This window comes from Phaseolus vulgaris, chromosome 7 (genome assembly GCF_051622355.1).
Source record: "Phaseolus vulgaris cultivar YP4 chromosome 7, ASM5162235v1, whole genome shotgun sequence".
Classification (NCBI taxonomy): domain Eukaryota; kingdom Viridiplantae; phylum Streptophyta; class Magnoliopsida; order Fabales; family Fabaceae; genus Phaseolus; species Phaseolus vulgaris.
In genome coordinates, this window is record NC_143504.1 from 29,412,100 (window position 1) to 29,484,188 (window position 72,089).

The following is a 72,089-nucleotide window of genomic DNA, read 5'->3' on the forward strand; positions in this document are numbered from 1 at the left end:
TTATTAGTTTTAAATGATAAGTCTTTGAAAGACTTCAGTTGTCTACCTCAACCTATTCGTTCAAATTCCACATGTTTATTCGATAATAGTTCAATTCATCAATAATAATGTTTAATGCATGGAGAGGAAATTACTTATTTAAGTTCAAACGCACCTTGTAACGTTCGCATCTATCTCATGCACTTAGAAAGTAACTTTGGGAAGTCCAGTTGCATTTCACATCATTTAATTATTTTAAAATACCTCATTAATTTTTTTATTACTTTTTAAAAAATTAATGATATTAGACTCAATTACACATAAATTATTTTTTAGTAAATCCCACACATAATTTATAGCATTAACAATTAAATGTATTGATTAAATTAACCAAGTCATTATTAAATAAACGAGTTGACAGCTATTGATTTAATAAATTAGAATAACGTCAATAAATACTTGTGGACAGAAAATAAAAAATAATATTTTTTTATAAATAAAACTAATTTACATATATAAGTAATACGCTAATTTATTCAAACAATTTCTTTCATAATAATTTTAAAATTAAATTTGTATAAATTAAATCAATTTATACAAGAAATTTATTGTTAATGAGCTCAAATTTAAGAGAAAATATTTTTATTCAAAGTATTGTTTTTATATCGTTCTTCCGTCACAATTTTATTTTTAAAATTTTGAAAATGAAAGAGTATATTATTTTTTACTATGACTCATGAATTATGAAAGACTATAATAGAAACACTTGTCAAAATTAATTTAAAATTCTAAATCAATTATTTTTTCAAAAAAGTTATCAATAAATTATATAGAAGTCTATCCTTTTGTAAGTGTTGCTTAAATATTGGAAAGTATATATGTATAATTATGCAAACTATCTAAATTTTTTATAAGAAGAAGAAAGATGGGAGCTTCTTACAAGGAATCTTGTCTCTTTTTCTAATTTCACACACTATGAAGTCAAAATGGAAAGCGCTTTAGGTGAAAGTGATTAGCTAATAATGAAGGCACGGTTGAAACCGGTAGCCAACTTGGCAGTCACCAAACAGGGCAGAGTGGATAATTAAAAAAGGCAGAGGGTAGAATGGTAGTTTCACCGGTACTGCTGGGACTGCTACAAAATGAGTTCTGTCCGTCTGAGGCTGTCACTGTCACCCTTCGGCGCCTCCAATAGTTTTCTGTCATTTTTCTCAATTCCCGTTTTGCCCTTAACGTTTCCATTATTTCCACCCTATTAGAAAAATCGATATTGGTTGGTCACCCTGGTTGGGGTTGGGGCTGGAGGTGGTATCCAAAGAGGAAGAACAACTGAGAATAATCTTTGGATGCTTTCTCTTTCTCACAGTATCTACCTCATGACCTCCCTTTCTATTTTTTTTCCTTCTGACTCCTGAGACTGAACACTCTTTTTAATGCAGAAAAGTTTTTCTTTTTTTCACTGAACCCGTTTTGATAAGGGTCTGTGATTGATTTTTTCTACAGCCTTTCTGGTCTGCAATCTCTGATCTTAGTGAAAACCCAGTTGCTGGGTTATTGGTCTCAGCTTCTCTGGTTGCTACTTTTGACTAAGCTATGAACGCTTCAACAAGGTTGGATTCAGCTGTGTTTCAGCTCACACCCACTAGAACAAGGTAATGGATAATACTTTTATGTCTTTTAGTAATCTATGTGAAAGCTCATTGAGAACATTCATAGCCTGACTTGTGTTGTTGGTTTGTTTGATTCTTCTATAAATCAGGTTTGACTTGGTTATAACTGCGAATGGAAAGAAGGAGAAGATTGCCTCAGGCTTGCTCAATCCATTTCTTTCCCACTTGAAGGCTGCTCAGAATCAGATGGAGAAGGGTGGTTATTCAATTGTGCTTGAGCCACCTGAGGGTAACAGTGATACCTCTTGGTTTACCAAGGGGACTGTTGAAAGGTTTGAGTTTTTAGTTTTTTGGTTTATCGTTGGGTTCAGAAGAGATTGAAAGTTGAATCCTTTTAAACATGTTTCTTAGAGATTATCATTGGTATTAGTGTATTGTATCCAGTGCTCAAAATGGTTCCATACTGCCATTTTGAAAGTCAATTCATTGTTCTAGTCGTTGTAATATTAAGACCAAAATTATTCCATGTTAGTCATGGATCGAGTCAGGGACCCATTATTATTCTTATTGTTTCCTTTTATTTAACGAATAAAATCTGCGTGATAATTTTATGCTAATATTTTTTTTTTATTTTTTTTTTAGATTCTACAAATTAGGACTTGTAAAAAATCGTCAGTAAAAACTGTGATTGAAGATGTATTATATATTGAAAGAGAAAACAATTAAAGAAGGAAAGCAGCCAGAAATTATTGACATTGTATATATCTTTTGTTTTACTCTTTCCAAATCAAAGGAAAGTGCTAAGGAAATGGTAGTGAAACCATATTTTGAAGTTAGACATATATATTATAACCTGTTTCTGTAAGGTTAGAGACCTAAAGTTATCCTGCTAGACTAATTTTCTATGCCTCTGTAGGTTTGTTCGTTTTGTGAGCACTCCCGAGATATTGGAACGTGTGCATACTGCAGAATCAGAAATCTTACAAATTGAAGAGGCTATTGTTATTCAAGGAAATAATTCTTTGGGAATTAGCACTGTATGTAAATATCTAGCATACTCTATTTGATTCTCTTATTGCACTTAAAAGTCTGTTTCAATAGTTGAGTATTTGTGCAGGTGGAAGAAAATCAAATGAAACATGTTGAAAGCACTGAAGGTACTTCTGAACAAATACAACTAACTTGTATTGAACAAATATAGGTGTATTTAAAGCTCTGCTATGTTTTTATGATTGATTATAGCTAATCAAACTTGCTAATTTGCATAGGCAGGAAGACTCAGCAGGACAATAATGAGGAGAAAGCAATTGTACTTTACAAGGTTAGTATATCTTTAATAATTAATACCTATTCTTTCATACATTTTATTATCTTCTTATTAGTCCGCATGATTATGTGCCAGCCTGATGCACAGCCTCCTCAAGCTAAGGGGACCACCACCTCATCGGAAGTAAACTCGAAGTAAATTCTTTCTGTCCTACACTTTTCACCATTTTCTATGACCATGTCTCAGTAGAAGAATGTATTGTTTATGTTATTTATGATTAAATCATGTTTGAAAGTCTACCAGTTAATGTTCTGCCTGGAATACATATGAAGCGAGTAGAGAAAATATGTAACAACATGGATGGCTGCCACTGGAGTTACTTCAAAAAAATCAATTAAGATCTGATAACGTTACTTTTAGTTTGAGCATCCCTGTTATGAGTAAGACAGAAACTTTTTTTATTGGTGAATCTTATATAAGCCTGACCATGAGTTTATAGTTGATATCCCTTGAGGAATATTGGTTATCTTAGAGTATTGAAAGCAGCATGCTGGAAGCAGTGCATTTTATATTTTTTGTTTATGATTATCGAATAGGTATACAAAAGGAGGGGGTTTTTTAGTGCATCTATTATAGCTTAAGCTTTTGGAACAACTGTTTCTGCATTGTTACAAGTTTTTAGCCAAACCTCTGTTGGATTGAGATGTGTATATATAAATATGATACATAAGTTTATCTGTGTATTTTCTTTGCACTATGTGAAAAATATTGTTAACTCATTCACTTCTCATGTATTAGAGTTCATCTTCTGAAAGTCCTAGAATTGCGTAAGTCAGCACTGCAGAAAGAGCAAGGCATGGCATTTGCTCGTGCTGTTGCTGCTGGTTTTGATGTGGACTATATCCCACCTTTGATGTCATTTGCTGAATGCTTTGGAGCATCTCGCATGAAGTAAGAAAACTTATTTTTTTCGTAGACCAGTGACCTTACATATTTGTTGGTGAAGTGTTGGGTTCTTCATTCATTGATCTGTAATGTAACTTTTGTTACATGTCAGGGATGCATGCACAAAATTCATTGATCTTTGGAGAAGAAAACATGAAACTGGACAATGGCTTGAAATTGAAGCTGCTGAAACAATGTCCAATCGGTCAGACTTCTCTGCATTAAATGTTTCTGGCATTATACCTCCCAATATGGTCTCTGCATCCCATACTGAATTGGACTCTGAGAGTAATGGGAAAGCAAGTTCAGGTACAATTTCCTGCATATAGTGAACTTGTGAATTGTTCATGGCTTGATGTATTTACATTTGTAAAACTCGTTACTCTTTTTAAATGCCCATACACACAGACATACACGTGCTCTTAACAGCTTACTCTTCCTTCTTATCTTTTAATGTAATAAACTTACACTTCAAAGAATACAGAGGGCTGTCCTCTGAAATTGGTCTACCTGAATGGCTAATTTTGATAAGCCTTCTATCTGGTTTTGCCTTCCCTGTCTGTTTTTTTTATCATGTTTTCTGATGTGGAAAAGTACGGGCCTTGGACCATATAACATGGCACAACTTGGCTTTTCCTACTACTAATTAATAGCCCTTAAGTCACACTCCAAAAGAACTCGTAATAGCCCCAGTTATGGATTGTGGACAAGTAATGCCTTGGACTATTAGAATCAGTCTCAAAATCAAATCTAAACCAAACTTACAAGATGTATTGCACATTAAGCATATATTGATCTGCTGCCTGTCCAGTTACTAGTCAAGCTACTTGTTCAAATTGTTAAGACATGATATCTGACTTATAATTCTCATTTTTTATAAGATAAAGGTTTGATTCCCGAATTGGGAATTTTTAAATGGTGATCCACCATCTATGTCTTGCCTTTTTCTTAATTAGAAATATACCTGAAGATTCTTGTTTACACATTTCCAGATGTGCCTCCAATGGACCGCCAACCATCTATAGGAAACCAAGATTATATTCAAGGTCAATTTCCACACATGTTCTCTCCTTGGCCTATTCATTCTCCTCCAGGTGCTCTACCAGTCTTTCAGCCATGTCCAGTGCAAGGCATACCCTACTATCAAGCATATCCAGGAAACAGTCCATTTGTGCAGCCAAATTATTCTCCCATGGAGGACCCCAGACTAATTGCTGGTCAAAATAACGGGCGCAGAAGGCATTCAATGGATAGCCGACACAGCAATACTGAATCAGAAATTATGGATGAAGTGGACCTAGAGAGGGATGGTGCACATACAGGAGGTCAACGAAAGAAGGATAGGCGATCAGGGCAGAAATCTGGCATGGTGGTGATTCGGAACATCAATTACATTACAAAGGCAGAAAATTCCTCTGACAGTGGATCACATTCAGATTCTGCCTCAGAAACCAATGAAGATAAGGAATCTGTGAAGACCTCAAAGAGAAGGGAGTCCAGAAAAGAATCTTTGAAGAAATTGGATTCTTCTGATAGGGAAAACACAGAGCATGGGAAGGATGCAGATGGAGGCCACTGGCAAGCTTTCGAAAACTGTTTACTAAGAGATGTTGATGATGATGATAGGCATGCCATTGACCCAGACCAATTTGATTTGATAAAGGTGAATGACATAAGAAAAAGACACATCGATGTCAATGATCCTTTAGTTTTTACTGAGCGGGAAATGCATGAAGGTCAAGGAAGTTCTTCTTTAGATATGCATAGCATTAGCAAAGGATTGACTCACATGCCCAAGAAATCCAATAATGATTTATTGTTATCTGCAAGAACAGGACAGTCTGGTGATGGTTGGTCTGGAGATGATGTACAATCTTTAGAAGTAAATGGGAAAAGGAGTGGTTACAAAAGGGCTGTCGGTGGTGATTTTATCACTTTCAAACAAGAAAGTGAACTCAGCAGTGCTTACCCTTCCTCGGATATGGAAACTCCACTGGGTTATTCAAGCAATAAACTAGAAAGGAAGTTGTTTCATGATAATGATGATTCTTACATATTGGAACATAGATCGATCGAAATCAATGATGTAGGAAATGTTGAGAGAAAGGCTATTGACATGGATTCTGAGATCCCAATTGTGCGGAAAAATGAAGAGAAGTCTTCTGATGAGATAAACCATATTAGTTACGAGCCGCATGAATTAAGTATGCTGCCTGAACGAGGAGCTGAAAGGGGATCAATGAGTTATGACCCTGCTTTTGACTATGAAATGCAGGCCCAGGCTGGTAGTATTTTACAAAATAAGAACAAAGAGGTAGTGACCGACACCAAACCAGGATCTAGGAAGATGGATAAGGAGCCCAAATCAAAAGTTACCCCAAACAATGCTGATAAAAGAAAGACTGGTGGACCAATAAGGAGAGGGAAGACATCTAAACTTAGTCCTTTGGACGAAGCACGAGCACGTGCTGAGAGCTTACGGAACTACAAAGCTGATCTCCAGAAAATGAAGAAAGAGAAGGTACTCACTTCTATCTTATAATTCCCAGCCTTTCCACCTTTTTGTTTCTATTCGTACAATTAACTTTAAATGGATGTAAAAAAATTAATCAAGACAGCAACATTATATACGGGCCATTAATCTGAGGGACATATCTAGAGAGACTGAGAGCATAAGAGGTGATAAGGGTAAATCTTACTTACACTAGTGAACATGAATGTTAAGATTGTTTTAATGAAACTCAACCATCTTTTTTAAATGTATGATTGAGCTTTACTCCTCTCATGCTCTCATTTCTAACTTAATATGCCTTCTGTTCATCTGTTATTCAACATTGATTAATTTATTTCTTTTATATATAATAATTAGGATCAGGAAGAGATAAAACGCCTAGAAGCCTTAAAGATGGAGAGGCAAAAGAGGATTGCTGCCAAGAGTAGCTCGACCAATACACGGTCGCCATCACAGCTATCCAAGAAGCAACTTCCAACAAAACTTTCACCAAGCTCTCATAAAGGATCTAAATTTAGTGATTCAGAGCCAGGAGCATCCTCACCCCTTCAAAGATTCCCCATCAGAGCTGCATCTGTTGGATCTAATGATTCTTTGAAAGTCTCAAAAACCAGCAGATTGATTTCTAGAAGTCACTTGGATAATAACAAATTAAGCCGATCTGTGTCTTCTTTGCCTGAATCTAAGCTAGAGAAAAATGATAGTACAACTGATACTAAGGCATCAATGGAAAGGATTAGAAGATTGTCAGAACCAAAAGTGAGTACCATTCGTCAGACTTCCTCAGCTAAACAAATTGGCACTGGAACAATATCAAAGGCTAAAGCAGCTGATGGACCCGAGAGCAAAAAGATATCTGCTATTGTGAGTTACGATAAAAGCAAGACAGCAGCCCTTCCAGAACTGAAAATCAGAACAGCCAAAGCTAGTGACATTCCTCAGAACAGAACATCAGTCAAAGACAAGGCACATAAGTTGAATGATAGCAAGTCTTCTATGACTTCCCAAGGTACCATCTCAAAGAAAAGAGAAATTGGTACTTCATCCAATGGTGATCGAGATGACAATCCTGTAGTTGAAAAGACTGTTGTGATGCTCGAGTGTGAAAGACCTTATGCCCCTCCTATTCATAATGCAGAAGAAAATTTGGAGATACCAGAGAAACAATATGATAATGATGAAGTAACTGAAAAAGCAGAGACAGCATCTAATTATGCTGCTATTCGGGCTCTTGTTTCACCATTAAGCATGGATATAGTAGATAAAGAAACCTTAGAGAACCAATCACACCTGCAATCCATATCTACTGAGGTATGTATTCATAAGTTATAGTAGCTTTGGAAATGGTTTAACTGTCTTGGTTAGTTCACACACTTGTAGAGTGCATTCAATTTTTTTTGGATGAGAATTGTTCTGCTGCTGACAGCACATCCTCTTTCAAATTAATTACAGTAAATATGGCTATTGCAATAATCTCTTACTGCCATCTATATTCCTCCAATGTTATTATGAGACTTGAAAACTGCACCTTGTATGTTATGTTTGCTATTTTTACCTCTGCCAAGGATGTGCTTACAATTCTATGTGCTTGTTGCAAATTGTGGAAATAGCCTTATAATTCCTACAGTTTTTTTTCACAATGTTGTGTGGGTGGCCGAGGGCATGAAACTCCCACCATTATTGGTTCAAGGAATGGTTGTTTGTGTAACCTTTCTCTTAAAATGAGGTTTTCACTCGCTTATATATTATAATTTAGTCATAATTTTAGGTGAGGTGAGATCTCTAACACGTAATATCTCAACTGTAAAGCAGTTGTTAATATCTCCACTCATACCCATAGGTTCAATCACAGATCAGCATCCTTCCTTTTTCAAAAGATTTGTCATCTGGTCCTCACATTCTAATTTATACATTTAAAATATTATATTATGTCTGGAAAATAAGTCTGTTCAATTCTATGATAATTAGAAATTTGATGATAATTGATTTTTAAATTTCAACAATTAGGTGTTATTTTAAACCTTAACTATATATGATCAAGAGCTTTTAATTTTATTATAGACGTCTTGATATATTTTTGTGAAAATTCTCAATGGATGGGATACCTTCTTACTTGGTTCATAAGCTAATTTTGAATTTAATATCATCCAAAATCAGGTCAAAGTGGATCATACAGAGAAAAAACCTTCAAAATCATCCAGTCTTTGTATTTCTGGGGAAACATATCAAGCCCCATATGCGAGTTTCTTCTATGGAGGATCCTAGTACTAGAAATAGTGAGTATGGTAAAGCAGCACCCACAAGTTTAGAGACTGCAGTAATTGGTGTGGATACTGTTAAAGCACACGTGTCTAACATTGGGAACTCAACACTTGAGAAGATTCCTGAAGCAACTGAGAAGCCTCAGGTAAAGGAGTCATCATCCAAAGGGTTTAGACGACTGCTCAAGTTTGGAAAAAAGAGTCATAGCTCAGCTGCTGAACGCAGCACGGAATCAGATAATGTCAGCATAGATGGTTCTGAGGTAGATGAGATTGGAAACAATGGTTCCTCTAATGAAGGTAATTTGCTCATCATATACTCCCTTTGTTCTTTATTAGCCATTTAAAGGATATACATAATAAAAAGGAAAGGTGTTATATGAGCTTTTTGTGAACAGAACTAAGCTTTGGTTTTGAAGAGTCAAGCAAGATTGTGTCATTATTCCTTGACTAATTAATTAATTATTCAATTAAAGTTTCCTCGGACACTACATAATGATCTTCTGTCCACTTCAGTTACCTGTAACATTCAAAAATGAAATTGATTTCTCTAGAACTTTAAGGTATACTTACCCCGCAGTTCACTTAAATAACCTGGATCCTAACGTTCAGGAATGACATTGGTTTCATTAGAACTTCAAAGTGTACATTAGACATGTATAACTGTAATTAAAAAATGTCAATAGCCTACACCATTCAATGATTTACTTGTAACTTTAGATAACTGAGACTGATTTGGCAAAAGTGTATTTTTCCTTACTATATAACCAATGCTTTAGAACAACTAGATCTTATTGGACTTTTGTTCATTTTCATAATTGCCTTTATGTAACAAGTGTCTGAAGAAGTTCACCTATTCAACTTTATTTGACATATATGCACCCAAACTGACCACCATATTTCCACGTCATTTTCAGTTCATACTTTAAAGAACTTGATCTCTCAAGATGAAACACCAAGCACAACTCAACAAAAGTGTAAGCCTCACTGCATCCTTAATGAATCACCAAGCATAACTCAACTTTATTGAATCTACTCTTTCATTTATGCGTGTACCCTCTTTTCTACCTAGTTCATCTTTTTTTGACTGTGGACTTTTGCAAACATATTGTTGTGCAGCTTCTCGTTCTTTTTCTTTGTTATCCCCATTTCGAAGCAAGAACAGTGAAAAAAGATAATGATGGCTTGATAGAGTGTGTGCTGTTAGAAAGATTGATGCAGTGACAAGCTAGATCCTTTACTTGTTTCTTCTCATTTTTTTTAAGTCTAGCTAGGAAAGAATACTGTGTAATGTTTTTCTATGAAATTGGGTTGTTGTATATTTGTGTTTCGCTGTGCATATGCTCAAGCAATTTGTATATTTTATTCATACCTGATTTCATTTGACATTATATATATATATCTGGATTAACGAGGATGTTTTCTCTACTGAGTTATATTTCTGAGAGAAAAATATAACTTACAAGATTGTGATTTTTTATAAATCTGATTTATAAAACATAGTTTTATAAAATAGCTTTTACTTGCATTTTTTGAGTTGATAAGAAAGACATGTCTGGACAAACAACGCAGTGCCTTCTCCAATTTAGAAAAACTGGAGTGTTCTGTTTTAAAATCTCACTAATGTTTTTATTGTAATTTTCTTATAATAAAATTAAGTTTAAAAATTAAGAGTTGAGATTTCATTCTATTTTTTGACAAAAATGGAGAATATCCTAGCCCACAATGTTCTGGGAATTATTGTCGTATGAGAGACTGAGATTTACGGATTTTTTTTTAAAATAGTAGGTTACATTATTATAAGTAGTATAAATGCATATTTTTAACCAAATTAAATTACTTTTTCTCTAAAATTAACTTACAAGCCATCTATATCCCAATTGAAAATAATCCAAAGGCAATTGCTTCCTGTACCATATTACTGCACTCAATTCTTTGATAAAGACAAAAATACCCTTAAAAAAATGGGATATATATAAAAAATACATTTTTTCCGGAACGAATTTTTTCAATTCTGGATTTTCTTATCCAGAATGAACTTTTAATTTTTTTTTCTGGAACTTTATTTTCGAAACGCTATAATCTGGATTTATTTTTTTGGAAAATATTATTTTTAATTGTGGATTTTTTTATTGGAATGGAATTTTAATTTTTTGTTTATATTTTTTTTTCTGAAATACAATAATCTCTTTCCGGTCTACTTTTACATATGTATTATTTTCAATTCCAGATTTCATTTACAGAAAAAAAAAAAAAAAAAGCATTTTCAGAATTTTTAAATTATGTTGGGTGCATGTTTAAAAATAAATGTTGGGTGCAGAGCTAATCCAAATCCACAATGTTAAAGCTCAGTTTATACCGTGGTTAACACTTAGTCCAGCTTAAACTTGAAACTTGAAAGATGTATTAGTGGCTTTTTTTTTAATATTATTGCAATAACGGTTATTTCATAAAAAAAAAGTGAGATTGGAATGGATCATACTAAAATAAGGGTTAGTTTAGGCTAATTAGCTTCCTTTTGTACTTTAATGATTAATCGTTGTGCATTTTGGCATTCTAATTTGTTTTTTCCAGAAGATATATTACAAGAATATATAGGAAGGAACTTCAATAATATTTATACTAAGAATATCTTAATCTTAAAATTAAACAGATAACTGGCTAAATTCCCTATCTAGCACTATTTACACTTTTATTTTCCTAACTAGCACCTGTTTGTTTTTATTTCTCTATCTAGCACCATTTTAAAAATAAATTAAAAAATAATAAATTAATTTTTTTTTATAATTTTAATTTTGAATGCATTAAAAAATAAATATTTTTAATGTTTAAAATAAGAAATATAATTAATGAATAAAGAAATGTGTTTTTACAAAATAAAAATAAAAAAGTAATAAATTTAAAATGTTTAGTTTAAAAAATTATTTTTTTAAGAATGAATAAAATAAAAAATTAAACTCTACAACAACATAAAAGTTGAATATATAAACATGAATTGGTATTTATTTTTATTATTATTGATGATGTAATTATGTTAATTTCAAGTAAAAAATACAGGACATAATTATAAAAAAACAAAGTTAAATAAGGACCGATATGGACATAAAAGAACAACATGATCGAAAAAAAATGTTCATATTGTTAAACACCAAGACACACATAAAGAATATGTCCCAACATTATTGGATTGTGCACTTCTCGTCATTAATTATGTTTCATTTTGCACAAACTATTTAATGTACCATTGAAGAAAATATTAAATGAATTATCATCTTTCATTTTTTTTTATTTTTATGATCAACATATACTTATTTAGTATGGCCTCTCTCTTATCTTTATCTTATTTGGATTTATTTTTATATCTTTTATCTTTATCTTAATTTGTTTTGCCTTTATTTTATATCTTTTATGTTTTTAGTTACTATTTTTTTCTACCATTCTTTTTTTTTTATTGTTGCTGTTTTTATTTTCTTGACTTTTTTTTTCATTTTTTGCTTCTCATTTTTAAGCATTAAGTGTAACATTTGCATTAGTTTTTTTTAGGATTTTGCATTTAGGATAGACACTTCAATATTACTTGTGTATCTACTATTAATTAATACTAATTGACTTTGGTTTTTTTGTAATTATGTCATATATTTTTTACTTGAAATTAACATGATTGCATCATCAATAATAATAAAAGTAAATAGTAATTTATGTTTATAGATTCAACTTTTATGTTGTTGTAGGGTTTAATTTTTTATTTTCTTCATTCTGAAAAAAAAATAATTTTAAACTAAACATTTTAATTTTTTTTATTTTATTTTATAAAAACTCATTTCTTTATTCATTAATTATATTTCTAACTATTTTAAACATTAAAAATATTAATTTTTTAATACATTCAAAATTAAAATTATCAAAAAAATAAATAAATTATTATTTATTTATTTATTTTTGAAATGGTGCTAGATAGGGAAATAAAAAATAAAAGGGTGCTAGTTAGGGAAATAAAAGTCTAAATGGTGCTAGATAGGGAATTTACCCCAGATAACTTCGCAAAGGAAAAAAATAAGATCCTAAAAAATATCATATATTTTTCTCTTGTATCTAAATCTAAATATTTTAAAATTTGAAACATAACCAACACAATTTCCTAAAGACTAACTTGTTCAAATTCCCATAGGAACTTATTTTCAACAAAATTCGATTTAGAAAAGGGTAATTATAATATCACCAAACCAATTATTAATTACTATGGAGGGCTCAAAACATTTTTTATGTATGTATCTGTAAATAAAAGACTCCTATAATTTTACACTAGAGAAAATGGTCGCCGAAGACCCCATTGTTCAAGGTGAATTCATTCATAGAAGACTTGTTACTTGCTGGCTGCATTTAAATCTTTGCAAGGTTCTAAATGAAGTGTGTGTGTGTGTGTGTTTTCACATATAGCGGTCTCAAAGATGAAGATATCATGTTACAGGGCGTTCCTTCTCAGTATTCATGGTGATGGTGTCATGAATTCTTCTGCTTCTTCAGCAAATGTATTCACACAATCACTGAATGCTTACCATAGATATCTTTGGTCCTATTCTAGTTACAGACATTCAAAAGGTTGTCGTTTAGAAATATACAAGCAACAACTATTTATACTATTTAGAAAAGGATTCTTTTTCTGTTAATCTTAATTTAATTGTATATAATCCCTTCTATAAACCTAAGCAATGGGGTGGGGGAGGAAACGTTTTGATCTTGTATCCATTCAAAATATTCCATGAGATTATTTTCTGTTCTAAAAGTGAAGTAAAATGAGATGTGTAGTGATGAAGCTGGACCATGAAAATGTCCGATGGCTAGGACCAATAGTGGTCGAACCGTCAATGCTGTATGTATGGACTTTGGTATACAATATTTTTGCTGCATTCTTTAAGGAAACATCTTTATCTGCCATTAGGACAGCATGGTAAGGTGTCAATCAAAACGAATGATTAAGCATGAGATGTTGCTTTTGGTCATCCTAATTAAAGCTTCCTTTGCCAAGCATTCAGCTGCTTCCTGTGGATCCTCTATATGACTGATCAGATTCACAGCCTCTTGGTTTTTCATCACCTACACATATAAGCAGATTCACTTCCTATTACTTTCTTTTTCTTATTCACAAGAAATCATACTGATTACTCTAATGAGACAATCTCATCTCACATTCAATTGAAGGAACATGTAAAGATTATGAAATTGAGGTTTCATGTGAAGCTCAGTCTCTACTGTAATATGTAATGATGGTATGTATTGAAGCTTACCTCCCATATGCCATTGCTTGCTAATATCAAAAATTCAGTACCAGAATCAAGCACTTCACTTCTAACGACAACATCGGAGCCTCTAGAAAGTTTTGCACCTGCTGCATTTCCTGATTGACATGCTAGCACAAGTCCTTTGTTAGAACACATTTATACTATAGAATACATTATGAGATGTGTGAATCAAAAAGATGTGCCATCAACTGATAATAAAAAATAAACTACTATAACATATATCAGTTAAATGTCATTCTAACATAACATCTTTTGAGTAGGAATTTTGGGTTCTCAGTTGGATTCATAAGCACGCATGCATTTGTGTGACAGAAGTAAAATAAATTTTTAAAAACACTGGAAGAGCAAATGAGTATGTATATACCTCCTTTTAGCATTGGTTTACACCTTTGCTAAAGTGAGAAGGCATTTTCATAATGACATAAAGATCTTTTGTCTTATATATAATATACCTGCAAAGAGTCGGCGAGACCAGTGTATTTTTTCTAATCGTCGGTGTGTGCCAGTTATCTGATGAGCTATGCCATCTCTGCACACAACAGTTCTGTAATCCCCCATGTTTGCTACTACAAGTTTTACTCCATTGATCAGCATAACAGATGCTGAACCCATTCTGCATGTCTCCTCTAATTTGTGTTCCTCTCTTATCTTTGCTCTTACACCAAGGTAAGCCCTCTTCAGAGCTTCCTTACTTTTACTTCTTATATGAGTCTGACATGTAAACAGAAAACATTACAATACAGAAGAGACCAGAAGTAAGAGAGAATTTATGAATAAAGCCACTCAATCTTGACCTATCTTTGACAATAGGAGTCAAGATTATGTGACGGAATAAAGGAAAACTTTTCATAATCCATTCTTGAACCTAGTTTATTGCTATTTATAGCATGTTTTTCTTCTTTCCCATGCTACTTTTCCTTTACAAAACTCTAGTGAAATGGATTGTGTGAGAATGTTTCAACACAAAAAAACCAATATTTAGATAAACTTCTATAGCAGAAGCCTTTTATGGGCACTATTCTGTTAAAGTACTTTCACTCAGAAAAATGCACAAGCATGGTGCAACAAAGTAAAGAGCACATATGTATGAGAAATCAAGTGATAGATAACCTCTTGAAGCTTCTTGCCAAAGAAATGAGACTGCATGTACTTGCTAACTCGGTCTCCAATTAGTGCATCAAAGATTCCAAAATACCACAATTCAGTTTGATTTATTTCCTCTCTCTGTGCCACAACTGAATCAAAGTCTGAGTTATCAGAATCATCTCTGGTCATATTATGTTCCACCACATGATAACCATATGTCATTGGCATCATCCATGAAGGCTTCTTTGCCACCTTGTGCTTTCTTTTTCTGCCTCCATGTCCTAGAAGAAACCGTTTCAGCCGAAACGCCTGCTCAAGTCAACAGATAAATTAGCTCTTGCTGTAGATGACCAATTCTTGCAATGATTCAGCATTCAGCAAAATCAAGGAAAAACAAAAAATATAAAAAGGGTAAATACCCACAAGTTGGTTTTGCATTAAAATGCTTCTCGTGGATTCTATAGAAACATAACAGGAACGGGAGAGAGAACATTGGCTTACCTTGAATTTGAGATTAAGATAGAATCCCATGTTTTTCTCTATTGCTTCATCAGACTTTTACAAAAATCCGAGCTGATGCAAATGGTGATCAGAAAAGTTAGCAAATCAAATTTTGGGGATAGGAAATAAGATGTATCATAATGTTAATATATGGAGAACTAAAAAATGAGAAAGACAATTTCTTCCCTCCCTAGCACTGATCACAAAGTGCTTCTAATGGGTTGATAAGTCGTACACAACAGTAAAGTCCACTCAATTGGAATTCAATCATGCATTATGCCTAGGAATTAAAATTTAAAAATAGGGGAATTTTCTCCTTTGACTACTTTCTTGGTTCAAACCTTGAGCCATAATCTAGAAGAAAATTGCCAAGAAAAAAAGTAAAGAAAAAAAAAGAGTTGAACTCAAAGATACCCCAACCGTTTAGAGAAACATACGGTCATAGAATGAGAAAATTAATTAGCTTTAATTGTAAGTTAGGAGGAAAATTTGAAAAAGACGTAAGTCAAGGTCTTGAAACTTTCTTTCTTAATTAAGAAATATGCTAATTAATTGGGCAACATGCCGAATATTTCATTCAGTGACCACTCATAATTTTCTGGGATTTGTTCTTCGGTTTTCCGCGTTGGAACTCGGTAACCGTAGGCACCATTTTTATTTTTATCGGCAACCGTAGGTAGCATTAACTCTCAAGAGGTCACTCGGTTGACTTTTTCACATTTCGTGAGTATCCGTTTCTATGAATATTTTATCCTGCATAACTAACATTCATAATAAAACTTTTTAATTAAATAAAATGTATTGTGATTTATACTTAAATAAATATTTTGATAAACAGCTTACGTTTTGAACTTATAATAAATTATTTAAACTGTTGTATAAGACTTTTCTCTGACTATTGATAAAATAATTTAAAATTAAAGATTTAAAGAAAATTTCATCAAAGAATATCATTAAGAAGATAAGTATATGCATAACGATAAAAGATAGTTCAAGATAATTCAGAGATAACGCTTACGTTTTTAACTAATTAATTAACAAAGTTTTTTCTCATTAAAGTATTTAATCTTAAGAGAATTTATTAATTTATTACCTATTTGATCTGTATTAATTTATTATTTGCATTGTATTCACCAAATATTTTTCACTCCTTTTTCTTTCTTAAAATAAAATTCGGTTAGTTGCTTATTTTTTTTCACCGTCTATTTGTTATTATTTATCTCCTTTATTCTCTCTGATTCTTTACCTCCAGACTCTTAATTTAATAAAAAATTTCCAATGTTATTTGTTTCCCTCTGAAAACTTAAAATAAAACATATTTTTTTGGAAGTAGATGCTGGAAAACTTTCTCAAGATAACAATTCATCAACTTTTTGGTCATTATTTAATAAAGGCATTCTTAAACTGTTACAAACAAAAAAAGGTTGACCATGATTAAAAAAATGTTCAGAATCTGCAACAAAGTGAAGTTCCCATTTTCTGATTATGTGAATGAAAAGAATAAATAGAATGGCAGAAAATTATTGGGGAATGACACATGGCACATGAATATGTGTTTAAGTTGCTTTATGTTGATGAAAGATCTTGGATGTGAGTTGGTTTCCTTATTTTATATTAGTTTGGTATGATTATAATTGTTTACTTATTTCAGTTGTTTCCATGTATCATTATTGAATATGGGAAACCTGGTGCAAGGGCAACTTCTTAATTATTTAATTTTATTATATATAACATGGAAGTTTTATTTTAAAACAACTTTTAGTTTTGTCTAAAACCATTTTTATAAACTTATAAAATTTGAGTAAAGTTTTAAATTAACATAAAAGGATCATGTTAAATCTTTTATGCACGAAAAATCATTATAAATAATTAAATGATGGCAATTTATATAAGATGCATATCATATACAAGGCTTTATTTATTTTAAAATGTTATATAATCAAAATATTTTAAAAATTAAGAAAACAAAATCTTTATAAAAAAAGTAGTTTAGATTCATTTACTAAAAACAAAACTTACTCGACTTTGAGCATTCTTATTTGGTTCTTCGCCAACTAAACCAGTTCTTGTCTTTTTTTGCTTTTGCGGATTTTTTTGTTATTTGAAACGGTAAAATGTAATACGTAGTTTACTTTTGCTATGTTATAAGTATAAATATTTATAACTTACATTAATTTTTGCTAAAAAATCTCTTTTCAAAAACATTTGTTTAATGTTACTAGTTGACCATTATTTAATCTACATACTTTGGAGATTACAAATGTAACACACTAAACCCTAAATTTAAATTAATTAGAGGTTAGAAGTTGGGTTTATATTTAGGGGAAGTGAAATTCTAATATAATATCACAATTATGAAGAAGAGGGGAGAGAGTGTGAACAAATGGATTTATCCATTTTTTTCTTTTTGGGTCTAACGCAACCCAACACCACCAAGTTACAAGGAAAAGTGAAGGGAAAAACAACAATTGTGTTGATTGATAGTGGGGCTAGTCACAAGTTTATCTCTGGCGAGTTGGTTCGCTATTTCGGATTGCAAGTTGAGTCCACACCAACGTATAACTTGAGGTTAGGGGATGACCATAAAAAAGAGCGAGTGGGTGCTATCAAAAGGTGGAGGTAAAATTGGGAAATTATATGATTAAGGAGACCTTTTTCCTATTTGAGCTAGGATGGGTGGATGTGGTATTAGGAGTAGCGTGGTTGGCAACTTTGGGTCATGTGAAGTCAATTGGAAGACATTGATAATGAATTTTTGCATTTATGGTCAAAAGGTGCAAATTAGAGGAGACCATGAGTTAACTAGAACTTTGGTGACTCCTAAAGTTTTAAAAAGAGGAGGAGATTGAAGCGGTGTCCCTTATAAGGAGAATAGAGAGCGTTGACCAAACAAGTACAGAACAACCTAGGAGTGACAAGGAGAACGTTGGGCTAACTTTGGAACAGACAACAAGAGTTGAATGATGTTTTGAAGGAATGTGAGGAGGTTTTTGAAGAAACCAAACAATTACCACCCAACAGGGAGATTGATTATAAGATTCTGATTAAAGTGGGGGTAGACCCAATTAATGTGAGACCGTATAGATACCCACATCTGCTGAAGACGGAGATAGAGAAACAAGTTGAAGAAATGATGAAGGAAGGGATAATCAAACCTAGCAACAACCCTTATTCAAGTACAATGATTCTAGTAAAAAAGGACTATAGGGCCTTGAATAAGGCAACCATTTCGAATAAATTTCCAATTCCGATAATAGAGGAATTGCTGGACGAATTGTATGTGGCACACTACTTTTCCAAGGTGGATTTGCGGGCAGGCTATCACCATATTCGTATGCATGAATTTGAGGTTGCTTCTTCCTGCACCTCCATACCTTCTTGTGCCACCCCCATAATTTTTTCTTATTCCAAAAATATCCTTTCCAATATTCCGGATTACATAATCCGAAAGTCTTTTTTTAGATTCAGAATTAGCTTCCGGATTATGTAATCAGGAAGTCTTTTGTGATTAGCTTCCGGATTACATAATCCAGAAGTCTTTTCTATACATAAAATTAGCTTCTGGATTATGTAATCCGGAAGCCTTTTTTGCAGATGTGTTATTAGCTTCCGGATTACATAATCTGGAAGTCTTTTCTAAATATGAAATTGACTTCCGGATTATGTAATTCAGAATTTATCCGGATTACATAATCCATAGGCTTATTATTTCAAATTCAAGGGGTGAAAAAAAAAGGATAAAATGGTATTTTCATATTTAGTATGGGGTGGCACAAGAAGGTATGGAGGTGTAGGAAGAAAGAGTCTGAATTTGATATACATAAGATTGTTTTTCGTACACACCATGTTCATTATAAATCACTAGCCTTTTGGACTAACTAATGCACCAACAATTTTTTAGTACACCATGAATGACATTCTACATTCTTACTTGAGGAAGTTTGTTTTGGTTGATGATAATATGATATACAACGGAACGTGGAAGGAACATATGACACACCTGAAACAGGATTTAAAAACTCTCCACAGCACCAGTTTTATGCAAATCACAAGAAATGCAAGTTTGGTAAACATGAAGTGTGGTATTTAGGGCATGTAATTTTGGGAGAGGGGTTCAAATGGATCAGTTATCTTGCAATGGCCAATACCCAAATCCTTGAAAACATATCACGGATTATTATAGAAGATTCATATACAACTATGGAAGAATGGTGAGACCCTTAACGCAGTTGTTGAAAATGGGAAATTTTGCGTGGACGGAAGAGAGTGAACGAGTATAATTTTCAAAAGTCATACCAATACTACTTAATTATATACATAAATGAAGAAACTCGTACAAAAACTATTGCTTTTTTCTGAACCCTAAACTTGATTCTTTTAAAGAGACGAATTATTTAGATACACCATTCAACAATTCAAACCCAAACAATCATAAATAACGGAGTTCATTTCCACTTATAAAACATCATATTTGCAAATAGTTTTTTAAATAATCATTTAATCCAATTATTCATTTAACAATTCCAACCAAAATATAACACTAATAACTAAATTCATTCACTTGTGATACTTTGTTTTTAATAATTTAAACCATTTATAAATCTTTTAAAACAACTATTCGTCTATCAAAATCCTAGGGAGCCGTTATATATGTGAATACGTTAGGTACCAAAATAATTTGATATTAACATTATTTTTTGTAAGTATAATATATGTGACATAATTCCAATTCTAATATGATAAAATTTAATTAAAAGAGTGAACGAGTATGATTTTCAAAAGTCATACCAATACTACTTAATTATATACATAAATGAAGAAACTTGTTCAATTATGTTTATTTTCACTTCAGTTCAAATGGAAGAGTACTTTTTCCAACCAACTCGGTTGAATGAAAATGAAGTGAGAAAAATATAAAAGGGCACAGGAATGAGGTGAGATAAAAGCATTGCGTACAAATACACGAACTGAAACAAACCAAAAAATGGCCAACAGCATCATAAAAGTAACACCTCAACACGATCTGGCTCTTAGTTTGCAAACAGAGATAGAAAAACATCAAAGAGTAGTTTCAGTGAACAAATGATTTTTCTCAAAACAAACAAAATTCGACGCTTAATTAACAACCCATATTTTGAATACTTGATCAATAACTTTATACATGGTGTCTCCGTAGGTACATTATGCCATTCATGCCATCAAACAAGAGTTATCTTAACTATGTACAAGTTAGAGAACCTAAACAAGTACTCAATTTAGAAGTGGACCTGAGGCTATACCGAAAGTAATAACAATATGGGTTTTAGGGGCGTTCTGATAAACTATATGAGAATAAGAGCATATCCAGCAAATTGCATGTCCTGTTCAAGACATTCCAATAAGATGGCTCAAGAAATTCAGCTGGGCTAATCTAAATCCATAGCAGTTACTGTAGAATCAATCGAATTGTATGCAGAAGAGGGCAGAACCTATCTAATCATAAAACCTAATTAATAAATATGTAACTACGGAGAGTGAAAACAATTGTCAATCATAAATATTATAAAATCAACTAGATTTGAGTTATATCATAAATATCTGAAGATGAAACTTTTCACCAAGTGCTCAATGATACATAAAATCTCATACCCAAAGTAAAGAAAACTCATAACAAAACTTGAAGGTTATATCGTAAAATATCGTAAAATAATGCCTACGCGCTCTTTTTCAGCTTAGATAGTTCTTGCCTTACCACAGCTGCCCTCTGCACAAATTTAAAAAATCCAAAACCAAAAATAAGACTCATATTTTACTACCTTATAAGCAACAACAAAAATCAAGTGCAAGATATAAAATATACCTTAATCTTGGCCAACATTAGCTTAAACCTATCGAAGTCAGTGAGGGCTGCCCTTCGCTTTCTGACAATGAGTTTCCTGCCCCATGAGCTTTTCTCCCATTTGTTCTTAACATCTACTCATTATCAAGAAACACAACAAATATTTTCAATTGAAAACTAATAATAATAATAATAATAATAAGCAAAAAAAATAATTAAAAAATTGAACATATAAGACGGACCAGCAGCCTCCATGGCTTTAACAAGATCTTTCTTCTTGGGAACCCTCTTAATGTCTATCTTAATATCGGTTAGGGAAAGCCTTTTGAAGTTGACTTGGGACCTCACCATATCTGGGGCGTCGACGAGTGCCTATGATAAAAAAGAAAACACTAATTCTAAGAAAGCAAGTAAATTGATATGCATAAAAATGAAAAAGGTAAAAACTAGGGTGGTGAGTTACTCTGTTCTGGTCAATGACGTCGACGATGACGACGAGCTTGCCATATTCCTTGCCGTAGTTGACGAGAGCAACCCTTCCGATCTCGACGTACCTCTTGAAAGGCTAAAAACGAAACGAAGAAAACGCAGTTTGGTTAGGTTAGAACATTGAAAAGTAGAAAGGAAAAAAGTAAGTGCAGTGGAGAACAGAGGAATCACCATTTTCGGCTTCGACTGCAGCGAGGGGGAGACGGAGGATGCGTGGTGGTGGAACACAATCTAGGGTTTTAAGTTTACAACTTCGGGTATTTTATAAAAGAACCTCGGATCCACGTTAACATGGGCCTCCGACTCTATTCTTTTCCACCCAAACACAGGCCTCAATGCGTACACCAGATCCAAACCTAATATTATCACCCTATCTCCCACACAGGTGCTGAATTGGGAGATTAGAAATATAAGATAAACAATGAGTTCAATACAATAAATATTTAAATGTTTTCTAAAATAATAAAAAATTACAGTTTTCATATAATAATTTAAATTAATTATGTTAGTTTTATTTAAACTTAATTAATAATTAATAAATTGACACTTGTTTGATTAAGTTTGACATTTGTGTGAGAAATGAAAGAGTGAAAATTGTAGGATAATTAGTGAAGAATTCACGGTTAAATGAACTTGAGAGTCAATGTGCTTTCTTTTATTGTTTTTTACCACCTACCTTATTTCTTGCTAAACAAATTTAACCCTCCTTTTACTTTATTATTTGATTGCAAATATGTTTTGGATACTTCCTTAATTTGATTTACTATTAGATTCGTAGGGAAATGACTTGATATCATCTGACCTTATCTATGCTATCATCTCTTTTGTGTTAGACAGTCTAGCATTGGTTAAATGGTCTACACTGAAATCATTTTAATTTGACTATTAAACGACAACTATCAAGTACAACTTCACAAAGCACTTTATCCTCATACTTGCCCACGGAGAACTCGACTTTCACTTGCTTATTGACTATCAAATCCCCATCTTCATTAAGCCAGTGAACTTTATAAGGTTTGGGATGAGGAATAACAGTTAAATTTAGCTATATCATATATAACTCCATCTATTGTTTGTACTCTTTTACACTCATGTTTCTTTGACGGAGTCGTTGGAGTTTATCCATAAACTCCCTATTATAGTACAAATGTATGTAGTGATGCCTTAATGCACTCCTAAGATCATTCCAATATTGAATTGAAGGGTCATTGTGGAGACGTTTTTCTCTCTCTAGGGAAGTCCGCCAATACATGGCATAGCCTTGGAAAGTTAAATTTGTTAAGGGTACTTTACTTTCCTCACTCACTTGGTGACAATAAAATAGTTGTTCTACCTTAATCTCCTGATCAAGGTAGACCTCAATATCTTATTTACCATGAAAAGAAGGTACGTCAACCCTAGCCTTTCTTGGCTTGGCTTCCTTCCTATGGGGTTTGATAATATTCATAAAATCTCAAAAATACCCTCCTCAGATTAAGTATCCCTTAACCTAGAACTCTTACTAGAACTACTCTTATATTTAAGTTTTTCTTGAATTTCCTCTTTTTTTTATCTTAAAAGTCTTAAATCTTCCTCGAGTATGGCAAGTTGGGCTTCTCTTTCTCTTTCAAAATAGCCTTTGTTACCTCCATAGTTGAAGAGACTTAAGTTTTTGAGAAATATGTTTCAAACTTTTGGGAAATGAACTTGAATCACTTCCATTGTGGTGAGATGTATATTTTTACATTATGTTTAAAGATTTTTCACAAGAAGGAATTTTTTTTTTCACATAAGTTAAATTTTTAGGAAAAATAGGTGCATCACAATGGACACTTTTAAATACCAAGGTCTTTCTTATCCAGAACTTGTCCTCAATGCATTTCTCCAAACTCCTTCTAATGAAAACTATTCATCACAATGAAAGAAATTTTCTCAAATAAAAAAACTAAAAGAAAACTTTAAAGACTACAAATATGTCTCCTAATGGTGAGGCTTGTTGGAACTTGTGAGTAAGAATACCAAAGGCTCTTCCAAGACATCAAAAGTAGATACTTGTCGAATTACAAAAATTGAAAAAAAAAATTCTTACACTCTTGTCTCTCAAGTGTTTCCTCTTCAAAGCCTCCTCTTATTGGCTCTTTTTAGGGGATTACTCCTTGAGTTGCTTCCACCTTCTCCTAGGATGCTACCTAGCCAACACTACAAGAAAATAACAATTTAGTCACCGAATTCAGTGACAAAAAATGAGTGGTCGCAATATGCGACTGAAATAGTCACCAAATACCCTCAATGTCAAATTTGTGATCGAAATAGCAACCAAATGAACAGTCAATGATGTTAGATAGTTTAGCCACCGAATTAGCGACTCAACAGGAGAGTGACAAAATCATCGGTCGCTAAAGTGGTGACTATTTTGAATAAATTGAGAAAAATATATTTGCGACTGAATTAGTGACCAAATACATTTATGTTTTAGTCACCGATTTTTGTTCGGTCGCAAAATGGAGTTGTTTACTTTTCTCCCATTAAATCAGTCACCGAATATGTTTATTTTTTAGTCACTGATTTTCTTTTGGTCGGTAAATGTATTTGCTTATTTCTGCCACCGAATCAGCCACCAAATATGTTTATTTTATAGTCACCGATTTTTCTTTGGTCGCTAAATGTAATTGTTTATTTTCTGTCACCGAATTAACTACTGAAATAACATTTATATTTTTATTTAATTATTCATATATTAAAATAAAATAGAAAAATTCAAAATTTGAAAAATAAATAAACTAAAAAAAAGATAATATTAATATTAATTTTAATAATAATATTTCATATTAATTAATAAAAATATTTAAAAATATATAATTATTATAAATAATAATTATATTTATTAATATTATTATTATAAATAATAACTATAAATAATAATAATATTAATAATAATAAATAGAATTGCTAATATTTGTCATCGAAATTAACGACGAAATTAATATTTATATAATTTTTCATTTAACTATTCATATATAAAAATATACAATAATAGTTATATTTTAAACATATAATTATATTTTAAATATATAATTATAATTGAATAATATAATTAATATTAAAAAAATAATGATATTTCCTCTTTTCAGTTTGTGCAGCTTATCTGATTTTACTATTTTTCAAGTTTTCATTTCCCGCATGTTTTAGATTACTGTTTGGTAATAAACCCTAACCTATTTTGATAAGTTCTCATAAATATACAGTCATTGGAGGAGGAGAAGGAGTAGGCGGTGGCACTAGAGGAGGAGTAAGTGGTGTGATGGTTTAGGAGGTGGTGGTGGCATTGGAGGGGAGCGAGTGATGGACTTGCTCATGGTGCTGGTGGAGGCATTGGAGGAGGAGCAAGTGGCAGTGTAGGAGTAGGAGGCGGTGCGAGCGGAGGAGGTGGATTTGCGGTGGTTGTGGAGTTAGAGGATGAGGGTTTGGAAGTGGAGGTGGAGTTGGAGGAGGAAGAGACGGCGAATTTGGTGGTGGCAGTGGCTTTGGAGTTAGTGGTGGTTTTGGTGGTGGCAGTGGTGTTGGATTTGGTGGTGGAGTAGGCGGTGGGCACTAAGTGCAAGGTAAGAGTGTTAATTCAGTTTTATGTTGATGAAAAACAATGAGAGAAAGAAAAAGGAGAATGTTGAAATGAAGTTGAAGCTATAACTACTGTAAAATGCGTGATTATATAACTTGATAAGAGGAATGTTAATCAAAACTATTCATGGTCAAATTATCAATATTTAATTTTAAAGTGAACACTCTTTGATCTGAGGTTTTCTTTCTATATGAGAATACATACATATTTTGTTGCTTCCACATGACTAGTATAGTTTTTATTTTTACTTTTATAATACTAATACTTCAAGCATTGCTTGCAGGAAGCTCATAAGCGTTTTGATAAATCCTCCCTTGTATATGATTAGGTCATCATTTTCCTAATAAGGTTACAGTGTTGTGAACTCTGCATCCATAGATTTTGTGTAAAATGTCTTTTAACTCTCTTAAGTTCTGGTCAAAATTAGTTTTAGACCCAAATTAAAATCCGATGGTTTTGGTCCTCATAATTTCTGAAATTTGGAAGATTTGGTCCCGAAATCCTCGGTATCCCAGGAAAAAAACAAGGACTCAAACCGCTTATTTTAAAATGGAAGGACTAAAACCAAATTTTGATGGATCTTAAACATTTTACCATAAATTTTGTTTTTGCTACCTATTTGTCTTCGTGATATATACAATATACTAAATAAGAAATGTACTGGGCCAGAGCGCTCAGAGCTCAGTGCTCACTGGTTATCTGCCTCAGATAGGTCAACTCGGCTTTTGGGCCAAGTTGATGGGCCATGTGGTTGGGCTAAAGATATGTGTGTTAACACTTTTCTATATACTTAACGTAACCCCTTGTGTGCAAGGCCCAAGCGATCAGCAAGAGGTAGTAATGGACCTAGGGGTGCACTTAGTGCGTATGAGTCTAGTACGAGCAAAATATGTTCTCTAAACCTAAGCCCATTTGTGCTAGGGTACGATGAGGTAGTTTGCATGTATGATGCGTAGCTTCTCGCCGATGGTGCCTACTGTACCGCCCTGGTAGTCGGAAGTGATGACGTGGCATCAAGCTACAGTATAGGCGTGTTGACAAGGCGCCAGGTTGGCAGAAGGGAAGGAAGTCGGGGGGCTCGTGAAGTCGCCAGTTATTAAGTTGGCGTGTTCCGATCTCCAGCATACCAGAATCGGCGATCACCGGGTTAAAGATGAAGTTGCCAGATGTAGACTCAGGCGACCTAGTGATTGGAGATCGCCAGAGCAAGCACATCGCCAGAGATGAAGGTGGTGCAGATTATGAAGGCGGCCGGCGAGACCACAGGGAAGGTGTATGAAGGCACCCTAACTCGCCAGTTCCAGTAGAGATCGCACTCCCAAGTTAGCTATGTACTAGGCAGCACCATGCATAAATAACTTAGCCAAAGAGAGAGTCAGGAGCAGCGCCCAAGTCAAGGAGGCTCCAGATGATGGCACGTGTACAGTTGGATGCGAGCCACGTGTCCAAGTCTGTAACTGCCAGGAGAGAGAAAGTAACCAGGTATATAAGAGTTCTCAACAAACTTTCTGAGGTACGCACGTTCAGAATACATTCTTTACGCTTGCGAGTTATTGAGCTTACTGTGAGAGAGGATTTGCGCGGTTCTTGTTCTCTTAGTATTTGGTGATTCGGTCACTGACTTGGGCGTTGGAGTGCGATCGGCCGCAGCGGCGCCGCTCTGTTTCTTTGCAGGTTCTTGAGGTGGATCTCGAAGAGGAACGGAGGTGTGAAGCGGTGCACACGTCGATCCTTTGACGAGGCAGTTTCCAGCGTTCTGGTCAACAGGCAGGATCATCAGGCGCCCACCGTGGGGCCGTGTAAAACTTGCTCCCATCCACAGCGTGAGTTCTTGGAGGTTTTCGAAGTTTTCTGCGTGGTTGTGTGCTGGTGCAACCATCGTTCGCTGTTTGCTTGAGATTCGTTCGGTGAATTCGCGTTTTACACTGTTCGTTTGGGTTTTTGATCGGTGGAGTGAGGTTTTTTCTGCTGTTTTCGCGCGATTTGTTCGGTGGAGTTGAGTTCTTTCGCTCGTTTGGTTGTCCGTGGGAAGAGCAGTGGTTTCTGGTGGAGTTGCAAGTTTCTTTGAAGGTTTGCGGTGTTCTTAAGTTTTCTCGCGGAGTTTCGCACAGTTTTTCCGATTGATCGCTGACTCAATCGTAGCTAAAGTAAGTGTTGTTCGCTGCATTCTGTGATTCGCTGAGTTTCATGAGAAAAATGAGAAGCAATCGCTCAAGTCCAGTTGCGCCCGTCGCTGCTGAAGGCGCCGCTGCCATGGCCATTGCGCAGATGGCAGAGATGATGCGTTCGTTGCAGGCAACTGTGGAAGCCTCACGCATAGAGCAGGCGAGAATGCATGAGGACCTGGTCGCCTCTCGCGCCAGGAATGAGGAGCTCAGCAAGGTGACTGAGGAGCTGCGTCAAGCTCTTCAGGAGCAGCAAGGGCGTTCTTCTGCTGAAGAGGTGGCGCCGTCATCGCCACCTCGTGTTTTCCCTATGCCTTTTGTTCAGGCGATTACTGACACGCCTATTCCTACGAGCGTGGTTCCGGTTAAGGCTGTCTTTACCGGCGTGGAGGATCCAGAGGCTCATCTAACCACGTTCCATACGCAGATGATGCTGTCGGGAGGGTCAGACGCCGTGTATTGCAAGATGTTTGTGAGCACGCTCCAGGGAACGGCGTTGGAGTGGTTTGTGAGCCTACCTAACGGTCACATAACCAATTTTCAGCAGTTCTCGAAGGTTTTCGTCGAGCAATACATCGTGAACAAGGCACCGCCCAGGGTGTCTTATGATTTGTTTGATATAAGGCAGTACCAGGGAGAGTCCCTCAGAGACTACCTAAATCGCTTTGGAGCGCAGATGGTCAGATCGCCGCTAAAGATGAAGAAATGCTGGTCTATGCATTCAAGAAGGGCGTGCTGCCAGGACCATTCTGCGAGGCCTTGATCAGGGCTCACCCTGCAACGTTTGCTGAGGTCAGGCGACTTGCGGTGGCTCACATCGCCGACGAGAGTGAGGTCGCCGAGAAGAGAGGGAGCGTGGCTCCCGCTAGGCCACGCGCCCAGACCAGGATCCAGCCGCAAAGGGTGCTGGAGACAGCGGCGGCGGCCAGGAAGGACCAGAGGACTCGCCATCCTTATGATAGGAGGAACAAGGGGAGGGGCCAGGGACGCCAGCAGCCAGCACGCCGGGAATACAATCGCCCGCCTAAGCACAAGTTTGTTATGGGATTGGCGGACCTGATCGCCATTCCCAATATATCTGCTAGGTTGAAAGCGCCTGAGAAGGTGGGCGACAAGGTGCTGGGACCAAAGCCAGACGCCTGGTGCGAGTTTCACCAGGGCTTTGGCCACACTTTGGACTCGTGTTTGTCCTTAGGGTATCAGCTCGATGATCTGGTTAAGAGCGGGTTCCTAAATGACTATCTGCTGGATAGGAGGACGGGGGGAGCGTCGAGTTCCCAGCCAGCAGGTGGAGAAGCCCAGCAACACGAGATGCCTATCCACGGGGAAATCCACACCATTGCAGGAGGCTTCTCAGGTGGTGGATGCACCGCATCGCAGAGGAAGAAGTACGCGCGGTCGGTGATGACAGTGGATATGTTTGAAGATCACTCGCCGGAGGTAGACATTACGTTCACCAAGCAGGATCTTCGGGACGTTGTGCCCCATGACAACGATCCCATAGTCATTTCGTTGGTTACGGCGGGAAGGAAGGTCCACAGAGTTCTGGTGGACCAGGGAAGTTCGGCAGACGTGATGTTCTGGCTGACTTTCACACAGCTGGAGTTGCCCCTTGACCAGCTAAGGCCCTATGGAGGGTGCCTGTATGGGTTCGCTGGTGACCAGGTGGAGGTCAGGGGGTATATTGAGTTGAGGACTACGTTTACAGATGAGGCTGGTTCGAGGACGGAGAAAATCAAGTACCTCATCGTAAACGCTCCTTCAGCATACAACATCCTGTTGGGAAGGCCCACGCTTAACAGGATAGGCGCCATTCCGTCGACTCGGCACATGAAGGTGAAGTTGCCGTCTATGGAGGGGGTGGTGATCATGATCAAGTCTGATCAGAAAGAAGCGAAAAAGTGCTACGAGAATAGCCTGAAAAACAAGAGATCAGTGAGTTATGTAACAACCACCCCACCTCCCGGTGTGAAGCCCAGATCGACGGTAGCGGCAGAGACCGTTGGAAGGGACGTGGAGATGGTGGACGCTGAGCTAGTGGAGGGAGACGCTGGTCTGGAGGAGGAAGAGGCGCGGAATCGCCCTGAGGAAGCGAGAGAGCAGGGAATCGCCAGGGCGGTGATCGCCCGAGAATCCAGGCCAAAACCTGTCGAGCAGTGGCTCGAGAAAGAGATCGGGGGAAAGATCTTCAAGCTGGGAAGATCTCTGGAGGTCGAGCTCCAGGACCAGATCGCCAAGGTGATTGAGCGGCATCTGGACGCGTTTGCATGGTCCGCTTCGGACATGCCCGGGATTGATCCCGACTTCTTGTGCCATCATCTGGCGATGGACAACTTGGTGAGACCAGTGCGACAAAGAAGAAGAAAGTTCAACGAGGAGAGGAGGCAGGCGATTAGAGATGAAACACAGAAGCTCCTTGCTGCAGGCCACATCAGGGAAGTCCAGTACCCTGAATGGCTGGCGAATGTCATGCTGGTGAAGAAGAGTAACGGGAAATGGCGCATGTGCGTCGATTTCACCGACCTGAACAAAGCTTGCCCAAAGGATTCGTATCCTTTGCCAAGTATAGACGCCCTGGTTGACAGTGCTGCAGGGTGTAAGTTGCTGAGTTTCCTGGATGCCTTCTCGGGGTATAATCAGATCAAGATGCATCCCATGGATGAAGAGAAGACAGCCTTCATGACGGAGAGGTCGTGCTATTGCTACAAGGTGATGCCGTTTGGGCTGAAGAACGCGGGGGCCACGTACCAGAGGCTGATGGGTCGAGTACTGGCACCAATGCTGGGAAGGAACGTGCAAGCGTACGTCGATGACATGGTCGTGACCTCGCCGGAAAAGAGCAAGCACGTTGCCGACTTGGAGGAATTGTTCACGACGATCGCCAAGTTCAGATTGAAGCTGAATCCAGAGAAATGTATTTTCGGCGTGGAAGCTGGGAAGTTTTTGGGTTTCCTCTTGACTGAAAGAGGCATAGAGGCCAACCCTGATAAGTGTGCCGCCATCTTGGCGATGAGGAGCCCAGCTACGGTGAAGGAGGTTCAACAGCTAACAGGTCGGATGGCAGCCCTGTCCCGCTTCGTGTCCGCTAGCGGAGAGAAGGGCCATCCCTATTTTCAGTGCCTGAGGCGCAACAATAAGTTTGTTTGGACGAAAGAGTGCGAGGAAGCTTTCGTCAAGCTGAAGGAGTATCTGGCGAGCTCGCCGGTTCTGTGCAAACCGCTGGTGGGAACCCCTCTCAGGTTGTATTTTGCTGTAACTGAGAGGGCGGTGAGTGCGGTGCTCGCCCAGGATCAAGGTCAGGCTCAGAAGCCTATTTATTTTGTGAGCAAGGTGTTGCAGGGCCCCGAAACGAGATATCAGGCCCTGGAGAAGGCTGCGCTGGCTGTGGTATTTTCGGCGAGGAGGTTGCGCCACTACTTCCATAGCTTCACAATACTGGTGATGACTGACCTGCCCATCCAGAAGGTCTTGAAGAAGCCTGACGTTGCAGGAAGGATGGTGAAGTGGGCAGTAGAATTGTCAGAGTTTGATATCAAATATGAGCCCCGAGGCCCGATTAAGGGGCAAATCTTTGCAGATTTCGTGGTCGAGCTCTCATCTGAGGCAACGCGAGTTGAAGGGGACGATTTCCGTTGGGTACTTTCGGTGGATGGATCGTCGAACCAGCAGGGCAGCGGTGCTGGAGTCATATTGGAAGGACCCAACGGCGTGCTGATCGAACAATCTCTGAGGTTTGCCTTCAAAGCCAGTAACAATCAAGCAGAGTATGAGGCGCTGATCGCCGGAATTTTGCTGGCCAAGGAGATGGGAGCTAGGGTGCTGATGGCTAAGAGTGACTCGCTGCTAGTCACAGGGCAAGTAACAGGCGAGTTCCAGGCTAAAGATCCACAAATGGCGGCCTATCTGAAATATGTGCAGGAGTTGAAGAGTTCTTTTGCCTCCTTTGAAGTAGTGCATGTGCCCAGAGAGCAGAATGCCCGAGCTGACTTGCTAGCTAAGCTCGCCAGTTCAGGCAAGGGGGGTAGGCAGAGGACGGTGATTCAAGAAACTCTGAAGACGCCGAGAGCATTTGTGGCAGATCACCTGGTCCTTCAGATAAGCAAGTCGACGGAGAAAGCCGCGAGAAGCCATATGTCCCTGACGCAAGAAACTCTGAGATCGCCGAGAATTAGAGCATGTCGGGGAGAGAAGGTGAACGTGATGCAGGTCTGCGCTACCCATGAGCCAGACACTTGGATAACACAGTACAAGCGGTGCCTGGCGGATGGCCTTCTCCCGCTGGATCCGACTGAGGCTAGGAAGGTAAAGAAGAATTCTAGCAAGTACACCCTGATTGATGGCGATCTGTACAGGTTTGGGTTCACTCACCCGCTCCTGGAATGTATACATGGCGAGAAGTGCACGAGAATCATGGCGGAGCTCCACGAAGGCATATGCGGAAGCCACGTCGGGGGTCGAGCTCTGGCCGCGAGGACTCTCCGTGCAGGATACTACTGGCCATCGATGAGAGAAGATTGCAAGAAGTATGCCCAATGTTGCAAACAATGCCAACAGCACGCCGATTGGCATAAGGCGCCTCTCGAGGAGTTGAAGTCGATCTATAGCCCTTGGCCGTTTCATACCTGGGGAATCGACATCCTGGGACCTTTCCCGCTGGCGATTAGGCAGATGAAGTACTTGGTGGTGGCGATTGAATATTTCACCAAGTGGATCGAAGCAGAACCAGTGGCCCAGATCACCGCACACAAGATCGAAGGTTTCGTGTGGAAGAACATCGTGTGCCGGTTTGGAGTGCCTAAACGCCTGGTGTCGGATAATGGGACTCAGTTTGCAAGCCACCTGTTGAAGAAGCTTTGCGAAGGGGTGGGAATTCAACAAGTGTTTGCATCCGTCGAGCACCCTCAGACAAATGGCCAGGTGGAGTCAGCTAATCGGGTGTTGTTGAGAGGTTTGAAGAGAAGGCTAGAAAAAGCCAAGGGAAGCTGGGCTGAGGAGGTGCCCCGTATAGTCTGGGCATACCATACCACCGAGCAGTCAGGAACCCATGAGACCCCGTTCAGCCTAGTCTATGGGTGTGATGCGATGATTCCAGTAGAGATTCAGGAGAGCTCGCCGAGATTCCTGAACTTTGTAGAGGAAGACTCGAATGAAGAGAGAAGGCTGAACCTGGATCTACTGGATGAGGTTAGAGAGGAAGCGAGATTGAAGGCTGAGGCGGTGAAGAGGAGGATTGAACGAAGATATAACTCGAAGGTGATGCCAAGGCAGTTTAGAGAAGGCGACCTGGTGATGAGGAAGGCCCACCAGTACGAGATGGAGAATAAACTGTCGCCCAAGTGGACTGGACCGTTCAGAATAATCGAGGCGCTCGGGAACGGCGCCTACCGCTTAGAGACGCTGGAAGGAGGAGCGATTCCTCGCACCTGAAACGCCACGCACCTGAAGTTGTACTATAGTTAAGAGCTTTGTAAGTAAAGACAAACATAAAAGTTATATTACAATGTCTCTGATGAAACAGTTTGAAGGGGGTACTCTTTTTTCCCTAAGGAGGGTTTTTAATGAGGCCACCTAATAAAAGAAGAGTTTTCGAAGTATAAGGCGTTTTCAGATTGCATGCTTGCTATTTTCCAAAACGTTTTGAAGAAAGACCTTGTCACTTATACGTGATTTAAGGCGAGTAAAGATATATTGTACGCTTTCTAAAAAAGTTTTAAGTCCTCATCGTCTTACGGCGATTGGAGGCACCAGTTAAAGCTAAAGTCCTCATCGTTTGTCAGCGATCGGAGGCACCAGTTAAAAGACCTCGACGCCCGCGCGCGTTCCGAGGCAGGTAAAAGACCTCCTCGCCGTCGAGCGAGTGCAGGCGAGAAAGAGTGAAAGTCCTCAGTGTTTCTGGGGGCGAGAAGATGTAACCCCTGGGGCAATGTAGAGGCAAGTGAAAGTCCTCAGTGTTTCTGGGGGCGAGAAGATGTAACCCCTGGGGCAACGTAGAGGCAAGTGAAAGTGCTCAGTGTTTCTGGGGGCGAGAAGATGTAACCCCTGGGGCAATGTAGAGGCAAGTGAAAGTCCTCAGTGTTTCTGGGGGCGAGAAGATGTAACCCCCGGGGCAATGTAGAGGCAAGTAAAAGTCCTCCGTGTTTCTGGGGGCGAGAAGATGTAACCCCTGGGGCAATGTAGAGGCATGATTCAAAGACCTTCTCGCCTGTGAGCGAGTTCAGGCGAGTTAAAGACCTTCTCGCCTATGAGCGAGCTCAGGCAAGATAAAATCCTTCTCGTCTCAAACGAGTTCAGGTACGGTGTAGAGGGTGGAAGAAGTTCTGAGGGTGGCTAAGGTAGGTTCGAAGAGAACGCCTAGCCACCCGGTCTCTTGCTCTGAAGCACAAGGAGGTAGAGAAGGATCCGAAAGGCGTCTCTACCCCCAGATCAAAGAACAATGGCCAAGGCGTGAAGCCAGAAAGTAGCTGATCGCCAAGAGTTTCTGGCGACCAGGAAAAGTTCAAACAGTGGCGAAAAAGTTAAAAGACCCGTTTTGATGGAGCAGATCGGGTGAAGCAGTGTTTAAGCCAGTAGCTGAGTCAAAGTTTGTTGCTTGAGGAATCTTTTTACGATGAGGTTAATTGCCTTAAGTTTACGAATTGTTAAAGTGATTGTTGCTTAGGGCTGAAGTGATTCGAAGCAGTTAAGTCAAAGGTCGTGCCTACAGTTTTCCTCAGTCTTTTCTTTGGAATTAAACAAGCAAGGAAAGTTGAAGCAATTAAAGAAGTTATAAGAGGAAGAACGTAGACCTTTGTCATTAACAGTTAATATCAGTTCAAAACATATATACGAAAAGGCATAAAGTCTGTTGCAAGCTGTATACAAGGGAAAGTATAAAAGCAATGGATGGATTAAATTGATCAGTCTTCGGCGGGCACCACTTTTCCATCCACCACTTCATTATTCAGTGACACCATGCTGAGATCCAGGTCGGGGAACAAGCAGGCAAATTGTTCCCGTGCAGCTTTGAATCCAGCAGCCAGAATTTGAGCAGAGTTCAGCTTGAGTTCTTCAATCTGCTTCTGAAGTTCCTCAATCCGCTTCTTGAGATCTTCAGTTTGCTCTTTCAGCTCCTTATTCTGTTGCTCCAGCTCTTCAACCTGTTTCTTGAGTTGTTCATTGGTCTCTTGAGCCTGGAGAAGGTCTTCAGCAACCTTCTTGGATTCCGCTTGCACTTGGGCCAATTCAACAACTACCTTTCCCTTCTCTTCGTTGGCCTCGGCAAGATCAGTTATGGCGTCGTCCCTTGCCTTTTCCACCTGCCCAAGGAGGGTCTCTCGCTCGGCTGACCTTTTCTCTAATTTCTGCACCTTGACGGCGTCGGCCTTTATGAGAGCCTCCAGGTCAGCCACCCTGACGCGGTAAGGTACAATCTTGCTCTCTAGTTCGATCTTTTCTTGAGCAAGTTGTTGCACTTTGTGGCGGAGATCAGTGGCCTCTTTGCGCGCCAACCTGAGCTCGGTGCTCATTGCGTCCTCCACTCGGGAGTGTTCAATCTCCGCGAGCGTCAAGTTGAAGGACAACTTCTCCACCTCAACCTTCATGGTGCTGTTCTCTGTCTTGAGGTTGAAGAGGTCGTCTTGGAGCCTCCTGGTGGAGCTCTCCACAGCTCTGGTGATGATGGCAGGGATGTCTTCTGCTATCGTCTTTAGCTTAGCAGATAGAGGCTCCCACATCCTCGTGACCTCAAGGGGGAGGTTTGCTGCTTGTAGAGGCACTAGAGGCGCTGTGGGGGCCTGTTGTGGGTTTTCGTCGCCACCTTCCTTAGCTGGTTCTTCAGTGGGCACTTCTCGGCGTGGTGACGACATCGGGGATTCAGTGATCAGAATCGGTGAGGTATGAGCGACCTCATCCCCGATTGGAGCAACCTCTGCGGCTGAGGCATTTGAAGGGGGGGCCCCTCCAGCTGATACATGTGGCGTGGAGGCGCTCGGGGGGTCCTCCATCAAGTTTGGCTCTTGGACCTCAATCGCGGGTAGCGCAGTGGCCAGCGGGATCGCTTGGACTGGTGAAACAGGAGCTTGTGGGGGTGACGATGATGGAGGAGGAGCAGGTGTGGATGGTGGCGTTGACGTGGGAAGAGGGGGTGGTGCAGGTGGTGAAGAAGGTGCCACCCTCTTCCTCTTTGTAACGAGGCCATCTTCGGTGACCTCGTCATCTTCTTCTTCCTCCTCGTGGATGACTTGAGGAGCTTTCCTCTTAGGCCTTTTGAGAACGAGTTTCTTACGTTGGGCGGCGGGCTGGATGTTGGAGGGAGCTGGGCCCTTAGGTGGCGATCGACCCTGGGCTACGGCGATCTCCACCACCGAATTTGGCACTGTTTGAGAGCCCGTCGCCAGCCCGTGGGTTCGGGCGAGCGCCCTCAATTCGGCAAGCATACCCTTGCCCAACATGTTATCTGCATGGAACGAAAATGCATGGGTTAACTCAAGGAGAAAATAAGTGCATAAGGCAGTATGCAGCAAAGCAGATGATCGGTGCAGGAAAAATAAAACCAAAGTCTTGCGCATAACGCACAAGACGCCCAGAAACAGTCAAATAGAAGCAGTATTAAAACAACAGTTTAAATGTTCTAACCTATTCGAATTTCGAGTTGGTCCTCGTAGAATTCGAAGCAGATCAGGGTGGTGGTAAGGAAAGTGATGTTGGCATCCGCGACCCTTTTCCAGAAAAGGCAGAGATCTCGGTCCAACGCTCCCATGCTGTCAGGACTTCTGGGTCTCCTGAAGCAGCTCTTGGACTCTTTCTTCCCCTTGTCCACCCAGTACAAGGGGAAGTCGTCGAGTAGGGAGGCGTCCTTGTCGTTAGGGCGCACTTGGACGAATTTCCCTTTCCAATCTTTATAGGATTGCTGGAAGATAGCAAATATTGACCTCCCAGCAATCCCATTCAAGTTAACCCACAGGCGGTCTCCTGGGTGCTTGGCTTCGAAGAGAAACAAAAATACGTCCACGGATGCGGGCAGCCCCAGGTGGTCGCACATCACTTGGAATGCTCGCACGAACGCCCAGCTGTTGAGGTGAAGCTGGGCGGCGACAATGTTGAGCTCGGTGAGGAGCTCCCTTTCGAAACGGGTGAAAGGGAACTTCAGTTTCACCTTCTTGAATAGTGTTGTGTAGACGAAGCAGAAGGGCCCGTCAGCACTCACCTTGTCATCAGCACAAACGGGCAGATCGGGGGGGCAAGGTAGCACTATCATTTTCTCATCGTGCTCCTTATGAAACGTTTGGTTGGGCTCATCCCCCTTTGTCAGCCGCAAAACTGCTCCAGCAGTGTTCACAGAAGATGTCTCCCTCAGAAGGGTCGAGTTGGCCCAGGGATACAGGGTTTTGAAGTCTGGCAAGGGAACGGGGGCTCCTCCGGCGATAGGTGGAGTCGCCTGGGCCAGGTTAGGGCGGGAAGACGCAGGCCTCTCAGCCTGGGAAGATGAAGCGCCACGAACTCGTGGTGGGTCGTGTGCTTGTGAAGGGGGGTTTCGTGATGAAGGAGGAGGATTCGGGGTGATCTTTGTGCGAGTCATTGTTGCAGCTGCAAAGGAAGAAGAAAAGGAAAAATGATCAGGGGTTACAGAGGCTGACTCGATCATGGAAGGAAGGTGAAAAACGAACGAACGTAGGTTCGTTGCGATGATTGACGAAGCCCTAAGTTACGTAGAAGGAGAAATGGAAAAAGCAACCCACAGCGTATGCACCAGGCAGTTACAGGATGATGCAAATCGGTTAAAATGCAAGGAAAACCAGCAGAAGAAGGAAAGTAGGTACCTTTCGATGATCAGGAAGACGACGAAGGATGATGGTGATCCAGAATGTTGGAGAGCGCTGAGAGTTTTTTGCAGAAGGAAGTTAGAGCGTTTGTGAATACGAAGAAAAGTGATGGAACAGTGTGGAGTGAAAATGGGTTTATGAGTTTTTTCTAAATAGGTTTGGGAAGCGCAAACGGTAACTGAAGGTGACCGTTGATGAAGCCACGTGTCGAGCGATGGGTGAGGGGTTTGGTGGAGCGTCAGAGAAGCAGAAGGTACAACCGCTTGGAATTCTGCGTCAGTGCCATGTAGACCGGTGTTGACGTGACTCTTCTAGTCTTTTCGCTGGACAAGTCTTCGCTTAAGACTGGGGGGCTTGTGTACCGCCCTGGTAGTCGGAAGTGATGACGTGGCATCAAGCTACAGTATAGGCGTGTTGACAAGGCGCCAGGTTGGCAGAAGGGAAGGAAGTCGGGGGGCTCGTGAAGTCGCCAGTTATTAAGTTGGCGTGTTCCGATCTCCAGCATACCAGAATCGGCGATCACCGGGTTAAAGATGAAGTCGCCAGATGTAGACTCAGGCGACCTAGTGATTGGAGATCGCCAGAGCAAGCACATCGCCAGAGATGAAGGTGGTGCAGATTATGAAGGCGGCCGACGAGACCACAGGGAAGGTGTATGAAGGCACCCTAACTCGCCAGTTCCAGTAGAGATCGCACTCCCAAGTTAGCTATGTACTGGGCAGCACCATGCATAAATAACTTAGCCAAAGAGAGAGTCAGGAGCAGCGCCCAAGTCAAGGAGGCTCCAGATGATGGCACGTGTACAGTTGGATGCGAGCCGCGTGTCCAAGTCTGTAACTGCCAGGAGAGAGAAAGTAACCAGGTATATAAGAGTTCTCAACGAACTTTCTGAGGTACGCACGTTCATAATACATTCTTTACGCTTGCGAGTTATTGAGCTTACTGTGAGAGAGGATTTGCGCGGTTCTTGTTCTCTTAGTATTTGGTGATTCGGTCACTGACTTGGGCGTTGGAGTGCGATCGGCCGCAGCGGCGCCGCTCTGTTTCTTTGCAGGTTCTTGAGGTGGATCTCGAAGAGGAACGAAGGTGTGAAGCGGTGCACACGTCGATCCTTTGACGAGGCAGTTTCCAGCGTTCTGGTCAACAGGCAGGATCACCTACGTATAAGAAATTGGACCCCCAGTGTTGGTACATGAGTTGGTACTCTGGTGGTTATTCTATTAAGATTTTATGCACTCCAAAAAGGAGAGGTTCTGTTCAGTTGCGACGCGAAGAGAATGTTCCCTAGAACAAAATATCTTCCAATTACAAAGGCTTTCAGCTGGGAGAGACTCTCGTTATAGAAAGTTGCTACAAGAGGTAGGCTATAAAAGGGACTTGAGATCCCAGATAAAGGTATGTTGTTTCTAACACTGAAACTAGTTACTTTTTGTTTCTATAAGCCCTGTACTGATTTGATCGTCAGAGTGCAATCAACAGGTAGGGCTCCCTCTGTTTCAACGGAGCCGCGAACAAAGGGAAGAACAAATTTCAACAGAGATAGACGGAGCCAGAGCTTGGGATTGGAGTCAACTGGCGACTAGGTCAACCGACAAGAATATTTGGCGCCCACCGTGGGGCCCGATAAAACCAGGTCCCACCCGCAATTGTAGTCAAGCTTTGAGACGTGATGAGGAATACGAGGCAAGCTTCGACAGGACCAGAAAGGAATGACAACCCCATCCTACAACATGTCATGGATACCGTTAGCGCTCTTCAAGAAACGGTGGCGGCATCTAGGGCTGACCAGGAGAGGCTCTTGGCGGAGGTTCGAGTTGAACAGGTACTTAGGCAAGACTAGTTCAAGGCAGAGCTAGATGCGTCACGAGCAAGCAACGAGGAACTAGGCAAAGCCAACGAAGAATTGTGTAGGGACCTACAACGGTTGGGAGAACGCTCCATAAGAGAGTGAAGCCCGATGATTCAAGAAAGGGCTCGCCCCATGCCGTTCTCATAAGCGATCATGGACGTCGTCGTGCCGACTAGTTTCATGATGCCCAAGATTGTTTTTACAGGTACAGAAGACCCAGAGGCCCATCTCACATCATTCAACGCTCAGATGATGATCTCGGGAGGAATGAATGTCATGCATTGCAAGTTGTTCATGGGCACGTTCACAGGCACAACGATACAGTGGTTCGTTGGCCTCCCAGATGGCCACATCACTTCTTTTGATCAGTTTTCTGCTCTGTTCAAGGAACAATTCATCATTAACCGAGCTCGACCGCCTGTCCCTTTCGACCTCTTCGAGGTGAAACATAGGCAGGGAGATCCTTTGAAGGAATTCCTGAATAGGTTTGGAGTGTTTGTGGTAAAACTCTAGACTCAGAACGAGGCTTTGATGGTTCATGCCTTTAGGCAAGGGATCATGTCAGGGCCCTTTAGTGACTCATTAATCAGAAACTGGGCAAGGACTTTTGGGGAGATCCGACAACAAGGTCTTGCCCACATCGCTGCGGAAGAAGCTGTGATAGTAAAGCGTGAGAGCTCATACACAGGACAAACCAAACCTAGAGAGGGTGGTCTAGCCCAACCAATGAGAGTGCATGAGGTTGTGACCGAAAAAGGTCAGTCACCCGGCAAACACCTTATGCACCGAGAAAGAACCAAGCTAGGTCGAAGACGAAGGACGACTTGCCTTTCCAACCCAAGTTCAAAATGTCTTGCAAGGAGCTGCTAGCTATGTCAGGCATGGCAGGCATGGCAGACCAGCTGAGGTTCCCCTCCAAAATCTGATAGGAATTTGGGGCCACGCAAGGAGGTTTGGTGTGATTTTCCACCAAGCCTTCAGGCATGATGTGGAGTACTGCACAGCTCTCGGCTACCAGTTGGCAGGGCTAGTGAAGGATGGGTTCTTAAAGGAATACCTAGAAGGGAGCCAGGAAGGGTCAAATGAGGAGCTCCAATCAGCGGACCAAAGGCACGAGGTGCCCGTCCATGGCGAGATTAATACTATCTCGGGAGGTTTATTAGGAGGATGATGCACCGCCTCTTAATGTAGGAGGTACGCGAAGGAGGTGAAGATGGTAGAGGCGCAAAAGCTTGATCAGCCGGCCGAGCCCGACCTCTGCTTCACCAAGGTTGATTTGAGAGACGTAGTCCCACATGAGGACGATCCAATAGTGATATCGGTCGTGATTGTGGGCAGAAGAGTACACAAGGTCCTCATCGACCAAGAGAGCTCGACCAACGTGATGTTTTGGGCGGCTTTCAACAAGCTACAATTGTCTCCCGACCAACTAAGACCTTACGACGGTTATCTGTTTGGTTTCGCTGGGGACCAGGTGGAAGTAAAGGGTCATGTGGAATTTAGGACAACTTTTTCATATGGCACCTCATCTCGTACAATCAGTATTAGGTACTTAGTTGTTAATGCAACTTCATCTTATAACATGCTTTTGGGTAGACCTGCCTTGAACAAGTTAGGCGCGGTGGCCTCAACGAGGCACATAAATATGAAGTTACCCTCCCTTGAGGGAGGAGTAATCGTTATCAGGTCTGACCAGAAGGCAACGAGGAAGTGTTACGAGAACAGTCTGAAGAACAAATGAGGAATATGTGTGGTTGTCGCCCAGCCACAGGGGCCTAAAGGGACCACCCGTGTGGAGATCGGCAGCGAGAGGCGACCTGAGCCTGCAAGTGAGGTTCAGGAGAAAGAGATTGAGGGAAAGAAGTTCAAGCTTGGTGTGTCGCTGGGTTAGGGATACAAGATCAGATCGCCACCTAATCGCTTTTGCATGGTCCGCTTTTGACATGCCTGACATCGTCCCTGACTTCTTGTGCCATCGACTCATGATGGACACGAAGGTTAGGCCAGTGGTACAAAGGAGAAGGAAGTTCAACGAAGGGAGACGCTTGGTCATTAGGGAAGAAACCCATAAGCTACTCAACGCTGGCCACATAAGGGAGATCCAGTATCCTGAGTGGCTAGCGAATATTGTGTTGGTCAAAAAGGCCAATGGGAAGTGGAGGATGTGTGTTGACTTCACCGACCTGAACAAAGCATGTCCTAAGGATTCATATCCACTGCCTAGCATTGATGCTTTAGTGGACAACGCCTCGAGTTGCCGACTTCTCGGTTTTCTAGACGCTTTCTCGGGGTACAACCAGATCCGTATGCACCTCTGCGATGGGAGCAAGACTGCGTTCATGACAGAGCTCTCCAGTTACTGTTACAGGGACATGCCATTTGGGCTAAAGAACTCCGGCGCGATTTGCTACAATAACTAAGTATGATTTGAAGTTGAATCCCGATAAGTGTGTATTTGAGGTAGAGGTAGGGAAATTCTTAGGGTTCTTGCTCACTGAACGGGGGATAGAAGCAAACCTCGATAAGTGCACAAAATCATAAGGATGAGGAGCTCTGTCACTGTAAAGGAGGTGCAGCAGTTGACTGGGCGAATGGTCGCCCTATTCCGATTCTTAAGCAAGAGGAGATAAGGGATATCCTTATTTCCAGTGTCTGAAGAAAAACAATCGCTTCATGTGGACTAGCGAATGTGAAGAGACGTTTCTCAAGCTGAAGGAGTACTTGGCTAGCCCGCCTGTCCTTTGTAAGCCGTTGTCAGGAACTCCCCTTTGCCTCTACTTCGTTGTGACAGATCGAGCGATCAGCTCGATCATTGTACAGGAACAAGATCAGGTTCAGAAGCCGATATACTTTGTGAGCAAAGTGCTACAAGGGCCGAAGTACGCTATCAAGCCATCGAGAAGGCAACCCTAACAATTGTATTTGCAGCTCGGCAGCTCCGCAACTATTTCTAGAGCTTCACAGTGATTGTCATGATCAACCTACCCATTTGCAAGGTCCTCCAGAAACCTGACGTGGCAGGTCGGATGGTACGTTGGGTAGTCGAGCTGTCCGAGTTCGGCGTATAGTACAAACCTAGGTGGCTTATCAAGGGTCAGGTTTATGCTGACTTTGTGGTGGAGCTCTCCTCAGAAGCCCCTCAGGTGGACGGTGGGGATTTCCAGTGGGTTCTCTCCGTGGATGGATCTTCTAAGTAGCATGGTAGCAGGGCTGGTATAATCCTGGAGGGACCAAATGGATTGCTGCTTGAGCAGGCCCTTAGATTTGCTTTCAAGGCCAACAACAACCAGGCTGAGTATGAAGCACTGGTAGTTGGAATGTTGTTGGCCAAGGAGTTGGGCGCTCAGAGTTTGTTGGTGAAAAGTGACTCACTGCTAGTGACCGGGCAAGTCACAGGTGAGTACCAGGTCAAGGACCCGCAGATGGCCTCGTACTTAAGGTATGTCACGCTGTTAAGGGAGACTTTCCCCATGTTTGAACTAGTGCATGTCCTGAGGGAACAAAATGCTCGAGCATATCTGCTGGTCAAGCTCGTCAGCTCAGGCAAGGGAGGTCACCAAAGGTCAGTCATTCAAGAGACCCTGAAGTCGCCCAGAACCACCACAGATTGTGTGGGAGAGGTCCAACACGTGGAGACTTTGGAGGGCGGAAGAAGAGGACATCGATCATTGACACAAGAAACATTAAAGGTGCCCAAGGTAAGAGCCTATGGCTCATAGAGAGAGAAAACGTGGGACGTCTATCAGGTTGACGTGGGCGAAACCTGATGTAAGTATTCATATGAATGTGTGAAATTCTTCTATGCCAAAGCCATGATTCCTCATGTTTTGATAGAAGACAATCTATTGATGTAGAGCTAGATATGTCAAGTGAATTAGGCAAACGAATCTCACATGAATTAGTTCTAAAGGTGACTTGATATCCTCTGTCACATAGTTGACTAATGCTGATCAAGCTGTGCTTCAAACCTTCAACATAAAGCACATCATGAATAAGCAAACTATTTTCATTACCTATAGTACCTTTGCCAAGGATTTTTCCCTTGTTATTGTCACCATAGGTTACATGCCCATCTTGTTTGAGAAAGATGTTGATGAACTTGGATGCATCACCAGTCATATGCTTAGAACAACCACTATCTAGATACCATAGGTGTTGTTTTCTCCCCAAACAACCCTGCAAAAATCAAAATCAGGTTGCTAGATCTGGTCCCCTTACGAATTTGGGTTCATGAGTGTTAATATGTTTCCAAGGAACATTAGGATCCTTAGGAACCCATTTCAAAATACCCTCAGGAACAGAAAACCTCCTGATCCTGCAGAACCTAACATAGTGACCCTTTTTCACGCAGTAGAAACAACAAACAACCGATTGTTTCAACTTTTTAACCGATTGTTTTTTGGTGAAAGTTGAAAAAGGTTTTGAACCTCCACTTTGTTTGCTTTGGGGGTTAAAACCCAAGCCAAATTTTCCAAAAATACATGTTTGAGATGCTAATGTTGAAGATGGTTGCTGCCCCCTTCAAGATTGTGTTTGATGAAGACTTATATGTAGTGTTTGATGAAGACTTGTATGTAATTTTCATGTATTTTTGCTTTGCTTTAAGTATGTCTTAGTTAGTGCTTAGAGGTTGTCTAAGAGTGGGCTTTTTGCTGAGTAACTCACCTCATAACCACTGGCCATGTGATAAGAACAAGCATAAGTTTTCTTAAACTGTTTTTCACATGTTTTACACAAAAACACGTTTACTGCATAAAAATAAATCTGTTCTTTTCTAAATAAACAGATTCATTTTTTCACTGATGCCTTGGCTAAAGTCTTGTAAAAATTAGATTTTGTGCATCAGGTATTTTGACTAAGTCTTCTTCTTTTCAAAACGACTGAGTTTTAAATTGTTAAACTTTCTCTGTTTTCGTTTTGAAAAATAAATCTGTTCATCTGTAAATGAATAGATTCTTTTTGCCTTTGGTACCATGTCAAGCTTAAACGTTTTTCAGTTTTATCTCCGCACCAGAATGGTTGACTAAGTCTCCTCACTTAACAGATTCTCTAACTGCTTTTGAAAATAAATCAGTTTATTTTATTTTCAATCTGTTCATTTTATAACAACTTTAACTGTTTTTCAAAATTCTGTTATAAGCTGGCTTTCTATAAAATGCAAACTTGTTTATGAGCTTAATAACGATTCAAACAGTTCATACATTTGCAAAAAACAAGTTTTGACAGCAGAGAGTTAAGTGTTTTCAAAGGATTAACATTTGTTCTTCAAAGATTTCAAAAATCACAAAGTGCTTGTTCTTGGTTTGGTTCCAAAAGCTTGGTGTGAGGTGCAGCTACTGTTCTAGCAATCTTGCCTACTGGTTTAAGGCAGATCTGTGTATCCTCAATCAGGTGTAGTCGTTTCACATCTCTTTCTTGTAATAGTTTGGTTGAACACTCTTCTTGATAGGTGTTCTTGAAGAGTGGGTGTGTGTGTATGCTGAAATAGGTTTTTTTCAGCAAGAGTACCTAAGTTCTTGTAGGTTTCAAGAACAGTGGGAATTGTACTTGGTTGTACTGTGTGTTAGTGATTTCCACCTGTTGTTGGTGAAGACTGGATGTAGCTCAGGTTGAGTGAACCAGTATAATTGCTTGTGTTCATTCTCTCTCTCTCTCTGCAATTTCGTTTCTGCATAATTGATAAAACAGCAAAGAAATAAATCTGTTCAATTGAAAATAAATCTGTTCTTTCTGGGCACTGTGCATACTGTTCTTGATTTCTGAAAAAGGTGTTTGAATCTGATAAGAACGTATACAATCTGCTAAAAACCATTGGAACAGACTGACTGTGATAGGCTGCTTAAGAAACTGTCAATGCTATCAATTGAACCTTAAACAAATTGCTTAAAGTTGAAGCTTGCTGTTCTGTGATTCATTGTTCTTAATTTCTGGAAAATTGCTTGACATCAAGAAGAACACTCATAGTCTGTTAAAAGCCACTGGAACAGGTTGTTTGCAAAGGTCACTCAATTAATTAGCATGCTATCAATTGAACCTTAATCACTTGCTTGAAATTGAAACTTGCTGTTTTGGTATTTCACTGTTTTTCTAATCTGATAGTTGTGTGTGTGCTGCTGGAAATTCTCACTGCATAATCTTGTGATTAACCTCGCTGAATTAAAAGCTTTTCAAACAAAAACAGTGCTGAAATAAATCTGTTCATTTTCACATAAATCGATTTATTTTCTGTAAAACTGGGTTAAACATTGTTTCTGCGAGAAAGTTTTAAAAGGTCAATTCACCCCCCCTCTTGAACTTTGACACTATTAAACCCAACAGCTAACACATCTTCAAGGTTTGATTTCCCTTTTGAAATGGTATCAACTGTTTTCACAAGATATAAAACTTTCTTTTGAAGAGACTCACAGTTTTTGCAAAATCTTGAATCACATTTACAAGAAGAGTTTTGATAAATCAGTTCAAAAAAATTTAAATCAGCATTTGATTGGTTCTAATCATTTTCTAGAATTGTGATTCTCTTTTTCAACTTGTTGTTTTCACATTTCAATCGGTTATTTGAAAAAGTTAATCTCTTAGCTTCTCCATGGATTTCTTGGAAAGCATCAAATAATTGAAAATAATTTTCACACTTGCTAGAAGAGGTTGTACTTACTTGACTTGATTCAAATTCTTCTTTGGTCATTAGGCAGATTTCCATCTTGATTTCATAAGAGATTGAATCAGCATAAGACTTTTCTTTATCCATTAAGTTACTCATTGGATTCTTGTGCCATTTCTCAAGTGTATCCCACATTTCCTTAGCTGAGATACATTATGAAATCTTGAGTAATTCATCAGAATCTAAAGCAGAAACAATAATATTCTTTGCTATACAGTCAAGATGTTCTTTAGATGATGCAAAATTAATTTCAGGCATATGCTTATAGGTATTATTTGAAATAACATTCCAAATGTCCTTATCTAAAGATTGAATAAAGAACTTCATTCTTATGCACCAAATTGGATAATTTTGACCACAAAACAGAGGTGTTTTATTAAAAGAAACACCTTCCCCAAAAGGCATTTTATCATCCATCAAAAAAGATTTTTCAAAAAACATAAACAAGGACTTGAGTAATTTTCAAGAACCTAGCTCTTGATGCCAATTGTAAGAATTGATGGCTCAAATAAAATAAGAGGAGGGGTGAATTGTTTTATCAAAGATTTTCACAATCACTTGCTTCAGAATGAATCCTTAACAAACAACTCAGATAAGCACGTAAGGAAGGCAATCAAATAATCCAACAAAACAGTTATCAGAATTCCAACCGGTTAAAGTCACGATTAATCGGTTGTTTATAGCAACGAAAATATCAAACAGTTAGAGAGTTTGAGAGAAAGAGAGATTTACACACAAAGTTTATACTGGTTCACTCAATCCCTAAGCTACATCCAGTTCACAGTCAAACCATTGAGTTCCACTGGCAATCAATCACAGATTACAAGAACACACCACAAAGAGGTGACTTTGAATCTCACAAAGCCTATTCACTCCCTTTGCACACAGAACACCTCAAGACAGAACACCCTCTGCCTTTACAGGATTTCAACAACAAACAGTATGTAAAATGAACAATTACAAGATACTAAACAGGATAAAAAGCACCTGGATTTACAGAACCAAAGATCTTATGATCAACACTTGTCACCACACAATAAAGCTTGAAAGCACTCTTGCTTTTTGAAACTCTTTCACGAACCAAAAACTCTTTATCAAATCTGAATGAATACTTGTTGTATTTCTTGTGTTGTTTTTTTTATTTGAAAACGAAGCTATATTTATAGTCTTTGAAAAGCTACCGTTGTAGGCAGTTTTGTTTCACTAAATTAGTTAAAACAGGTTTTCGAAATACTGTTATGAAAACACACATTTAACCAGTTGAAACCACAATATAAATGGTTGAATGTTTTAAGCAGTTACACAACTGATTCAAAAAATAGTTTCAAAACTTCTAGCCAGCTAAGTGATAAACAACCGGTTATTTCGACAAATCAATCGGTTTTTTTTTTCCTTTGCTTGGAAAAAACACTTAGTTGTTTAAAACAAATTTAATCAAGCTTTGTGTAGGCTTTCAAGGAATAATCTTACAAAGATTCTAAACACCCTAATCTAAACCCAAACCTAGGAAGCAACACAACTTCAGGCTTCATGTGGATTTGATACATCAAGGCTCCCATCTTCAACACCTGGATGACACCATATCAGCGTTACCTTGCTGATGGCATGCTCCCGGCAGAGCCTGTGGAGGTTAAGATAATTAAGAAGAACTCGGGCAGGTATACCCTGTGATACAAACTTTCATATGACTAAGGACACAACAAGCACTTCCCAAAAGGGTCATTCATCTCAAGATGCAAAGCCAAGCCCCACCAAGCCTCGAGAAAGAATCATCATAAGAAGAAAAAGCTATAGACCAAAATACGAGAAGTTCTTCCTTTTGGTCTTCTTAAAAATAATAGAATATTTTTGTAAATAATTTGGGCTCACTTTAGGGGTCCAAATAGCAAAGATAGGCTAGAATAAGGTACCATTAGCATAATAGGGGTTGTGGGTAGCATTTTAGCTTGTTCCTAGCTCTTTTGGAAGGCATTTTGACCTAGTTTCTAAAAGGACAAGCCTAGGATGCAGGTTTGACAAGGCTGCGCATTTTTTCCCTTTTTCCCATTCTACCCCTTTAGCTTGTTCTCCAAGGCTCCTTCACCTATAAATAAGAGGCCTACCTAGTGTATTTTACAAGTTGAATGAAATAGAGAAAAGTTACTCTGCACATTTTGTGAGAGATGCTAGTGAGGCTTATCCTCTTAGTCTTTTAGTCTTATCTTGTGAGAAATTGAGAGCTCTCAAGTGGCGGCTTCCTACACTTATCTTGGAGTCATTTCATCATCCAAGTGGCGTGTTCATCATCTCAAACTCCATTTCTCATAAGCTTCCTTTTCCTTAAGCTTTTCCTTCCATTGTCAATCGATTCAATTCATAAATATGTTCTTCTTTTGGCTTCCTTTTGCCTATTCGGTTTTTACATTTTGTTCTTGTTTTCCTCGTTAATTCCGCACCATATCTTATCATCATCTTCACCTTATACTTGTATTTTACTTTTGCCTTTGTGAAATGAATCTTCACATCTACTTAACCACTTGGTTAAGTTAATGTCCAGTGGGGATTTTCCTTAGGTTTTCACTCTTATTTGTGTAAAAATATCAATCATAAATCTAAAGTGTGACCTAAATGAACAATCCTAAAATCAACTCACATCACCCTGGTAAATGGAAAATTGTTCAAACATGGCTACACTCATTCTATCCTCACCTGCATAAGCGGGGATCAGTGTACACGCATCATGGCATAGCTCTATGAAGGCATTTGTGGAAGTCATGTCGGGGGATGAACTCTCTCTAAAGGCTGTTTGGAAGGGGTACTATTGGCCGACCATGAGGGAACACTGCATGAAGTATGCGCAACAATGTGATCAAAGTCAGAAGCACACTGATTGGCATCATGCACCCCCAAAGGAGTTGCAGTCCATATATAGCTCCTGGCCTTTCCATACTTGGGGAATAGACATCTTGGGTCCATTCCCACTAGCAATTCGCCAAATGAGGTACTTGGTGGTGACCATTGAGTATTTCACCAAGTGGATAGAAGCTGAACCAGTTGCGCAAATAACTGCCCACAAGGTTCAGCACTTTGTATGGAAGAACATTGTTTGTCGTTTTGGGATTCTAAAATGTTTAGTGTCTGACAACTACACCAGTTCGCGAGCCAACAGTTATGCAAGTTGTGCACAAAGCTCATCATCAAGCAGGTGTTCGCCTCAGTAGAGCATCCTCAGACAAATAGACAGGTCGAATTCATCAATAGAGTCTTGTTCAGAGACTTGAAGAGGAGGTTGGAGAAGGTTAAGGGGAATTGGGAAGAAGAGGTACCTTGAATCTTGTGGACCTACCGCACCACCCCACAATCCACCACGAAGGAAACGCCTTTCCGTTTGGTATATGGATCAGACGTGATGTTCCTAGTGGAGATTCAGGAAAGCTCGTTGCGATTCCAGAACTTCGTGATAAAAGACTCTAACGAAGGGAGGAAGGTGAACTTAGACTTACTCGACGAGGTGCGAGAGCAAGCGTGCGTCAAAGATGAAGCCTTGAAGAGAAGGGTGGACCAAAAACAAAGGTCCAAGCTGAAACCTCGACATTTATAAGTTGCCGACTTGGTGATGCGAAAAGCTCACCCCTACTAGTTAGAGAACAAGCTGTCTCCCAAGTGGACCGACCCATTTCGCGTGGCAGAGGAACTCAGAAACAGAGCGTACAGGCTCGAGACTCTAGAGGGTGGAGCTATACCCCACACGTGGAATGGGGCCAACCTCAAGTTTTATTTCAGTTAATGTATTTTCGTCAATCTTTATGAACAATTTGAATAATTAAGGGGACACTCTTTTTCCCTTACAATGTTTTTTTAATGAGGTTGCCCAATGAAAGCTATTCTTGGAAAGATGTTTTGCTAGGATACTTTGTTAACACACAATAAGGCGAGTTGACCTGTATGTTATCCGAGTAAGCGCAATGTATGCATGATTGACGGCTAAATGAGGTCACCTATCCCTTTGGTAAGACTTTGGGCCTAGGTGACTCGACCATCATACTATTTAGATGGGAAACCTTCTCTCAGTAAGACTCTAAGTCTAGGCGCACTGAATGGGATTAAGATTATTTGCCCGAGGGTAGGTAGACTGACCTACCTCGATGTCAAGGAGTAGACTTGACGCGTAAGCCAACACTCGAGTCAGATACTCCAAGTAATAAAAAATCATTCAAAGAGTAGACTCGGTGTGTAAGCCAAACACCCAAGTAAGATACTCCAACCTAAAGGACTTAATAGAGTGGACATGGCGTGTGAGATGACACCCAGGTCAGACATTCTAAAGGCCAACAAGTTATGAAATATCTATAACTGGATATCAGATAGGACGACTTTTGCTCAGTAAGACTCTGAGCTCAGGTGCCCCGAATCATAGTTAGCCATAACTAAGATTGTTTGGCTTAAGTTGGGAAAGATGACCTGGCTCGGTAAGATTATGAGTTCAGACACCCTAAAGCATATACCATAAGATAGTACGCTCTCTGCTTAGTAAGATTTTGAGTCCAGGAGGTATAGAACCACGATCAACAGTACCTAAGAGCACGCAACTAAAGGTATAAAGAGCGACCCACCTTGACGCTAGTGGAACCATCCGAGCTCGGGCACTCTTTGAAAAAAAAGCCAAGATTAACCTTGTAGGGGTAGCAATGCACCCGAAGGCGTTAAAAGCAGACTTGATGTGTAAGCCAACACTCAAGTCAGATACTCAAAGTAACGAAAATTATTAAAGAGTAGACTTGGCACGTGAACCAACACCCAAATTAGATACTCTCAGCCGCTAAAGGTCATTCAAGAGCAGACTTAACGTAGAGATTGGCTCCAAGTCAAATGCTCAAGTCACTCCAAGCACACAAGTCCTGCGCGACCAAATCGAAAAATCGAATCCCTTGCTCATGTAGCTAGTCAACACGCGAGAAAGTGTGACATCCTTCACAATTAGAAGGTACATATCATCCATGATATACCTCTGCCAAGAGCACTATGATTTACCATGCTTAATCGACGTATTACATTGATAAAGTGGTTGGTTTATTAGTTGATTAAGTTATGATATTCGTGATGTGCATCGATAATACCCTAGTCGAGACATGACAAAGTCAAGAAAGGTAAATAAATAAAGCTACTAATGTATACAAAAGGTTAGAGAAATTGTTCAAAGAGATGCGAAAGGCAGGTGATTACAAAGAAGGCTCAACACTCTACTCCTCCTCATCCACCAGTTGCCCATCTACCACGGTTTTGCCCAAACCAAGTTGGGAGAAATCCATCTCTGGGTAGATTTATGAGGCTTGTGCGACGACATCTTCAAAGCCCGCCATGAAGGAATTAGCAGCATCGTCGGTGAGAGCTTCCCTTTCTCGTGCCTACTCCTCATCCTTCTTGGTCAGCTCCCTCTTTAGTCTCTCCACTTCAACTTGGAGCTCCGTGTTCTTGTTGGATAACTCTAGGGCTTCCTTAGATTCCTCAGTCAAAAGAACCTAGACTCTTCTTGTGTTCACTTGAGCTCTTCGTGGAGTTTATGCTTGAGGCCATCCACTTGTCGCGAGAGCTCAGCAACCTTGTGGGTTTCCTCCTTGGCTGAGCCTTTCCACCCCGTTAGTTTGGAGATGGTCAGGCAGTTCACAACCAAGGCTTGCCCCAGTTGCCTCACCACTTGCTCCACTAGTTGGTCCTCCTCTAAGCTCTCAAGTTTTTCGTTGGCTTGGGCAGATAGAAAGGTCTTCTCAAGGAAGGTAGGGGCATTCAAGGTAGGATCCCACAATCCTCCCACTGGCGCACTTGCACCCACGCCCTCCTGCACCACTATGTTCTGAGAAGGAGGAGGGCTGGGTGGATGAGCTTGAGGAGAAGGAGCGCGACCATTTGAAGCATAATGTTCAGCAGGCTCAGCATCGACCTTTCTCCTTCGTTTGAAGACAGACCCATAATAGATTTCTTCATCGTTAGAAGGGACGACCTCAGCCATGAACTTGAGCATCAAATCTTTAGTAGGTGAAGTTTGGGCAGCTACTTTCATCTTCTTGGCCCTAGCTAACAAGTCCTTCTTGCTGAGTCTAAACATAGTGTCTGCAAGAGAACAAGGTGGATTAGTAAGCAAGCACACAAGTTAACGTTAGTAAAAGCAAGAGAATGAAGGATACCAATGTACGCCTTAAGTCCCACTGGGGAGGATTCTTGGCCTATGAGAGTGGCAGTGTCAAAGACCACTTTTAGACAGGAGAAGAAGAGGCACACCTCTCGTTCCCGTTGAGGCATTTCATCTAAGCATTTGGCACCCTGGAACCTTGGTTTCTCAGTCAAGTACAAGGGCAACCCATCTAGAAGAGTTAGGTCCCTCTTATTGCAACAAATTTTTAGGAATTTGCCCTTGTTTGTAAGATTGCTGGAAGAGTGACAACAAGGCTCTCCCAGCTACCCCGTTGAAGGACACCCACAACTGGCGACCAAGGCGTTTGGCTTCAAAAAAGTGCAAGAAGACCTCCACTCATCGCAGTAGATCCTCTCATCCTCCCTACAAGGCACTAACTTATGACCTCTATCATTCTCCCTACTAAGGATACACTTTTTTTTACGCTCACTTTTCATATAATGCACTATTTCCTCGTGAGAAGTGTATATGGAGGTTTCTCCTAAAAGGGTATCAGAAGCCTAGGGGTACATGACTCGATAATCCATCACTCAGAATATCTAAAAATAAGAAAAGTAAACAAGCAAAATACAGGTACACGTTCAGGCAGTGAACAACGCGTGTTCAACATTTAAGGAAAACAATGAAGCTAACAGAGATAACAAACAAAATCCAATGAATGCAGAAACAATCCCAGAATAGTTGATATGATCATGATGAAAACATTAAATGATACCAGTGCATAATCATGAATAAGAGGGGGTACCTTGGTTCGAAGAACGAGTCGAGGCGAGGAGGTTGTCTAGGATGAGGAAGGAGGTCCAAAGAGTTTGATTACAGGCGCAAAGGTTTCATGGAAGGGAAATTGAACAATGAGAAACAACGAAGTTTTCGAACTTTATAAAACCCAGTGTTGGGAAGGGTAAACGACAATGAGTTCTGGCCATTGATGATAGGCCACGTGTGCGCCTGTGATGGAGTGTGGTGAAACGTCCACTCAGAAAGGCTTTGTGCGTCGCGTCGCGTGCGCCACTACCCACAAGACACGTAAGGTATCAAGGGAGAGGAGATAAACTCTTTGCTGAAACAAGCTCAGCTCGAGCCTGAGGGGCTTGTATACTGGGCCAGAGCGCTTAGAGCTCAGTGCTCGCTGGTCGAAGCTCAGCATCTGCCTCAGATAGGTTAGCTCGGATTTTGGGCCAAGTTGATGGGACATGTGGTTGGGCTCAAGATATTTGTGTTAACCCTTTTCTATATACTTAACCCCTTGTGTGCAAGGCCCAGACGGTCAGCAAGGGGTAGTAATGGACTTAGGGGTGCGCTTAGTGCGTATGAATCTAGTACGAGCAAAATGTTTTCTCTAAACCTAAGCCCATTTGTGCTAGGGTATGATAAGGTAGGTTACACGTATGATGCGTAGCGCCTCGTCGAGGGTGCCTACGTATAACAGATTGGACCCCCGGTGCTGGTACATGAGTTGGTACTCTGGTGGTTATTCTGTAAAGATTTTATGCACTCCAAAAAGGAGAGGTTTTGTTCAGTTGCGGTGCAAAGAGAATGTGCCCGAGAACAAAATATCTTCCAATTATGCAGGCTTTCAGTTGGGAGAGACTCTTGTGATAGAAAGTTGCTACAAAAGGTAGGCTATAAAAGGGACTTGAGATCCCAGGTAAAGGTATGCTGTTTCTAAGACTGAAACTAGTTACTTCTTGTTTCTATAAGCCCTGTACTGACTTGATCGTCGAAGTGCAATCAACAGGTAGGGCCCCCTCTGTCTCACCGGAGCCACGAACAAAGGGAAGAGCAGATTCCAACAGAGATAGATGGAACTAGAGTTTGGGATTGGAGTCAACCGACGACTAGGTCAACCGACAAGAACAAGAAACATAATTGCTTCTCTTTTTAACAGATCCAGGAGTATGATAATAAATAAATATTATTCATTTTTCACAATTCACAGAATATTTGTATTGTCTAGAGGTTTCCTAGTAGGTGACCATCAGGGATTTATACTTTTAAATTCTTTTTTACTTGTTGAAATTTTATGTTGATGCATCAACATTTGATTATTGAGAGACTAAGCATTCATATTTTAATTGGTATAATAATTAAATGATACAATAGAAATTGACCCAGTCTCATATTAGAAGTTTTAAAATTTTTCTTATCTCATATAGTCATTATCTCAAGTGCTATCTTTTAGTTATTTTTCATTTCTTAGAACCTTGAAGTACTTGCATTTTTTTTGCACTATCAATTGCTCACATAATTCCTGGGATACAACCCTCAGATCAAAGGTACTTGTATTTTAACTGGAGAATTAAATCTCAAAAGTTCAAATAGATTTTGTAGTACTTTTGAAGGAGTATGTGAATTTGTGTCTATGTAGTGTTGTTGAAAGTTCACCTACGATCATAACCTGCAAACAATGTGGGTGAAAAATTTATGTCACGCAGAAAAAGTACTAAGATTGACATTGCCACTGTCATTAAAGAGGTACTTCCAGCAGCTTTTCTTTGTCATGTTTGATTTGGAAATGAATCAAATTACATGTCAAATTACTGTGATCCTTTTGAATCTAATTTAGTAGAGACATTCCGGGAACTGCAGGAAGCAAGAGCATCATTTGAGGAAGCCCGTTTCAATTTGGTAATTTACGCAGCACAGGAGAAAATGTTACATAGAAAATGAAATAAGAAATATAGTTAGGTATTAACCACATGATATATTTAATCATCTAGGTTGCCACCCTTAATAACGTTGAGGTGAAGAAGAGATTCGAGTTTTTAGAGGCTGTAACCAGAATTATGGATGCTCATTTTCGATACTTTCAACAGGTGTATGGCATAGTCACATATATGGAACTTTCTCCATATGTAATAATATTGCACTTGTACTGAATCTGAAAACACCTCTTGCAGGGGTATCAGCTATTGCATCAGATGGAACCTTTCAGTAAAGAAAGGTAGGCCCTTCGGTCCACGTCGTCTTAATAAATATTATATAGACTAATAATATTATATATCAAATTTTGTATGCTTACATTATTTGCAAAATATAAAATCAAGCAACCCAATCATTGATCATATATTAAGTTAATAAAATTTATTCAGACAAAAATCCATCTAATGTTATATTGCACCAAGTGGTTTTAATGGCCATAGTGTCTTTTATAGTTAACATTTTTTAAATACCAAAAAATATTGAATTTTGAGAAATTTATGAATTTAGAACATTAAATTGTTAGTATAAAAGAAATCAAATTATATTAGTATATATATGGATTATGATAGATGATATGGATAACTACCAGTGATCATATCAATTACACGTGCTAATTTAACTCACTATGATAAAAAAAAAATACTTATAAATAATAAGGTGAATTAAACACTAATTAAAAATAGTCCGTATAAGTAATAATGATTAAATACTAATTAAAAATTGAAGTGATGTCCACCATATATTACCACCGTTCATTTATCTAACAATTTCTTAACATATTTAATGCAAAAGTAGTAAGAAAACTAAGATATTTTTTCTTTTGTTAGGATGTTGAAATGGGTTAGAAGTAGCTAAATGTTGAATTTATGGAAAAACATGCTAAGGAGCGGATATTAGAAGAAAAGATGGAGCTATTGATGAAAACTCATGAAAAGCAAAGTGAATGCATGAACAAACAAGATAAGCTGATGCGCAAACAAAATGAGCAGATGCAACTCATCATACAACACATTCAAAGTTGTTATTTAGTGACCGAAACAAAATCGCTATATCTATGGTGGCTATACAACATATAAAAATAGCCACTGAAACTGATATGGTGGTTATATCTACAAAGTTGTTATTTAGTGATCGAAACAGAATCGTTTGCTGTAATTAAAAATAATATTTTAATCCATTAGCGACCAAAAATGGGGTCGCTATCACCTTCTATTTTAGCCATCGATTTAGCCACTAAAAATAATGGTTGCACCAAATTGTCTACAACCGATTTACCCATCGAAATTTTGGTCGCAAATTCGCGACCACTTTATAATTTGGTCGCTAAATACTTTGCGACTAGGGTTTTCATTTCCATCTTTATTTGGTGGTCGTTTTGGTCGCAAATATGTTTAGCGACCGATTATATTGCTTTTAACGACCAAATTTGGTGGTCGCTAAAAGTAATTTTTTTTGTAGTGCAAGTTATCTCAAATCTCACAAAGCAACAAACAAAGAATGTATTTCACTTCAAGAGAGGTTAAGAAATAAAGCAATAAAAACTAATTTTTAAAGTACCACTCAAAGGATTAAATATGACACATGATTTCAAAGACTAGCCAAAAATATTATGAAAATAAAAAATTAAGGCTTTGAAGAAAATAGGCACACAAAAGATAACCTAAAGAAAGACGTTGGAACCGATCACAACATCATGCTTCTCAAATTGAATTTAAATTTTGAAATAGAAACACAAATTGCTAGAATGGAATCTTAGAAGAATCAAATGAGATTTTGAATTATCAACAAAAACATAATAGAAACCTAACTCTAAAGAGATTACTAATGATCTTAATAGCAATCAGGAACTCAAAAATGAAATTCAAAAGCACTTAAAAGCTTCATACTATGCGACAAACATCTTATAACACTTAAATTGAAAATTCAAAGGCACACTAGTAGAATTTATGACAAGATAAGACTAAACATGATAGCTTGAAACCTCCATGGATTGGCTTGGTTCTTGGCTTGATGGAGTGATTGGCAGAAGCAATGGAGAATGAACGTCAAGGAGAGGTTGCAAAGAACCCTTGGCTCCAAGGAGTGTTGTGAGGAGTGTGGAGAGTGATATGTTAGGCCTAATCATTATAAGAATTTGAAAGGGAGATCAAAGAGGTGTCTACCCTGGATATAGGAGACAAGGAGAGATTTGCTTGCAATATGGGCAACATAACTCTATATTCAATGATCTATCTTTTAATGTAATCTGCCCACTAATTTATAGTGGAAGGGGCTGAACAGTTTGGAGCCAAAATTTAAAAATTCAAAATAAAACTCTCCAATGAGAAGGTGTCATGTAGACTCATGCTTTTCATGTGTAGCTCACACCGTCCATGCTAAATCCTCTCCGCTCCTAGGCTGCCATGTGGACATGCATGTGCTCCTTGCAAATTTTGGTCCTATATTATACCCTAGAAGTTCTAGGGTTACACCGGGCTCAAAGAAGCCCAATTGTAACTCCTAACCCTAACTAGACATATTTTACTATTGCCCCAAATACAAACCCAAAAGCCTATGCTACTTGGTCCAACTATTTTGTCCAATTATTTTATGCTACTAGATCCAATACATGGCCCATGAAATCCTAAACAACTTTATACAATTTATTTAAGCTAAAGTTTGGCCCAAAAATAATGTTGACTAGTCATTCGAAACTCAGTCTTCTTGTGTTCTTCTGATCAAAGCTCTAGTTTATATTTTGATGACTTAGATGTCTTTTTGGATATGCATTGTACATTCCTTCATCCTAGAGTTGTCCTCTTGATTGGGCTACAAAGATAAACAAAAGCCCAATAAGACTCATATTTGAAAGTAAGTCCATAAATAGACTCTAGGTCTTCATCCTCCTTATGATGTGGTTATGTATGACTGGATGGTTGCCATCATCCCCTCCTTCTTGAGAGAATTTGTCCTTAGATCTATATGGTTGATCTTGAAAAACAACCTTATTCCTACTTTAAAAATTATGCTCATCCTCGAGGATCTTAACTCTCACAAATTCTTTTACGCATATACAAATTTTCTACACTTAAAAAAAAAAATTACATCCACAAAATATTTTCTAAAAGTCCGTTACTGATATAATATGTTATATTAAAGTTCAATTATATGATTCATTCTTCCTATTAATGGATTTAATTAATCCAAACACCTAACTAATTTTTTTACAAGTACATTAAGGAAATAGACCTTTCATTAGTTTTGTTTCGTCCTTACAATAGTGTCGTCAGATGAGCAAACATAGGAAGATTCGTCAATCAAATTTATATACATACGGACAGGACAACTACATAACTTTTTTAAACTTCTCCATAAGTAAAAAAATATACGTATAAGTTAAAATATTTTCTTATATAATTTTTTATTTTATTTTTAACTAATATATAAACTAATTTTATTTTTTTTAAAAATATTTTTATTTGTGTTTTTTCTTATAAAAATAATTATACAAATATTCATCTATAATAAAACTACCCATAATAGAAAAAAACTATCTACCCAATAAAAAGATTATTTATAATAAATTAAAAGATTTTTTATAATTAAATTTAATTAAAATTTCATGACTTAATAATATATTTTTATTTCAACCATTATATGTGATCCTGCCGGTTGACCAGAACGTAAGAGCCTCGCCTCGTCAAAGGTGTTCTTCCTCTGGATCGGCTTTGCACCACGCTTGCTTCCATCCTTCACCTCGATTCACCTCCAGAACCTGCAAAAGACAGAGTGGCGCCGCTGCGGCCGATCGCGCTCCGACGCTCAAGTCAGTGACGGAACCACCAAAACTCTAAGAGAGAAAACTAAGAACTTAAGGAACCGTGCAAAAACTCTCTCAGTCACTCAAGTATTCTCCCAGCGTAAAGAAGTGTTCTGAACGCGCGTACCTCAGAAGTTTGTTAGAATCTCTTATATACCTGTGCACTTTCTCTCTCCTGACGGTTACACATCTGAACACGTGACTCGCATCCAGCTGTACACGTGTCACCATCTGGAGCGTCCTCTGCTTGAGCGTCACCTCTTACTCTTCAGGCTGTTCGACTAAGTTACCCATGCAAGGAGTAACTCGGTGTATAGCTGCCTTGGAGCGCAATCTCTTTTGTGTGGCGAGTACGGGAGGTCACCATGCATACCTTCCCCGTGGTCTCGCCGGCCGCCATCATGATCTGCTTCACTCGCTTCACCGTGCATGTCCTGGTAAGCTGTTCCTTGGCCTCAACCTCTGGCTAGCTGGGGAATGATCATCTGATAACTCCATCCTTCGCACTCGTGCCCTTTGAAAGCCTTGAACAAGCTTTCCTGATCTTTCGGCGATGTCCTCCTCTCGGCGATCTCTGATCACTTGGTCGCCTGGGTTCGCATCCGGCGACTACGACACAAACCTGGTGACCGCCGGTTTAGATATGCTAGAGATCAGAGCACGCCAACTTAACGATTGGCGACTACCCGAGCTCCCCGACTTCCTTCCCTTTTGTCAGCCAGGTGTTCCGTTCAACACGCCTATATTATCGCTTGCTGCCACGTCATCACTTCCGACTACCTGGGCGGTACACAAGCCCCCCAGTCTTAAGCGAAGACTTGTCCAGCGAAAAGACTAAGAGGTCACATCACTGCCGATCTACGTGGCGCTGGCACGAAATTCCAAACGTTCGTACCCTCTGCTTTTCTGACGCTCCACCAAACCCCTTTTTCCAATCGCTCGACACATGGCTTCATCAACGGTCATCTTCAGCTGTCGTTTGCGCTTCCGAAAACGTTCGAAAAACCCCTAAAACCCTTTGCGCTTCCTACTGTTCCATCATCTTTCTGCATTCTCAAAAGTTCTAAGTATTTTCTCTGCATCCCACGACGCTCCTCAACTCTCTCAATCTCCAACTCTCTTCAACGCTCATTCGATCATCAAAAGATACCCCTTTTACTTCTTTTGTTGATGTTTGCTACATTTTAACCGATTCACATCATCCATTATCTGTCTGGTGCATACGTTATGGGTTGTTTTCTCCTTTTCTCCCCTCTCGTAACTTAGGGCTTCGTCTTCCATTACGTTCGTCCCAACGAACTCTTGTTCGTTTGTTCTCAATCGAGTCGTTTTCTGCAATCTTTGTTCATCCCTTTCCTTTTTCCTTTGCAGTTCCTGCGATGGCTCGCACGAAAACCACCGCGAACCCTCCTCCTCCATCGCGAAACCCTCCACCCCAAGCGCATAACCTACCACGAGCATCTGGTGCTCCTTCTACCCAGGCTGAGAGGCCTGCAACTTCTCACACCAACCCCGCTGAGGCAACTCCACCTGTCGCCGGAGGAGCCTCCATTCCTACACAAGACTATAAGAAGCTCTACCCGTGGGCCACCCCAACTTTGCTGAAGGAGACCTCTTAAGTAAACTCTGCGTTGGCGGTGCTACGGTTGAAGAAAGGGGACGAACCCAACCTCTCGTTCCACAAGGAGCATGACGACAAGTTAATGGTGCTGCCTTGCCCTCCCGACGTGCCAATTTGCACGGATGACAAGGGGAACAACGGCGAGTTGTTCTGCTTCGTTTACACCACTCTATTCAAGAAGGTGAAACTCAGGTTTCCCTTCACCCGTTTTGAACGAGAGCTACTAACCGAGCTCAACATTGCCGCTGCCCAGCTCCATCCCAACAGCTGGGCATTCGTGAGGGCATTTCAAATCATGTGCGCGCACTTGGGACTACCGGCCTCGGTAGATGTTTTCCTTTTCTTGTTCGAGGCCAAGAATCCCGGAGACCGCCCCTGGGTGAGCTTAAACGGGATTGTTGGGAGATCGATCCTCTCAATCTTCCAGCAATCCTACAAAGACTGGAAAGGGAAGTTTGTCCAAGTGCGTCAAAACGACCAAGACCCCTCGATACTCGATGGCTTCCCTTTGTACTGGGTAAACAAGGGGAGCAAGGACTCCAAAGAAAACTTCAGAAGGCCAAGAATTCCTGACAACATGGGCGAGTTGGACAAGGACCTCTGCCTTTTCTGGAAGAGGGTGGCTGATGCCCACATTAACTTTCCTACTTCCTCAATAATCACCTTCGAATTCCTCGAGGGTCAACTCGAAGCCCACATCGGTAAGCCCCGCCTCACCATCAAATTTAACACCAACTTGGCATTTTTCCGTTCTACTTTGGCATTCCGTTATTAACCTATGTGCTGCTTGTGTGATCCCTGTACAGACATGCTTGTATTTTCCGCTTCAGTTTTAATTACTCACCTATTCTTTACCTGGTGCAGATAACATGCTGGGAAAAGGTAAACTGGCTGAATTGAGGGCGATCGCCCGAACTCACAAGTTGGCGGCGGGTTCCCAAACCGTGCCCAACTCGGTGGTGGAGATCGCCGCTGCTCAGGGCAGAACTCCTCCCCAAGGTCCAACTCCTTCGGAGACACTACCTGCCCCCCAAAGAAAAAAGCTTGTCTTGAGGAAACCAAAGAGGAAAACTCCTCAAGTGGTACAAGAGGATGAAGAGGACGACGAGGCGACTGAAGACGGCCTCGTCACCAAAAGAACAAGGGTGGCACCCTCTTCACCACCCGCTCTCCCAACACCAACACCACCCTCTCCTCCAGCTCCAACACCGCCAGTCCAAGCAACACCCTTGGCTGTTGCGCTCCCTGTGGTTGAAGGCAGCGAGCCTAACTTCATAGAGAACCCCCCAAGCGCCTCCACGCCGTTCGTATCTGCTGGAAAGGGTCCTCCTTCAACCGCCTCTATTGCTGGGGCCGCACCAGGTGGAGATGAAGGTGCCCACAACTCGCCAATCCTCATAACAGAGTCCCCGACTTCACCACCACGCCAAGAAGCCCCCCTTGCTCTACAAACTCAAGAGGGTGGTGGTGAAAGCCAGCACCAGGCTCCTCCAGCACCTCCACCAGCAGCAACTGCAAGCCTTCCCCCCTCCATCAAAGAGGTCTGGGGGCCCTTCACAGCTAAGCTAAAGATGATGGCAGAGGACCTCCCCTCAATCATAACGAAGGCTGTGAAGAACTCGAACAAGAGGCTTCAGGACGAGAACTCAGCGCTCCAGGAGGAGAACCGCCTGATAAGGATTGAGGCAGAAAAACTGTCTTGCAACCTGATGATGGCAGAAATCGATCATTCAAGGCTGGAGGACGCCATGAGCGTTGAGCTGAGGGGCGCGTGGAAGGAGGCCTCCGATCTGCGCCAAAAACTGCACCTCCTAGCTCAAGAGAAAATTGAGCTGGAGAGTAAGCTGGTCCCCTACAGGCTCAAGGTGGCCAACTTGGAGGCATCGATGAAAGCAGATGCGGCCAAGGTGGAAAACCTTGAGAAAAGGTCAGCTGATCGGGAGGTCCTCCTCGGGAAGGTCGAGAAGGAGAGGGACGACGCCATGGCTGAGCTCGCCAAAGCTCAAGAGGAAAACAAGAAAACTGCTGCAGAGCTGGCCCAGGCGCGGGACGAAGGCAAAAAGGTTGCTGAAGACCTTGCTCAAGCTCGCGGGGAAACTGAAGAGCTGAAGAAACGAGCTGACGAGCTGAAGCAACAAACCGAAGAGCTCGAGCAAAGCTCCGCCCAAGTCCTTGCCGCCGGGTTCGACGCCGCCTGGAGCAAGTTGCTTGCCAATACCCCGAGCTTGATCTGACCATGGTGTCCATCTGCAACAAAGTGGTGGATGGGAAGATCGTGCCCTCTGAAGATTAATTGTCTCCCTCCATCACTTTGCTCTTTGAAAACTTGGCACTTATTTCTGTTCTGTAAAACTTTACTTGTAATTTTCTTCTTATGTATTCGAATTGACACTGCTTTTATATAACTTCTTCCGCTTTTGCACCTCGTCTTTCTGTTTACTTCGCATTCTTTAACCTTCATATGCTTTCTTACTCGCTGTATGGTTGATCAACTTATCTGGTGAAACTTGCTTAAACAAATCAACCCAGCGATTCCTCGGGCTTAACCGTTTACTCATTGCTTTGAACTCGAGCAAACTATCAATCTTATAACAATTCATCAACTGTTAACTCAAAGTAAAACTTGAGCAACTTATTAACCTTCAAACAATGACATTTAACGTAACTTGCAAACTTAAGGCAATTAGCTACTTACTAGGCAGCAGGTTTTAACATAAACTGGTATCACAATACAGTTTACCTGATCTTCCTAGCAAGGTTAGCCTTTACTCCTGTCATCGCCTGGAATTCTTCTGATCGCCATAGGGTTCTGGCGATGTAAGATTTCTTTGCCTTCATATCTTGGCTATTGTTCCCTCATCTGGGGGGTAGAGGCGCCTTTCGGATCCTTCTCTACCTCCCTGAGTTTCAGAACAATAAGCCGGATAGCGAGGTGTTCTCTTTGAACCTACCTTAGCTATCTTTTAAACTTCTTTCACCCTTCACGCCATACCTGAACTCGTTCAAGACGAGAAGGATTTTATCCGCCTTCACACCGCCTACAAGCGTGGAGGTTTTCTCTGGTCTTGCTAAGTCAATATTGATGTTTCACTTAAAGGGGGAAAGGCGTTTTCCTTCCTTTTTCGCCGTTTAAGGTCACGAACACCCCTGACTTTTCAGTTCATCTTGCCTGAACTCACTCTGAGGTGAGAAGGACTTTTTCTCGCCTGAACTCGCTCGACGGCGAGAAGGACTTTATCTTGCCTGAACTCGCTCGACGGCGAGAAGGACTTTATCTGGCTTGAACTCGCTCGTCGGCGAGAAGGACTTTATCTGGTGCCTCAACTTGCCCAGGGTGTACATCTCCTCCCCCTGGATGCACTAAGGACTTTTTCTCTTTCTCGCCTGCACTCGCTCGAGGGCGAGGAGGTCTTTTCCTTTCTTGCCTCCAAACGTACGAGAACGCTGAGGTCTTTAGTCGCCGCTGGTGCCTCCGATCGCCGAAAGACGATGAGGACTTTAAAACTTTAACTGATGCCGCCAGTCGCTGAAAGACGATGGGGACTTTAAAACTTTAACTAATGCCGCCAGTCGCCGAAAGACGATGGGGACTTTAAAACTTTTTCTTAGAAAGCATGCAGCATAACTTTAAACTTGCCTTGAATCACGTACGAGTGATAAGGTCTTTTTTCTAAAACTTTCGAAACAACAAGCATGCCATCTTAAAACTTTAAACTCTTTTAAAACTCTTCTTTATTGGGTGGCCTCGTTAAAAACCCTCCTTAGGGAAAAAAGAGTGCCCCCTTCAAACTGTTTTAACAGAAAGCTTGCAAATCTCTTTATGTTCGTTTTTACTTACAAAGCTTTAACTGTAATATAACTTGAGGTGTGTGGCGTTCCAAGTGCGAGGAATCGCCCCTCCTTCCAATGTCTCTAAGCGGTAGGCGTCGTTCCCGAGCGCCTCGGTTATTCTGAACGGTCCTGTCCACTTAGGCGATAACTTGTTTTCCATCTCGTACTGGTGGGCCTTCCTCATCACCAGGTCGCCCTCTCTAAACTGCCTTGGCATCACCTTCGAGTTATACCTTCGTTCAATCCTCCTCTTTACTGCCTCAGCCTTTACCCTTGCCTCCTCCCTGACCTCATCCAGTAAATCCAGATTCAACCTTCTTTCTTCGTTCGAGTCTTCCGCCACAAAGTTCTGAAATCTCGGCGAGCTCTCCTGGATTTCAACTGGAATCATTGCATCACATCCATAGACCAAGCTGAATGGGGTCTCATGAGTTCCTGACTGCTCAGTGGTATGGTACGCCCAAACTCTGCGGGGTACCTCCTCGGCCCACGACCCCTTAGCTTTCTCCAGCCTTCTCTTCAAACCTCTCAGCAACACCCGATTGGCAGATTCCACTTGGCCATTTGTCTGTGGGTGCTCGACGGATGCAAACACCTGCTGAATTCCCACCTCTTTGCACAGTTTCTTCAGTAGGTGACTTGCAAACTGAGTCCCATTGTCTGACACCAGGCGCTTAGGCACACCAAACCGGCACACGATGTTCTTCCATACAAAGCTCTCAATCTTGTGTGCGGTGATCTGGGCCACTGGTTCTGCTTCGATCCACTTGGTGAAGTATTCGATCGCCACCACCAAGTACTTCATCTGCCTGATCGCCAATGGGAAAGGTCCCAAAATGTCAATCCCCCATGTATGAAACGGCCAAGGGCTGTAAATCGACTTTAACTCTTCTGGAGGTGCTTTGTGCCAATCGGAGTGCTGCTGACATTGCTTGCAACACTGTGCATATTTCTTGCAGTCCTCCCTCATTGTTGGCCAGTAATAACCTGCACGGAGAGTTCTTGCAGCCAGAGCTTGACCCCCGACATGACTTCCACATATCCCTTCATGGAGCTCGGCCATGATTCTTGTACATTTTTCCCCGTGCACACATTCCAGGAGTGGGTGTGTGAACCCAAACCTATACAGCTCGGCATCAATCATGGTGAACTTGTTGGAGTTCTTTTTTATCTTTCTAGCCTCCGTCGGATCCAGCGGGAGAAGGCCATCTGCCAGGCAGCGCTGGTACTGGGTTATCCATGTGTCTGGCTCATGCGTGGCACAGACCTGCGTCATGTTCACCCTCTCCCCCCGACATGCTCTTATTCTCGGCGACCTCAAGGTCTCCTGAGTCAAGGACCTGTGACTCCTCGCCGCTTTCTCCATCGAATTGCTTATCTGAAGAACCAGGTGGTCTGCCACAAATGCTCTAGGCGTCTTCAGAGTTTCTTGGATCACTGTCCTCTGCCTACCCCCCTTGCCCGAACTGGCGAGCTTAGCTAGCAAGTCTGCTCGGGCATTCTGCTCTCTGGGCACATGCACCACTTCAAATGAGACAAAGGAACTCTTCAACTCCTGCACATACTCCAAGTAAGCCGCCATTTGTGGATCCTTGGCCTGGAACTTGCCTATTACTTGTCCGTGACTAATAACGAGTCACTCTTAGCCATCAGCACCCTAGCTCCCATCTCCTTGGCCAGCAAGATTCCGGCGATCAACGCCTCATACTCTGCTTGATTGTTGCTGACTTTGAAGGCAAACCTCAGGGACTGTTCTATCAGCACGCCGTTGGGCCCTTCTAGAATAACTCCAGCACCGCTACCCTGCTGGTTCGACGATCCGTCCACCGAGAGCACCCAACGAAAATCATCCCCTTCAACTCGTGCTGCTTCTGACGAGAGCTCGACCACAAAATCGGCGAAAATCTGCCCCTTGATCGGACCTCGGGGCTCATACTTGATGTTGAACTCCGACAGCTCCACCGCCCACTTCACCATCCTCCCAACTACATCAGGCTTCTTCAGGACTTTCTGGATGGGCAAGTCGGTCATCACCAGTACTGTAAAACTGTGAAAATAGTGGCGCAACCTCCTCGCCGAAAATACTACAGCCAATGCAGCTTTCTCCAAGGCCTGATACCTCACCTCCGGGCCTTGCAACACCTTGCTGACGAAATAAATAGGCTTCTGAGCCTGGTCTTGATCTTGGGCGAGCACCGCACTCACCGCCCTCTCAGTCACAGCAAAATACAACCTGAGAGGGGTTCCTACTAAGGGTTTGCACAAAACCGGCGGGCTCGCCAAGTACTCTTTAAGCTTCACGAAGGTGTCTTCACACTTCTTCGACTAGACAAACTAATTGTTTCGCCTTAAACACTGGAAGTACGGATGGCCTTTCTCTCCGCTAGCCGATACGAAACGAGACAGGGCGGCCATCCAACCTGTAAGTTGCTGCACCTCCTTCACGGTAGCCGGGCTTCTCATCGCCAAAATGGCAGCACACTTATCAGGATTTGCCTCTATTCCTCTTTCAGTTAAGAGGAATCCCAAGAACTTCCCTGCCTCCACGCCAAAAATGCACTTCTCGGGGTTCAGCTTTAATCTGAACTTGGCGATTGTGGTGAACAACTCCTCCAGGTTCGCAACGTGCTTGCTCTTTTCCGGCGAGGTCACCACTATATCATCCACGTACGCTTGCACATTCCTTCCCAGCATTGGTGCAAGTACCTTATCCATCAATCTTTGGTACGTGGCCCCCGCATTCTTCATCCCAAAGGGCATCACCTTGTAACAGTAGCACGACCTCTCAGTCATGAAGGCAGTTTTCTCTTCATCCATAGGATGCATCTTTATCTGATTATACCCCGAGAAGGCGTCCAGAAAGCTCAGCAACTTGCACCCTGCTGCACTGTCGACCAGGGCATCTATGCTTAGCAAAGGGTACGAATCCTTTGGGCAAGCCTTGTTCAGGTCAGTGAAGTTGACGCACATGCGCCACTTCCCATTGCTTTTCTTCACCAGTACGACATTGGCCAACCACTCAGGGTACTGGACTTCCCTGATATGGCCTGCGGCGAGGAGCTTCTGTGTTTCATCCCTGATCGCCTGCCTCCTCTCCTCGTTAAATTTCCTTCTTCTCTGCCGCACTGGTCTGACTTGTGTGTCCATTGCCAAATGGTGACACAAGAAATCGGGGTCAATTCCCGGCATGTCCAAAGCAGACCATGCAAAAGCATCTAGATGCCGTTCGATCACCTTGGCGATCTGGTCTTGGAGCTCAGCCTCCAAAGATCTTCCCAGCTTGAAGACCTTTCCCCCGATCTCCCTTTCGAGCCACTCCTCGACGGGTTTGGGTCTGGCTTCCCTGGCGATCACCGCCCTGGCGATTCCCAATTCCCTCGCTTCCTCTGGGCGGTTCCTCGCCTCTTCCTCCCGTCTCCCGCTCTCCCCCTCAACCTCAGCATCCAGCATGGTGACATCGCCTCCGGCGGCCACCTCCATCGCCGCATCAACAACTCGCCACTCTGTTGGCTTGGGCTTCACACCAGGAGGCGGCGTCGTGGTGATGTAACTTACTGACCTCCTATTCTTGAGGCTATTCTCATAGCATTTCTTCGCCTCCTTCTGGTCAGATTTGATGGTGATCACCACCCCCTCCATCGATGGTAACTTAACCTTCATGTGCCTAGTTGAGGGCACAGCTCCTATTCTGTTGAGGGTTGGTCTCCCCAACAAAATGTTATATGCTGAGGGGGCGTTCACAACGAGGTACTTGATTTTCTCCGTCCTCGAGGCCACCTCATTCGTGAACGTCGTTCTTAGCTCGATGTACCCCCTGACCTCTACCTGATCGCCAACAAACTCATACAAGCACCCTCCATAGGGTCTCAGCTGGTCAAGGGGCAGCTGCAGCTGTGTGAAAGTCGGCCAGAACATTACATCCGCCGAGCTTCCTTGGTCCACCAGCACCCAGTGGACTTTCCTTCCCGCTGTGACGAGCGAGATAACTATGGGATCGTTGTCGTGAGGCACAACGTCCCTGAGATCTTCTTTTGTGAACGTGATGTCGACATCTGGCTAGTGATCCTCGAACATATCCACCGTCATCACAGACCTTGCGTATTTCTTCCTCTGTGACGCAGTGCATCCACCACCCGAGAATCCTCCAGCGATGGTCTGGATCTCGCCATGAGTGGGCATCTCGTGCTGCTGAATCTCGCCACTCGCCGGCTGGGAGCTCAACGCACCTCCCGTCCTCCTGTCCAGCAAGTAATCATTCAAGAAACCGCTCTTGACCAGGTCGTCGAGCTGGTATCCCAGGGCCAAACACGAATCAACGGTGTGACTGGTGGAACTCACACCAGGCGTCTGGTTTTGGTCCTAACACCTTGTCGCTCACTTTCTTAGGCGCCTTAAGCCTGGCTGCTATATTGGGAATGGCGATCAGATCCGCCAATCCCATGACAAACTTGTGCTTTGGTGGGCGATTGTACTCCTTGGGGTGCCCTGGGCCCCTTCCCTTGTTCTTCCTCGGATCATAAGGATGGCGAGTCCTTTGATCCTTCTTGGCCGCCATCGTCTCCAGCACCCTCTGCGGCTGGATTCTAGTCTGAGCACGTGGCCTAGCAGGGGCCACGCTCCCTCTCTTCTCGGCGACCTCACTCTCATTGGCGATGTGGGCCACCGCAAGTCGCCTAACCTCAGGAAACGTGGCGGGGTGAGCCCTAATCAGCACCTCACAGAAAGGTCCCGGCAGCACGCCCTTTTTGAAGGCGTATACCAACATCTCCTCGTCTTTAGCAGGCGAGCGGACCATCTGTGCTCCAAAACGATTCAAGTAGTCCCTGAGGGACTCTCCCTGGTACTGCCTTATGTTGAACAAGTCATAAGACACCCTAGGTGACGCCTTGTTCACAATGTACTGCTCGACGAAAAGCTTCGAAAACTGCTGGAAATTGGTTATGTGACCTGTAGGCAAGCTCACAAACCATTCCAGCGCTGTTCCCTAGAGCGTGCTCACAAACATCTTGCAATATACAGCATCCGAGCCTCCTGACAGCATCATCTGCGTGTGGAACGTGGTGAGATGTGCCTCAGGGTCCTCCACGCCGGTGAAAGAAGCCTTCACAGGTACCACGCTCGCAGGGATAAGCGTGTCTGTGATCGCCTGAGCAAACGGCATAGGGAAAACGCGAGGTGGCGACGACGGCGCGACCTCTTCAGCAACTGGGCGTCCTCTCTGCTCCTGAAGAGCTTGACGCAACTCCTCAGTCACTTTGCTGAGCTCTTCATTCCTGGCCTGAGAGGCGACCAGGTCCTCATGCATCTTCGCTTGCTCTATGCGCGAGGCCTCCACATTCGCCTGCAGCGCGCGCATGATCTCCATCATCTGTGCCATGGTCATGGCGCCTTCTGTAGCAACTGGCACAACGGGACTTGAACGGTTTCTTCTCATCTTTCTCATGAAAACTCAGCAGACCAAACTTCAACGAACGAAACCTACTCCAGCAAATGATCGATCCAGCAATCAATCGGTCAGAAACTCCCAAACTCCCAAGAACCTCCAAAAACGCAACCACAACAGCACACCGATAGATTCGGACGTCGAAACCTTCACAGAAACTTGCAACCACACCACGAACCTACCACTTCTCCAGCAAAACTCCCGATTCACCAAACAGAAACGCGAACGAACGGTAAAACTTCGGACCAACCGATCGAAAGCTCGAACGAACGGTGGAAAACTTCAAACTACTGATTAAAACCCAAACGAACGGTAGAAAACTCGAAATCGTCGAACAAAAACTCGAACGAACGGTGAAAAATGGTTGCACCAGCACACAACCACGCAGAAACTACAGAAACTCCAAGAACTCACGCTGTGGATGGGGACAGGTTTTACACGGCCCCACGGTGGGCGCCTGATGATCCTGCCGGTTGACTAGAACGTAAGAGCCTCGCCTCGTCAAAGGTGTTCTTCCTCTGGATCGGCTTTGCACCACGCTAGCTTCCGTCCTTCACCTCGATTCACCTCAAGAACCTGCAAAAGACAGAGTGGCGCTGCTGCGGCCGATCGCGCTCCGACGCTCAAGTCAGTGACGGAACCACCAAAACTCTAAGAGAGAAAACTAAGAACTCAAGGAACCGTGCAAAAACTCTCTCAGTCACTCAAGTATTCTCCCAGCGTAAAGAAGTGTTCTGAACGCGCGTACCTCAAAAGTTCGTTAGAATCTCTTATATACCTGTGCACTTTCTCTCTCCTGACGGTTACACATCTGAACACGTGGCTCGCATCCAGCTGTACACGTGTCACCATCTGGAGCGTCCTCTGCTTGAGCGTCACCTCTTACTCTTCAGGCTGTTCGACTAAGTTACCCATGCAAGGAGTAACTCGGTGTATAGCTGCCTTGGAGCGCGATCTCTTTTGTGTGGCGAGTACGGGAGGTCACCATGCATACCTTCCCTGTGGTCTCGCCGGCCGCCATCATGATCTGCTTCACTCGCTTCACCGTGCATGTCCTGGTAAGCTGTTCCTTGGCCTCAACCTCTGGCTAGCTGGGGAATGATCATCTGATAACTTCATCCTTCGCACTCGTGCCCTTTGAAAGCCTTGAACAAGCTTTCCTGATCTTTCGGCGATGTCCTCCTCTCGGCGATCTCTGATCACTTGGTCGCCTGGGTTCGCATCCGGCGACTACGACACAAACCTGGTGACCGCCGGTTTAGATATGCTAGAGATCGGAGCACGCCAACTTAACGATTGACGACTACACGAGCTCCCCGACTTCCTTCCCTTCTGTCAGCCAGGTGTTCTGTTCAACACGCCTATATTATCGCTTGCTGCCACGTCATCACTTCCGACTACCTGGGCGGTACAATATGTATTATATATTATATTGTATTATTTTTTATACTTTTTAATTAATTATTTATAAAATAATAAAATTATATATATATATATATGTGTGTGTGTGTTTTAATGTAATAAAAATATAAGCGCATGTATTTTTTGTAGTGTAAGATAAATTGGATGTAAACTATTTAGGCACTTTTTTTTTCACGAAGAAACGCATATAAAGGCTAACACCCTGAAAGATAAGGAAGAATAAAAAAACTGAAAAATTGGTTTCAATTATTTATTTCTTTTAAGGGTGTGTTTCGATTGGGGAGCGAGTGTGTGAAGATTTGAGGGAGTAGATGTGTGAGAATGTGAGAAGAAAGTGTGAAGAAAGTGAGGTTGATTGGATTGGAGTATGTTAGGGTGGATGTGTGAGGAAAGTTTATGGGAGTTTGTCAGTCATATGATGAGTGTGAGAAAATTTTAATTTTTTTTAAATTGTTAAATGTTACTTTACAAATTTATCCTTGCCTATTAAATTTTTTTAATAATGAAATGAGTTATTTTTGTTTAAAAATAAACAACTTTCACATATTTCGTAGATTTAAAAATTAAAATTAGAAAATAAATATATATTAAATATAAATAGATATAATTTAAAAATTATAATTAGAAAAAAAAATTATTCAACAAATTAAATAAAAACAAAAATTCAAATAATTTCTTAAAATATTAAACATGCATTATAAAATTAAAAAATAAATCAGATTATATAAATAAAAGATAATATTTTTTATTATTAAAAATCCTATAGTAATGAAAAATAAAAAAATACTAAAAAAATATAACGTAATTAACAATAGAAAATAATTTCATAAAAAAACATAATAAAATAATTTTTTAAAATATTAAATATATACTATAAAATTAGAAAATAAATCACATCTTATGTAAATAAATAAAAAATACTATTAAAAACCTTTGTAGATGAATGAAGTTAAATTCAGAAATAACACATGCTGATGTGAATTTCTCTCTACATTTCTTCATTTTGAGGGAAAAGGATATTTACGGTTCACAAGTATATCCTCTTCTTCTCTTTCCTGCAAAACCTTGGATTGAAATTCTGCAAACAGTTTCTTAATCATTGTTTGATTGTTTTCCTTGATTGCTTTATATGTGAATTGTGTTAAAGCTTCATTCCTAATCAATCTTTGCGAAAATCTTTGATAAACAATTCACCCCCCTACTTTTTTAAGCCATTAATTCTTACAATTGACATCAAGAGCTAGGTTCTTGAAAAATATTCAA

General features: G+C 41.0%; 3 protein-coding genes across 4 annotated transcripts; 1 reads left to right on the forward strand and 2 right to left on the reverse strand.

Moving 5' to 3' along the window:
• The first annotated feature begins 949 nt into the window (after window positions 1-949).
• On the forward strand, window positions 950-9,991 carry LOC137818158 (uncharacterized). Its single transcript, XM_068621411.2, is given in 15 exon segments — window positions 950-1,631; window positions 1,739-1,921; window positions 2,506-2,626; window positions 2,707-2,746; window positions 2,858-2,910; window positions 2,992-3,050; window positions 3,655-3,807; window positions 3,914-4,110; window positions 4,794-6,322; window positions 6,671-7,624; window positions 8,471-8,544; window positions 8,546-8,874; window positions 9,492-9,551; window positions 9,694-9,740; window positions 9,743-9,991. Coding segments are annotated over 15 exon segments (3,879 nt in total). The 5' UTR covers window positions 950-1,572; the 3' UTR covers window positions 9,764-9,991.
• Window positions 9,992-13,069: 3,078 nt separating this feature from the next.
• Window positions 13,070-15,849, reverse strand: LOC137818693 (Protein phosphatase 2C family protein). 2 transcript variants are annotated; one of them, XM_068622257.2, is made up of 5 exons: window positions 15,462-15,849; window positions 14,985-15,269; window positions 14,327-14,585; window positions 13,860-13,969; window positions 13,070-13,668 (listed from the first exon to the last, which is right to left on the reverse strand). In XM_068622257.2, the coding sequence occupies exons 1-5, from the start codon at window positions 15,489-15,491 to the stop codon at window positions 13,531-13,533; spliced, it is 822 nt and encodes a 273-aa protein (XP_068478358.2). In that variant the 5' UTR covers window positions 15,492-15,849; the 3' UTR covers window positions 13,070-13,530. The 2 variants fall into 2 exon arrangements, with proteins under 2 accessions (XP_068478358.2, XP_068478357.2); XM_068622256.2 differs by having other exon boundaries at window positions 13,314-13,668; window positions 13,860-13,981; window positions 15,462-15,658.
• A 5,126-nt stretch (window positions 15,850-20,975) lies between these two features.
• LOC137818931 (large ribosomal subunit protein eL14) lies at window positions 20,976-22,001 on the reverse strand. The gene is made up of 5 exons (XM_068622594.2): window positions 21,940-22,001; window positions 21,743-21,844; window positions 21,522-21,651; window positions 21,301-21,413; window positions 20,976-21,204 (listed from the first exon to the last, which is right to left on the reverse strand). Exons 1-5 carry the CDS (start codon window positions 21,940-21,942, stop codon window positions 21,154-21,156), a joined length of 399 nt encoding a protein of 132 aa, XP_068478695.1. The 5' UTR covers window positions 21,943-22,001; the 3' UTR covers window positions 20,976-21,153.
• Window positions 22,002-72,089: the final 50,088 nt, after the last annotated feature.

Bases quoted from the DNA above. Each gene is read 5' to 3' on its own strand.
- LOC137818693 (XM_068622256.2), bottom strand. From the start codon at position 15,491: ATGGGATTCTATCTTAATCTCAAATTCAAG. The intron at 13,982-14,326 runs GTATATTATATA...GACTTGTGCTAG, and splicing joins GTCTCGCCGACTCTTTGCAG to CATGTCAATCAGGAAATGCA. The intron at 13,669-13,859 runs GTAAGCTTCAAT...TTATATGTGTAG, and splicing joins CAAGCAATGGCATATGGGAG to GTGATGAAAAACCAAGAGGC.
- LOC137818931 (XM_068622594.2), bottom strand. The intron at 21,652-21,742 runs GTAACTCACCAC...TTTTTATCATAG, and splicing joins ACGTCATTGACCAGAACAGA to GCACTCGTCGACGCCCCAGA. The intron at 21,414-21,521 runs GTCCGTCTTATA...GATAATGAGTAG, and splicing joins TAAAGCCATGGAGGCTGCTG to ATGTTAAGAACAAATGGGAG.